At 41.5% G+C, this 60,948-nt stretch overlaps 1 protein-coding gene across 3 annotated transcripts; it reads right to left on the bottom strand.

Annotated features, from left to right (window-relative positions):
* Positions 1-4,281: 4,281 nt before the first annotated feature.
* On the bottom strand, positions 4,282-49,090 carry ADGRF1 (adhesion G protein-coupled receptor F1). 3 transcript variants are annotated; one of them, XM_070361028.1, is made up of 16 exons: positions 48,942-49,090; positions 34,438-34,515; positions 33,834-33,962; positions 32,382-32,439; positions 29,399-29,548; positions 27,874-28,047; positions 23,635-23,735; positions 22,746-22,804; positions 19,589-19,740; positions 18,039-18,202; positions 15,737-15,925; positions 12,654-14,018; positions 10,531-10,572; positions 9,497-9,556; positions 5,310-5,376; positions 4,282-4,652 (listed from the first exon to the last, which is right to left on the bottom strand). In XM_070361028.1, the coding sequence occupies exons 2-16, from the start codon at positions 34,465-34,467 to the stop codon at positions 4,564-4,566; spliced, it is 2,829 nt and encodes a 942-aa protein (XP_070217129.1). In that variant the 5' UTR covers positions 34,468-34,515; positions 48,942-49,090; the 3' UTR covers positions 4,282-4,563. The 3 variants fall into 3 exon arrangements, with proteins under 3 accessions (XP_070217129.1, XP_070217130.1, XP_070217131.1); XM_070361029.1 differs by having other exon boundaries at positions 5,310-5,373; XM_070361030.1 differs by having other exon boundaries at positions 33,834-33,924.
* Between the last annotated feature and the right edge of the window lie 11,858 nt (positions 49,091-60,948).

The raw sequence follows: 60,948 nt of genomic DNA, 5'->3' as shown, positions 1-60,948 counted from the left end.
TCCTGACTTTGGGAATGAGAAATATGTGGTCTGTCCAGGGCCCAGCCTCCTCCTTTAATTGTCCTACTATTTCACCTTGGAGTTTCAGTCCATAGGAAATGAATGTCGAATTGTTTTATGGAGTGGAGGGGGCATCTACCTCCTATCTCAATATCTCCATATAGTCTATTGCTAGGATGGAGGAAGAGGTGATTACTTGACTACTTGGGGTGAGGGAGGCATCTGAGAGTCTGTTTCCTAAGTTGACTTTGAACTACATGTATGGTTTAGGCCCAGACTCACTTCACTTCTTAAGGAAATTGATGCTGCCAAGTCTTGAGTCTCTTGAGAAATTTTTCAGGATAAATCAGGTTGCCCCTTGGCTTTCTCCAAGACCAAGTGAAGTTGCTCAGTCGTGTACGACTCTTTGCGACCCTATGGACTGTAGCCTACCATGCTCCTCCATCCATGGTATTTTCCAGGCAAGAGTACTGGAGTGGGTTGCCATTTCCTTCTCCAGAGGATCTTCCCAACCCAGGGATCAAACCTGGGTCTCCTGCATTGTAGGAAGATGCTTTACTGTCTGAACCACAAGGGAAGTCCTGCTGCTGCTGCTGCTAAGTTGCTTCAGTCGTGTCCGACTCTGTGCAACCCCATAGATGGCAGCCCACCAGGCTCCCCCGTCCCTGGGGTTCTCCAGGCAAGAACACTGGAGTGGGCTGCCATTTCCTTCTCCAATGTATGAAAGGGAAAAGTGAAAGTGAAGTCGCTCAGTTGTGTCCGACTCTTTGCGACCCCATGGTCTGCAGCCTACCAGGCTCCTCCGTCCATGGGATTTTCCAGGCAAGAGTACTGGAGTGGGGTGCCATTGCCTTCTCCAAGGGAAGTCCTACTGCTGGCTTAATATTTAGCTTTCTTAGGCCAGCTAAGTCAGTTTGCACTCATCCCACCTGCTTTCCAAAGTTCTATTGTTATTCCTTCCTCTCTTACTCTTTATTCTTGGGAGTTCATGTCTATGACCACAGATAATCCCTTTCTCCTGCTGTTCACACCTTTAAAAATTCCCTTCCCTTGAGTATAGACAGAACCTATAACTCACTTCTAGCTGATAGAGTATGACAACAGTTATAGGATGTCATTCCCCTGATAACTTATATTGTACAAGACTCTGTCTTAAAAGCATCTTGGAATAAGAGACTGTCCTTTCAGGCTCAATGATATAAGGTGGCCTTGTAGGAAAATCCCCATGGGAGTGATGTCTAGGTGACCTCTGGGGTCACAGGATAACATCTAGCCAATAGTTGGCAAACAGTCAATGTTCTCATTCACACAGTTGCTGGGAAATAAATTCTGCCAATAACCCGAATGAGTTAGAAATGAATTCTTCCCCAGTTGAGCATCCAGATGAAAATGAAGACCAGTTAGCTCCTTCACAACAATCTGTGAGACCCTGAGCAGAGGACCCAGTTAAACTGTGCCTGGTTTCCCAAGTCAGGGAGACTGAGATCATAAATGCAAGTTTATTTAAACCCCTAAGTTTGTGGCAGTTTTTTATACATAGAAACTATTCCAATGTCTTTCTCTTTTTTAAATTCAATTTTTTTTTTTTTCAGTTTCTTTATTTTTTGGCTGTACCACACGGCATGTGGGATCTTAGTTCCCTAACCAGGAACTGAACTTGTGCCCTCTGCATTGGAAGGTAGATTCTTAACCACTGGACCACCAGGGAAGTTCCTTAAGTTCTTTTATCATTGTTTCAGTTGCATCCTGGAAGGAAGCTGAAGTGAATGTGTGGTAATCAGTGAGTTAGACAACAATGGCATATGGTATGTGACCTGACACACTTTTCAGTTCAGTTCAGTTCAGTCACTCAGTCGTGTCCGACTCTTTGCGACCCCATGAATCACAGCACGCCAGGCATCCCTGTCCATCAGCAACTCCCAGAGTTCATTCAAACTCATGTCCATCGAGTCAGTGATGCCATCCAGCCATCTCATCCTCTGTCGTCCCCTTCTCCTCCTGCCCCCAATCCCTCCCAGCATCAGAGTCTTTTCCAATGAGTCAACTCTTCGCATGAGGTAGACAAAGTACTGGAGTTTCAGCTTTAGCATCATTCCTTCCAAAGAAATCCCAGGGCTGATCTCCTCTAGAATGGACTGGTTGGATCTCCTTGCAGTCCAAGGGACTCTCAAGAGTCTTCTCCAACACCACAGTTCAAAAGCATCAGTTCTTTGGTGCTCAGCTTTCTTCACAGTCCAACTCTCACATCCATACATGACCACTGGAAAAACCATAGCCTTGACTAGATGGACCTTTGTTGGCAAAGTAATGTCTCTGCTTTTCAATATGCTATCTAGGTTTTAAAAGACTCTAATTTTGGTTAAAACAGGCAAGTAAACATTTCTAGCTACTTTCTATGGACTGAATAGTGTTCCTGCAAAATCCCTATGTTGAAGGCCTAACCTCCAATGTGGTTATTTGGAGATAGGGTTAGCAGGGAAGTAATTAAGGTGGAACCAGCTGATAGGGGTGGGGCCCTAATCTGATAAGATCGGTGTCCTTTTAAGAAGAGGAGGAGACACCAGAGAGCTCTATTTGCATGTGCACGAAGAAGAGGCCATGTGAGGACACAGACAAGACAGAAGAGCAGTCTCACTAGAAGACAAGTCTGATGGCATGTTCAACTTGGACTTCCCAGCCCCAGGACCGTGAGAAAATACATTTCAGTTGTCTAAACCACAAGTCTGGGATGTTCTATTACAGCAGTCTGAGCTGACTAATATATTCCTACAGATAGCCGTAAATATGGACATAATTTGCTTTCGTAATTACAAGCTGCTGGGTCTTAGGACATCAGGGCTATGTGTAAAATAGTGGCTAGAAGAGACCTGAGCTCCCTTGCAGACCAAGCAGTCTAGGATTCTAATTACAATTAAATAAACAACGTCAATCTGGCTAGACTGACTTACATAACCCCTCTCTTACTGTAATTCAACTTCTATAACTTCTATCTTGGCACAGCCATTTGCCATCCATGTTGCCCTGCTCACATGATCTCACCTCTCTGTGCCTTAGTTTCAGCTGCTATAAAACAGGGATAATAATATCCCCCCCTCTCAAACTTGTTGTGAAGATTACATGAGATAATAAATGCAAAACAGATACATGTATATGTATGGCTGAGTCCCTTTGCTGTTCACCTGAAACTGTCATGACATTATTTTTTAATTGGCTCCATCCCAACACAAAATTTAAAAGTTATTTAAAATAAATAAATAAAAAATAAATACAGAGTAGAGCCTGACACATCGTGAGTGCATATACATATTGCGTCTTCTTTTTTAATTTCTTACCATCACCGTCAGCATCATTATCATCGCTACTGCTGCTGAAAGGAGCAGATACTTGCTTTAAGAAATACCGCTGCAGACTTTTTAGGAAACTCTGGAAGCAAGGATGAATCAAAGGGCTTAGTTCTTCTGGGCTCTGTGGTCAGGGCTGAAATTCAGGTGAGCCCAAAGTGATGGCAGTATGGAAGGGAAATGTCATTTCCTAGAGAGTCTTCACTTGCTGCCTTGTTATCTCATCCAAAAGTAGCACCAACTATACATGTAAGTAACTTCCAGTAAATGCCTGCTGTATTATGAAAGAACACCCGGGTGCTTTACGGTTTTCCCGAACACCAACAGTCAAACTCTCCCTCGCTTTGCCTCTGACATAGAGAGAATTCTGGGAGGAAGAAATGAAGAACTTAACCTCACAAGGCTTGATTAGGATTGCAGGTAATTTTCAAGGCTGTTAGGGGGCTGTAGAAATGGACTAGGAACCAAAGTCCTAGAAGTGCCCAATAGCCTTTTAGTGTCATTGCAATGCTTGGGAAGTCACTTGACCTGTCCAAGCCTAAATTTCCTCATCCCTTCATTCTGTCTGCCCAGACACCTCACGTCACTGGACGGGGACCAGATGAAAGTTCTTTGTAAATTGACAAATACTGCATTTTATATAAAATCACATTGTTATAGTTTCTAAGTCAGGGCTGCAAAGCTGTCTGAAATGGACACTTTCCATTTTGCTTCTGATTAACCTTCAGACTTCAGTGACTGAATCTAAAAAACAATTAACATGCATAAAATTTGACTAGAAATTGAGGAAGAAAATGCCTTTTCTCTAGGAAATTTCACCAGTGATTTTTTTATAAGAAAGTAAACATGGTCCATCAATGTATTTAAAGTGATTTCATGACATTTCCTTATTCCAAATCAGATAACTGGAAATGTCACATGCATAATGCTAATTTATGAAAAAGGAAACCACAGTTTGTGGCAGTGAGAAGCTAGTACAACTGACAAAATTTCTGACACAAAATTAATCTTCTACATTTATGAAGCAATTCCTTTAAATCAAACCTTACAGAAGGCAATCTCTCCATTTAATTGAAGATAAAAGATGGTGGTCATGAAGCTGCTGAAAGCTCTTTATTTTATTCCCAGATTTTTAAATCAGAAAATTCCATTGAATATCATTTCTTCACTGACATTGAGCTCTGAGTGTCGATTTACTAAAAAAAAAAAATTATCCTTGATTTTAGGATTCTCCGCTTTGTTCAGCTGATGAAAACTGAGTTAGCATGATGTCGTGTGAGGATTCGCTAGTATACGAAAATACGTAGCAGCCTAAAAGGGGAAAAAGAGGATAAGAATTATTGCTGTTATGTTGGAACAAGCTAAGATCAAAATTAGAGTAAGCCTATGCAATTCTTTACAATTTTGGACGGTCTCATGAAGTGAGGGTAGACAGCATTTTATTAATGCCATCGAAGCTTACATCTCTCATATTTCTCTCATTTGAGAAGAGAAACCCCACATTTTCAGATCCTGGGGGATGAGATATAGGTTTGAGACCACTGAATGTTACTGCTGGAAGGAACCTTAGTGGTCTCTTAGTTTTTCATTTTACTGATGAGGAATCAATGTCCAAAAAGGTAAAAAGATTTATTAAAAGCCCTCAGGCTGATTTTGGTGCAACTTTTGTCGTGTATAGCTCCACATTCCTTTATTTTAACCCTAAGACCTTTAATTACACAAATAACATATTATCCCCCACCACTGCCCACATAAGCCTTCAGACTGGTTGGTAGCAGTGATAATAGGACCCAAAGCTTTTGGATGAGCACATTGAGCATTTGGGGTGGGAAATGCTTTTTCAAGGTAAGACACTTGAACTTTATCTGAAATTCAAAGAATTTTGATCAGAATCTAAAGTGAATTACCCATGACAGATGCTTATTCTTTCTTCCTACCCTTTGGAAACTTTGGTCTGTTTTTACTCACCTTTCTGTTGGAATGGGTTGAAAGGCTTTTCGAATCTGAGTGTGACAGATGAATCTGATAACTTCTGCTGCACCAAAGGAAACCAAGTTACTTAGGCATTCAAAGTATTCTTTCACGTGCTTCCTTATTTATTCAGATTCCCTCAAAAGATTACAAATGCTCATCTTTTCTTCGACCAAATGTTCTTAGAAGATGAAAATCTCATTTTTATCACCTACTCAGAAGACAAAAATCTTATTTTTGTCACCTAATTTGAAAGTGAAACTGCTGCTGCTGCTGCTGCTAAGTCGCTTCAGCCATGTCTGACTCTGTGCGACCCCATAGACCGCAGCCCACCAGGCTCCTCCATCCACGAGATTTTCCAGGCAAGAGATACTGGAGTGGGTTGCCATTGCCTTCTCCAGAAAGTGAAACTGGAGGAATACAAATGGAGAAGATGCAAAGCCCTCACTGACCATGGCTGCCTTCTGAAAAGTGAACATTTTATATTAGAAACAGGGAGAAAAAAACACTGTTGGGAATCTTTACTTTTGGGTTTGCTTTATTCTACTTTTGAGTGTTTTTCTTTCTTTGATTATCCAATGAGGAAAATTCTGACTCCCTGCTTTGTAGGGTGGGGGTGTCCTGTCTTACTTTACTAAAGGATTGTCTTTAATGCAGTCACACAGGCTATAACTCCTTCTTTTTTTTTTTTTTTAATTTACTTTTGATTTGAGGATAATTGGAGGATATATTATAAAATACTGTGTTGGTTTTTGCCATACATCAACCTGAAATCATCCATGGGTATACATAACATACACATGTCTCCTCCCTCTTGAGCCTCCCTCCCACTCCATCCCACCCCTCTAGCTTGTCACAGAGCACTGCGTTTGGGCTCCCTGTATCATACAGCAAATTTCCTCTGGCTTTCTATTTTACATACGGCAATGTGTATGTTTCAAGGCTACTGTCTCAATTCACCCCACCCTCTCCTTCCCCCACTGTGTCTACAAGTCTGTTCTCTACATCTATGACTCCATCACTGCCCTGAAAATAGATTCATCAGTACCATCTTCCTAGATTCCATATATATGTGTTAATATTTGATATTTGTTTTTCTCTTTCTGACTTACTTCACTCTGTGTAATAGGCTCTAGGTTCATCCACCTCATTAGAACTGACTCAAACACATTCCTTTTCTGGCTGAAAAATATTCCACTGTGACATTGTGATGGTGACTGCAGCCATGAAATTAAAAGACGCTTACTCCTTGGAAGAAAAGTTATGTTTTTTATAACATAGACAGCATATTAAAAAACAGAGACATTACCTTGCCAACAAAGGTCCATCTATCTAGTCAAGGCTATGGTTTTTCCAGTGGTCATGTATGGATGTGAGAGCTGGACTATAAAGAAAGCTGAGTGCCGAAGAATTGATGCTTTTGAACTGTGGTGTTGAAGACTCTTGAGAGTCCCTTGGACTGCAAAGAGATCCAACCAGTCCATCCTAAAGGAAATCAGTCCTGAATATTCATTGGAAGGACTGATGTTGAAGCTGAAACTCCAATACTTAGGCCACCTGATGCAAAGAACTGACTCATTCAAAAAGACTCTGATGCTGGGAAAGATTGAGGGCAGGAGGAGAAGGGGACGACAGAGGATGAGATGGTTGGATGGCATCACCGACTCAGTGGACGTGAGTTTGAGTAAATTCCAGAAGTTGGTGATGGACATGGAGGCCTGGCGTACTGTAGTCCATGGGGTTGCAAAGAGTCGGACACAACTGAGCAACTGAACTGACTGAATAATCCATTGTACCTATGTACCACATGTTTTTTATCCACTCATCTGTTGATTGACATCTAGATTGCTTCCATGTCCTAGGTATTGTAAATAGTGCTGCGATGAACTTTGGGGTACATTTGTCTTTTTCAATTATGGTTTTCTCAGGTCACTAGTGGGATTGTTCAGTCATATGGTAGTTTAGAAAAGTGTAAGTGTTAGTCACTTAGTCGTATCTGACTCTTTGTGACCCCATGGAGTATAGCATGCCAGGTTCCTCTGTCCATGGCATTCTCCAGGCAAGAATACTGGAGTGGGTTGCCATTCCCTTCTCCAGTGGATCTTTCTGACCCAAGGATGGAACCTGGATGTCCCATATTGGCAGGCAAATTTTTTAGTTTGAGCCACCGTGGAAGCCATGGTAGTTTTATTCTTAGTTTTTAAAGGAATCTCCATACTGTTCTCCACAGTATTAATTTACATTCTGACCGATAGTGCAAGAGAATTCCCTTTTCTCTACACCTTCTCCAGCATTTATTGTTTGCAGATTTTTCAATGATGGCCATTCTGTCTGGTGTGAGATGGTACATCATTGTAGTTTTGATTTGTATTTCTCTAATAATGAACCTTCTTTTCTTAATAGCAGAGAATGATTCATTAATTTCACATTTTCTGGCTCAAGGCATGTTAGTTCTTCAAGACAATACAATTATCAAGACATACAATTAAAATCACAGAGCATTAGAACTTCTGCTTTGAGCAACTAGTCCAACACTGAATTTTTACAGTTTGAGAATATGAGACCAAAATGTACTAAGTGACTTTCCTATGATCACACAATCAGTTGGCTACAGAGTCAGAAATACAGAGCAGGTCTCTCAATTCCTGAGTCATGGATCCTAATTCACAGCACTCTCCAATGAAATGCAGACCTAGGAAAGTTACTTTAATGCCAGAAACTAATTGCCTCAGTTCAGTTCAGTTCAGTTCAGTCACTCAGTCGTGTCCGACTCTTTGCGACCCCATGAATCGCAGCACGCCAGGCCTCCCTGTCCATCACCAACTCCCGGAGTTCACTCAGACTCATGTCCATCGAGTCAGTGATGCCATCCAGCCATCTCATCCTCTGTCGTCCCCTTCTCCTCCTGCCCCCAATCCCTCTCAGCATCAGAGTCTTTTCCAATGAGTCAGCTCTTCACATGAGGTGGCCAAAGTACTGGAGTTTCAGCTTCAGCATCATTCCTTTCAAAGAACACCCAGGGCTGATCTCCTTCAGAATGGACTGGTTGGATCTCCTTGCAGTCCAAGGGACTCTCAAGAGTCTTCTCCAACACCACAGTTCAAAACATCAATTCTTCGGCGCTCAGCTTTCTTCACAGTCCAACTCTCACATCCATACGTGACCACTGGAAAAACCATAGCCTTGACTAGATGGACCTTTGTTGGCAAAGTAATGCCTCTGCTTTTGAATATGCTATCTAGGTTGGTCATAACTTTCCTTCCAGGGAGTAAGCGTCTTTTAATTTCATGGCTGCAATAACCATCTGCAGTGATTTTGGAGCACCAAAAATAAAGCCTGACACTGTTTCCCCGTCTATTTGCCATGAAGTGATGGGATTGCCTCACTGTTTCTTTATTTCAAAAGTTTATATTATCCCATATTAAAAAAAAAAACCCTCTAAATATCTATGTATTTTTTTCACACACTTAGGTCAGTTGATTTTTATCAGACACAGAAATTTCTACTTTAGAATCCTTTCTGAAAGACCCTCCATGTCTTACTGAAAGATAAAAGTATGAGGTAATGTCAAAAATACAAAATAGGGAGGCAAGTACTTTTGTTTCTAACTGTACGGTTCCTTACATGGATTGCACTTTTGTGGCAAAGAATGAAAACAGAAATCCTGTCTCCATACAAACTTGGCAGTTTGTGGACTAAAGAGCTAAAACTGCAAGGGACAAAGTTTGTTATACCAGCATAAGACAGAAAATTCAAAGAGAGAATTTTTTATATTAGAAGTTAATGAAGACTTTCCACTCTGCTTTCCTGGAGAAGGAAAACAGGTCTACAGGAGATTAGGCAGAAAGTTAGGCAGAGAAAAGGACCCTACTGATTCTAGATGTTGGAAAACAAGTCAGACTACAGCAAGTGATACGCTTCAAATGAATTTGCTCACAAGAACACTGCAGACCCCCATGCCTGAGCATCTTTGAAGCTTTCCACACATTTGAATTCATTCATTCACTCACTCACTGAAAAACTTTCTGGTGAATATTAACTGTTTGCTGGACGTCATGCCAGATACCAGGAATATAATGGCAACAGAAACTTAAGTGGGTTTACACAAAACTGGGCCTGTTGTGGGACTGTGTAAAAAGTACAGAACTTCACAAATTGCCTCCATGGTAGCAGGAGATAATTACCTTTGATGTCTGGTCCCAACAGCTTAAAGGAGACAACTTGTTGAGCAGCAGCTGTCGCAGCTATAGGGCAAAAAAGATATATTGAGGAGCTACCCATATGCAGTCATACATAGACATATCAAATACAAAACTAGTAAAATTGTTATTTAGTAATAGTATTTCCCAGCGGTATTTAATAGACTATAAGCATAGGGACCTGATGAAAGGATTTTTCTTTTATGTCTTTTCTTATAAAAAAATTTAGAATGAAACAAAAAATAACAGTACCAAAAGCTACAATAATTCAGATTCTAGACATTAGTAATTGGCAATAATTGCTGACTTGAAGTTTATCTTTGAAGTGAAGAGTCTCCTCACTGACTAAATGGTGAAAACCACGGAATTATTTATTTTTATTTAATTATTTCCTTCCAATCCAGAAGAAAGTAAATTACTTCTTTGTAAACAGGGATTTGGGGGCATGTACAACAACAATTATAATAATTATAAAATATCCTTATCTTCTTATTGAAACAAAGGCTACATTTATTAACTTACTATCTTTACTTCTCTTGGCAGAATTGCTAAAAGCTTGGAAAAATAATAAAAGTAGTATAAGTTTTTTTCTACTATCTTTTACTTGCATTAGTCATCCTTCATTAAGAATTCTATTTCATGTTAGAGGCTACAAAATATTTACTATATTAAATTCTAGAAACATAGAAATAAATAGGCTTTTCCAGCATATGGAAAGTTTTTTTGCAGGCTAATTATGCCAAGTCAAAATTTGAAAGTAAAATCAAGTTTCCCCCTTTTTTCTACAGTGGTCACATTATATGCTGTGGTTGATTCACTATAGCTCCATTATCAGCAAAGAGTGTTCAGTTTCTTTGTATGCTGACTGAACCTGCCTTTTGTAAAATTAGAGAACTTTTTTATGAAAAAAAAGTTTTTCATGGTCTAACCTCTTATATATATGAATAAGGACCTTAGAACTGAAGGGAAGGGATTAGATTCCTGGGTTAAAGGAGGAAGAGAGAAATGAATACACATACCTTACTATCCAAGAGAATTCCAAAACACAAGATGAAAAGACCCTTTAAATGAAGGAATAAAGCACATGCATTATCTCTTCCATTTCCAGAAAAGAAAGTTTTCATATTATTACTATTCTATTCTATTCTCCAACATTGAAATTATTTCCTTGTCTGTCCCCCTATTGGCTGTGGGTTCCCTGAAAACAAGGATACGATGAAACCTCCACAGTGCCTGAATTAACACAAAGTACTCAAACATTTTTGTTGTTGTTGCTAATTAAATTATTGAGTAAATAAAGTTTGAAACACACATGGAGCTTCATGTTCCCCTTTGTGTCATCCTAAACCCCAAATAAAGAACTTCCATTTGCTTTTGTGTCTTAGGCTTTCTTTAGACACTAAAGAAATGCCAACTCAGCGTCTTATGATGTCAGCCGGCTCTGAAGTCCAAGGCCAAGTGGAGGAAATTGACTATATCAGCACGCTTTCCATGAAGCCCAGCCCCTGGGGAATCCTCGGCAGCATCTTTCTTGGACCCTGAACTCCTCCTCCTGGTTGGAGCACCCTCAGCTGCTGCCTGTTCAGACAGCACGTCACCAAGGGCCCTGGACGAAAGCTCCCTAACCCTGTCACCATGAGGTGTGTGCTCTCCATGACAGTCCTTGTGCCACCACTAAACATATCCTGGTTTGCTGAAGTAGGTGGAGAACCAACTGCTTTCTGGAGGCCTTTACTGACCACTTACTCTGTGCCAGGCACAGTGCTAAATGCTGAATGATCTCACTGAACCCTCGTATTTACTCTAAGATACAGGTAATAATTGGGTTTCCCAGGTGGCAGAGTGGTAAACAATCCACCTGCCCATTCAGGAGACATAGGAGACCTGGGTTCCATCCCTGGGTGGGGAAGACCCCCTGGAGTAGGAAATGGCAACCTACTCCAGTATTCTCACCTGGAGAATCCCATGGACAGAGGAGACTGGCAGGCTATAGTCCACAGGGTCTCAAGAGCTGGACACAACTGAGCACCAGCACCAGAGCACACAGATGATAGTATTATCCCTGTTTACCAGGGGCTTTCCTGGTAGCTCAGACGGTAAAGTGTCTGCCTACAATGCTGGAGACCTGGGTTCGATCTCTGGGTCGGGAAGATCCCCTGGAGAAGGAAATGAAAACCCACTCCAGTATTCATGCCTGGAAAATCCCATGGACCAAGGAGCCTGGTGGGCTAGAGTCCATGGGGTTGCAAAGAGTCAGACATGACTGAGCGACTTCACTTCACTTCACTTACCAGATAAAAGAATTGAGGATAGAAAAATTAAATAACTTGTTAGCAGTCACACAGTTGGATAACATGACATATGTGAGCCTACAGCTATTTAACTCCAGAGTACAAACATTTAACCGCCACTACCCTGAGACATTGTTCAGCGTTAAGAGACCCAGCCAATGTTCCTTGAACCAGGATTGAGGGCTCTCTTCCAGATTCTCCAAATCTAAGGAATACTTTGCCCGCCTACTTGCTGAACACTCCTTGATCATGGCGTGTAAAACCCGTGCTTGACAGCAGAGGTCCACAAACCTTTTCTCTAAAGAGTCAGAGAGTAAATATTTCTGGTTTTGCAGGTCATCCAGATTCTTACTACTGCTCAGTTCTGTCCATGTAAGGGAAACAGCCACAGACCCTATGCAAATGAACTGGTGTGGCTGTGGTCCAATAAAACTTTATTTACAAAAACAGTGCTGCCTGCAGTTGGCCAGGCACTGCTCTGTGGCACACTAGGGACTTCCTTTACACCATTCAGACTCCAAAAGTATTCTAGATTTATTTCCCTTTCCCTGTATGCCTTCACAGAGATCAGCACAAGACAAAGAGGACTGGGTCAACAGCAAGGGGGATGAGTGTTAGCTACACAAATTCAAACATTTAAAACACTGGAATGGATTACTGAAGAAGGCTAATATTTACTTTTGGGGAAAAAAATGGATCTTTTTCTTCTGTTCACTGTTGCAGGCGGTTTTGTTTGTAATAGTCCTGCTGGAGGCAGGGAGATGAGATCATCTCCAGAGTGGTCTTCCCATCCTCAATTCTCTACACTCCAGTTACCTGACTATACAATAGGCTATTCTCATTGTTCTTACCTGGAATGCATTGAGAAATGCAAAAATAACGTGCCAAGACAGATTCTGGCCGTCCGCCATTGTTGCTATGCCGAAACCCCAGGTGAGCCCCAGAAGAGGGGTCAGGACGAGGAGGCTCTTCCCTATGCGCTTGACAGTGGCCTTGTTATCCTGGGCCAGCCTTTCTCCAACAGCTGGCCTCCAGAGCTTCGTGAGAACTAATAGCACCACCGCCAAATTTACAGCCACAATAGTCAGGGCAGGAACCGCAAAGGCCAAGAGAGGCTTGCTCCCATCAGACCAGTTAAGCCAACATGCATCCTTCCTTTTGTAGCCATCGCTGGGCTGGGTGACCAGCAAGGTGATGATGGATATAATGAGAGGGCACCCGTAGCCCAAGCAGAACCCGACAGCCACCATCAAAGATGTGGCCATGTGATGGAACACAAAGATCACCCTATATGCCAGCAGGAACCCGAGCAGAAGCATCCAGAAGAACAAGGAGAGGTAGAAAAGGTGTGAAAAGAACACGGCAGCTGTGCAGACGCCAGAGTTTGTGTCCACCGTGGCAGCAACAATAAACCAGACATCTGCAATCAGGAGGCACAGAGCTATGTTCACTATGCAGATGTGACGGCTGTGTGAGGTTTGGTTTTTGTTGACCTGCTTCCAAAACAGACCTTGGATGGTCAGGCATAAGATGAGACTTCCGATGGAGACCCCCAGTCCCACAAAGGTGATCCATTTCACAATGGGGGCGATGGCAGGGGGGACAATAGAGGACATCAGCACGGAGAAGGAGGTCAGGTGAGTACAAAGGCATGTCACCAAGTTTGCAGTTTCATTCTCTAGGTGGCAGCCGGTATCTGTCCACTGCAAATGACTGAAATCCCAAAACACACATTGAGGTTGACTCAGATTCAATTTCATCTTAGAAAAAGTCAGGGAAATTTCATCGATGGAAGAGTTTGGGATAATAATGGATATCAAGGGCCCATTAACCTGAGCATTGTTATTTTCAGCAATGGGTAGAATGTTCCCCAGGGTCAAGGAGGTCATGCTGATGATAGTATGTAGAAGGTGCTTCTCGAATTGTCCTGGCCCAATAGACACATGGCCTGTGATGGGACTGGGGGTATTTTGGGGGGGAAATTCAGTTTCATAATTGTAACCTTGATTGCTGAGATTTGCAGATACTGGAATCCCTTTCCAGTTAATGAAGTCTCGAGAAAAATGCAGAGGCAGAGCTGTCGAAGGTACCAGAGTGCTGATGTTTTCCAGTGATTCTAGTAACTGGGAACTGGCATTCTTTTCTTTCTTCAGTAACACTGTCCAGTTGGTTAGCGAAGCTGAATTAAGGATGTGATCAGCTATATTGATGACATTCTAAAATACAAGGATGAAAGTCAATTTGGATTTTGAGTAAACTGGTCAGAGGACTGTGGATGGATAGTCCTTAATCTTAAGCTCAAGAAAATTGCCCAGAGAATTAGCTCAATCAAGGATCACACATTAAAACTTAGCAGTGAAATATAGCATGGTGCTCCACACAGGGAAAGCTTTGGGCTAAGGAAAAAAGATCCACAGAATCACGTCAGTTCCAGGGTGAACACGTCCCAGGAATTCATAAGCCAAACAGGGTTTAGGCATGAAGGAGGAGAATGCTGCAATGGGGGCTGAAAAATGTGCATTTCTTGCTTCTGAGATAGCAAACAGGACTGCACGACTCCTCAGGCTGAGGGTCCAAGAGTGAGACGTTCTTTGTAACTCCTTTCCCATATTATGTTTATTTTACTAACATCAGAAGTTCTAAATTCATGTCACGAATGTTCAAGCTTTAATTCATGTATATTTATGACATTAACAGAGGAAACTAAAAAACAAAAATTCTTAAACCCTGGACATGCAACAAGGAAGCCTTGAATTGAGTTGTGGGTTTTAAGGGTCATTCTTAGTTTAAGACATTCCTTTTCCAAACATCCCTGAAAGGCAATGTTTTCTCCCCCAGGACCCTTACTCACTCTTAACAGCTCTGGTCCCCAGGCATCTACTGTGGGCATCTGTCACTCTAGCTGAGTCTCACCCTGAGCCCTCTGTGACTCCTGGCTCAAATCCCATAGTGGGTTTCTTTTACTGCTTTCAGCAATCTCTGCTTTCTTTTGGTTTGTGTTTGCAGCTCTATTTTCCCCTTCATTTCATTTTTAGCTTTTTTTGTGTGTCATTTTGTTTTATTTGGTCTCATTAACAGTACATAGTCAGACTTTTTGAAAAAAACAAATCTGAGCATCTTTGTTTCAGGGAGTTTAACTTATTCACATTTAATGTCACTTCTGACATATAATGTTCACCTTATATAGTTAAGGACCATTGTGTGATTATGTAACAGTATACATAATATAAAACCCAATTTTGTAAAATATTATATGCTTTAACATATAAAATGCACACATCCAAAATTTTTGGAAATTTTTTTAACAACTTATTTAACTTATTTAACAAATAGTTCTTGAGTACCTGCTATGCGTCCCTTGTCAATCTTCTAGGCACTGAGATAACACCTACAATGTAAGCAGTTGGCCATTCTAGAGTGACAAGATTACATATCACTTATTTTTCTTTTTGTTTATTTGCATATCTTATAGTGAGCATGTCTTATTTGAGGACTTTTTAAAGTTAATTTTAAAATATCCAAACTAAATCATGAATTCCCCACTCAAGAAATGGAGTTCTTAAAATATACTAAATATAATATACTAGAGTCAGAGTTTATAGCCACAGGAAGGAAAAACTACAGACTCAATATTAAGTATCAAAAAGTTGGCACCTGTATCATTCAGTGTCATGTAGGGCAGAGACTTACACCTTTCCCTTAGCCAGGTGCCACCCAGGCGGCCTGCCTGGAGGCAGCTCCCTCTTACTTTGTACACACACAATTGAATCCTGGGGATTCTTATACATTGCAGAGGAAGCAGCAAAACTCACACAAAGACTGTTACATGACTCTTTGGTCCTTTTCAACAACATCTTATCAACTGGGGCTTCTGCCATTCCTCCTACCCGATCGAGCATTTAAAGTGAGCCGTTCCAGCTCACGCAGACTTTACCTCCATTGTTGAATTGGACACCGTGAAGCTTTTTCTCAGAGATGAGATATTGCCCAGAATTGACACCACGGAAGCCAGGTTCCCAGCTGTGGTTGATGGGCTTTGCTGGATGACCATCAAAAGCTTCTGCACCAGAGACGACACAGCTGCCTCTGCGTCAGTACTGTTGCGGGCCAGCTCTCGTGAATTCTAGCAACAGAAACAGTTACCTTCTAGGAAACAATGTAGTGCTTGTGCTTCATCAGACTTGTATCAGTTTCATGGCCACATATAACTAACATTTGTATGGTGCATGATAACCTAGGATAATCATATAACAATGACACTAACACTACGGTGGCTGTCATTCAGTGCTATTTTCCATACACTGTTCTAAATGCTTTACTGGGGATTCACTGATTTGATTTAATCCTTCAGTTCAGTTCAGTTCAGTTCAGTTGCTCAGTCATGTCCGACTCTTTGCGACCCCATGAATTGCAGCATGCCAGGCCTCCCTGTCCATCATCAACTCCCGGAGTTTACCCAAACTCATGTCCATCGAGTCAGCGATGCCATCCAGCCATCTCATCCTCTGTCGTCCCCTTCTCCTCCTGTCCCCAATCCCTCCCAGCATTAGTTTTTTCCAATGAGTTAACTCTTCGCATGAGGTGGCCCAAGTATTGGAGTTTCAGCTTTCCTTACACTACCCTGTAAAGGAGGTACCATGATTATTTTCATTTTGATTAAGGAAATTAAAATTTGAAGAGTTTCATTAAAAAGTATTTTTATATAAATTATTACCCTAATTATACAGAACCTGAAGTGAGAGTCAGTGACTTTCCAAACAGTACCCCGCTAGGAAGTGGAAAAGGCATGGTCTGCTTGGCACTAAATGTTATATCCGTTTACTATGCTGCGAAATCCCTGTAGAGCAGGGGTCCCCAACCTCCAGAATCTAATCCCTGGTGATCTGAGGTGGAGCTGATGTAATAATAATAGAAATAAAGTGCACAATAAAGTAATGTGCTTAAATCACCCAGAAACCATTCCTCTACCTCCCAGTTCATGAGAAAACTGCCTTCCAAATTGGTCCCTAGTGCCAAAAAGGTTAGGGACCACTGCTATAGAGGATTTAAAGGGATGTACGTGGAGATTTGACTACACTTGGTCACTGGATTTGGGGTTTTACTTTTTCCTTGAGGCTCCTACCTGCTTCCACAACACTGAGCTAATTTGGAAGGCACCTAGAAGGGATATTCTCCTTACTCAAAGCCTGTCAACCCAGGAACCCAGATCCCTGTTTTCATTTTTACTCTTCTCAGTTGACAGAGCTGTACTCTGCCTCAGCACCTGGGATCTGCTTGTCCTTATACCCTGGGGTGGCCTAGTCCCAGCTATGGTTTATGTCCAGAGCTGAAGCAAAGACAGCAAGAATAAGGATAAGCCCCAGAAGTCACCTGCTCCGACCTCCCTCCCAAGTTTACAGATAAGAACCTGAGGTCCAGAAACGGAGGGTAAAGCTTCCACAGTCCCTTGGTGAATACCATGGGGGGTTCTCTGCTTCCGAAGTGGGGTCTCTAGCTGGAACTGAAGCCCTGTTCACTATGAAGGTCTATTTGCAGGACCATATCTGTGAACTGGTCTTGGAGTCCCTTTTAACTGAGTTTTAACTCCTCACCATTTGCTTGCATTTTTCTATTTATCAAGTCTTAAGTACTTGAATCTTCCTAAGAGAGCATCATATGAAGGTCATAGCCCTAATCCAGTGACCACATTTCTAGTTCAACACTGTTGCTACCTGAGGGACCATTAGCCCCCTATTCTCTCCTTTTCCAGTCTATAGAAGGAAATTGGTAAGGTGCATGGCCCTGGAGAGCCATTGCAGTTCTCTCATTCTATATGGTTCACCTCTTGCTGACCCACTCCCTACCCCCATTTCTAACACATGTACATCTTCACTTGCACTAAGGTTATGGCTTCTGACTTAACACCTTCACTTAGATCTTTAATTCCCAGGCTTTCTGGATTTAGTTGCTGTTCTGCCATCTATAGTAGCCCTCCACCACATTGATTCACACCTCTGCAGCACCCTCCCCTGAAAACCATCCAGTCTGACATTTCTGACATTCTCAGCTGCCACTTAGGCTCACTACTCATGCTTACACTTCCTGGGTTTCCCAGGCTCTGACGTCACCAACATCTGACCAATGAGACAAACTGATACATATTACCTACCCCCAAGAGGGTTCACTGGAGACACCCGCTGTGAAACTCAAAAGCAGGGCAAGTCTGCAAAGTGGAAATGCCTTTTTTTTTGTTTTACCTTCTTCAGTTCTTCCAGCTCAGAGAGCACACACATCTCTTCAAGGATATGCCACCCAGAGGGTTGGCACCTGACTGTGATGTTTCCTATGTAGCCGAGGCTACAGGGAAGAGTGTACTCGTCATTCTCAGACCCAAATCCAAAGGCAATGCTGTTACACTGGGCTGGAAAACAATAGAAACAGAGAAATAGAGAAAAGAATAGAAACACAGTAGAAGAATGTCTTGACACTCTCTACAAACTATGTATTAATAGCAGTGCTTTAGAAGTCATATTTTCAGAGCCAAACCTAGGCAAAATTCAGGAGTAGAAGAAGTTTATTTTTGATGCCCATCTTTACCCCCATCAGTCCCTTTTCTTCTTTCCTGATGTTCTGCCCTCCCCAAGGCTGGCCCCCTTTCCCTCCAGGTATGTAGTCTAGGCCAACAATCTGACTTTTAGTGAGCTATCAAATAGTAAGTATTCACTGAAAACAAGCCAAGGTGTGATCGCTCCTAGAAAATATTTACCCTCTTTAAGGGCATGCTAGAATACCAGATAAGCTTCAAGATACTATGGGACAAAGTAGGCATGATAAGGTTAAAAGATAGGCAGTTGCCATTTGGGGGTGACATGTCCTACTCTGTTCCCGTCACATCATGACCAACCACTTAGCTCCCCTTGCACCAGGCCCTTCATAATAGGTTCTTACCATGATCGTGACTGGGAGAAGAAAGAACCACAAGGGCTGTGATTTTTGTTTCTTTTCCCCACTGCTCTGTCGTAAGTGTCTAAGCTCTTTGTACACTTAGTAAATATTTGTTGGATAGATGTTGAAAGTGGCAAAAATCTTGGTAAGAGAGATTGAAACTGAATGTAAAGAATTTTTCAAACATTTGAAGAAATGAAGTGGGGTGTGTGTGCCTGTGTATTTCTGTGTGTGTTTGTGTATGTGAAAGACCTGAAAAAAAAAAAAAAAACATTCTTTCCTGGGTCCCTTGGATTATAATTTAGGAATGTCATCAGCCCCAGGGCTCTTTCAACATGGACACCAGTAAACTATTGCTGAGTCATTTCCAACAGAGCCTGCAGTGAATCAGTCTTGCATGACATTTACATTAAGAATAAGAGGTCAGATCACCCATGAGCAAGAGTCTGAAATAGTCTGAAATAGTCAGCTGAAATTGAGTTTCATCCTGGCGGGAGTTGGGCGGGGGAGGGAACAGCTGCTTGATAAAGTCAGTCTTAGAACAATTCTGTTTTGGGAACATCTCCAATACATAATCTACTAATTAGGCTCCCACAACCTACTTCCCTGGAGCTTCCCAGGTGGCTCAGTGATAAAGAATCCACCTGCTGATACAGGAGATGAAGGAGATACAGGTTCAATCCTTGCTCTGGGAAGATCTCCTGGAGGAGGAAATGGCAGCCCATTCCATTATTCTTGCCTGGAAAATCCCATGGACAGAGGGACCTGGCGGGCTACAGTCCACTGGGGCACAAAGAGTCCCACATGACTGAGGATCTGAGCCCATATACAGGTAACCTAATTCTACAGAATCCAGCTTTACCTTCTCCGAACACTCTGAAAGAATTTTCTTCAAGTGCATACAGCTGGCGCAGATATTTCTTAGCTTTCTCAACCATCTGCTCAATGCCCGACAGGAGCTCAGATGTGCCACTGGAACCAACAACTTCATACCCAACAACGATGCTTCCATCTCTACAGTGATGATGTGGAAAGAAAAATGAGATATATTTGTTCAGTCACTCAGAGCTTACTCTGTGGGGGTGACCTTAGGTCTGTAGGAATAGATCAAACAGATTTGATTTTTGCCTACATAGAGCTTACATGCTGATAGAGAAGGCAAGGAAAATAGAAACAAATAACCACTATATATAAATATATATAATTCTAAATTTTGTTAAGTGTTATGATAGACAAGCTCAGGGATAGAGTTACAGATATAGAAAACAAACATGGTTACCAGGGTTTAACATGAGGGCAGGGATAAATTGGAAGCGTGGAATTGACATGTACACACCACTATATATAAAATCTTTCCCAGATTTTAGGAAAAGATTGAAGGCTGGAGGAGAAGGGGCAACAGAGGATGAGACGGTTGGATGGCATCACCGACTTGATGGACATGAGTTTGAGCAAGTTTGGGGAGTTGGTGATGGACAGGGAAGCCTGGCGTGCTGCGGTCCATGGGGTTGCAAAAAGTCAGACGGGACTATGTGACTGAACTGAACTGATATATAAAATAAGTAACTAATAAGCACCTACTGTATAGCACAGGGAAGTCTACTCTATACACTGTAATCACCTATACGGGAAAATAATCTAAAAAAGGGTGGATAAATGTATATGTAGAACTAATTCACTTGGTTGTATACTTGAAACTAAGACAACATTGTAAATCAACTATATCCTATAAAAATTTCAAAATAAAGTTTCTTCATATAGATCTTTTTAAAAGCATATTGGAACTTCCCTGGTGGTCCAGGGATTAAGAGCCCACCCTGCAATGCAGGGGATGCAGTTTCCATCCCTGGTCAGAGAACTAACATCCCACATGCTGTGGAGCAATGGAGCCCACGTGCCACAGCTTGAGAATCCGTGTGCTGCAGTGAAAGATCCCATGTGCTATAACTAAGACATGACACAGCCAGAAAAAGTCCCTAGAATAAGCACGGAGAGCTGTAAGATCTGGGTTCTAGATCTTAGGACCCTGGGTCCTAGGAGAACAGCATCTCTGGAACTGAGATGGGGAAGATGGCAGGAAAAGAATGTGAAAGGTTATGATGGGGGGAGATGGAGGACCCCCATTTTGGACATGTTACATTTGACATGTCTACTAGAAAATCAACTGGAGATGTTAATAGGCATTGGATATTTGAGTTTGGAATTTAAGGGAGAGGCTGAAGTCACGTAACATGTTTAGAACCCACCTGCATACAGACGGTATTTGACGTTATGAAAGCCAGTGAGATAATATATATTAATTTAATCCTGCAATTCAATGAGGGTTAGGCTTTAGGGTTATTCTCATTTTATAGATAAGGGAACAAAGTCTTAAAGAGAAGTTGGGTCAGGTCATTAATTATTAATTGATGGGGACTTCCCTGATGGTCCGATGGCTAAGACTCCAGCCTCCCAGTGTAGAGGGCCTGGCGTTTGGTCCCTGGTTGGGGAACTAGATCCCATATGCTGCAACAAAGAGTTTCCATGCCACAGCTAAAAAGATCCTGTGGGCCACACTAGACCTGGTGTAGCCAAATAAAGTAATATTTCTTAAAAGTTATTAGTTGATGGATAAGAACCTTTGGCTCTCTGAAGCTCAAATTTTTTTTCTTTTCTTTTTTTTAGATTTAAACAAAGATTATTCCAAAGGTCAAATTCTTAATCACTTCATTGAACTAACATTGAGCTACACTGAACTCACAATAAATAAACCCAAATACCTTTTTAGGTTGTAATGGTCACAATGTCGTTTCATTGATATGGCTCTTCTGTAGTGTTTGAAAAGTATTTTTCTGCCTATTATTTCATTTTATGTAATTGAGCTTAGTCAGATTCCATAGCTATTAATAGTTCTGTCTGACAGATAAATAGAGAAAGTGAGAGATTAAGATTTACTTTAGGTCATATATGTAAAGAGCAAGACCAAAATAGTTGCATTTTATAGACAAGTCCACTTTTACTGTGATTTTGTCTATGAATTATTGAGGACAATTTGTAAGATAAATAGATAATTTGATGGAACATAAATTAGAAATATAAATAGAAAACCAGGACCAAGGAAAAGAAAAATGTGAATATTGAATACAAAACTGTTGACTGATTTTCAATTTTGTCTATGAATTTAATAACGACATAGTCAGAAGCAGAAGTTACATGAATTATATAGACCTTGATATAAGAAAAAGGAAGCAGAGTTTTTCCTAGAACTAAATTTTAAAGAATATTATACATGTGATCCTTTTTGTAAGTACATGAGAAGACTTAAAGGATAATGTTCAAAACAGTATATTTGTAACAAATGTTATTGAAAATTTCCTATAACTACTCTTTAACTGTGAAAAAAAAATATAAGAAGCTAAATTCTCTGACCTCTAAGTCATTACTTCCTCTAACAGACTATAAATAGCTGGTAATCAATACACACATGGATAACTAACCAAATAGCTTTTGAATTAAAGTATCAACAAAAGGATAATTTACTAAATACCTCTCTATTTGCTGTAGACAATGACTACTGGGCTTTGAAGCATGGTACATAAATGATATCTACACAAAAAATTTAATATTTTACCCAAGGAGCCCCTTCTGGCTCGCAGTTATACAACATTACACCCTCTCTGCTCAGGAGCAAACCCATTCCTTCACAATCCACGAGCCTCATCTCCACTCCTTGCCCCTTCCTATTCATGCCTTCCTGCTTCTTTCCAAGCTCTACTCTGCCATCTGGGTTTCTGATTCTAGTTTCTGATCCATAGTTTTGAGAATGACATTTAATATTTATGCTTGCAAAAACATTTAAGTGAGAATATAGGCCTTCTTCTTCAGACTTTTGCAAGCATCACAGACTTTTATCCAGCTTTAGTAAGAATCCTACGTCAAAGACCAGTTCTGACCTATTTTCTGTCGTGGTCACTTGGAAACAGCATGAGACATCCTTCTTGGCTCTGGGGAGGCCCTTCTAAGACCACTGTGGTACTTACCGAAACTGGATGACTCGAACGGATTCAAAACCTTGGATTCCTTTGTATGCTTCCTTTAGCTTTACAAAGAGAGCAAAGGGCATTGTGTTGATCTTTGTCCCCACACAAGAAAGACATTTGAGCAAAAAAATGGATGCAGACAATAAATAAACCAACTGAAGCCCTGAGCAAAGGAAAGAGACTTGGCAGGAGGTAATTGTGTGTTACAGAAATACTATTAAAATGACAGCAGAGAATGGACACCCACACGCCTGTGCACACACATACAGTTTAATCTTGAGGTGGCTAATAAAGAACGTAGAAGCAATTGCTTAGATTAGAGGATGAATTTGGTGCCAGGTAGTATAATAAATTCACCCCAAACCTATCTTTTCCTTCCCCTAAATAAGCCATTTATTTCTAAACTGAATCTACTTGTGAAGTATTTGTGCATGTCTTCAGTTACGACCACACGTGAACCACCAGCCTAGACAGAGGTAGTTTTATGTGACTTCAGTATGAAGTCCAGAATTCTGGAGAGTACTCGCTTTAGCCTCTAACAAGAGAGGCTTCTTTAAGGAAAAAAAAATCCCAAATGTTAACAATTGCACTCAGATCATGAAAACTTTCTTTAGACAAATAAAAATCAGAAAATAATAAGGCTTGATTTAATAATACCCTAATGAATGAGCAAAACCAAGCACTAAAGGAATGAGAAGAGGTCAGCTGCTTAACACTCCTTGAAAGAATATGTTTAAAATATATTCCTTGTGGGCAGAGTGATTAACTGCTGGGTAAGAACTAATTGAAAAATGAATAAAGAATATGTGTTAAATAAACATGTTGAATTAGAAAACATCTGAAGTTATGTTTAACCAACAAGTTCTTATGTAATGAGGAAAATACTTACCTGCATTTCAATTCCAGTGGTATATTGGGCGTACACGGCAGAAGATGAGTCCAAAAGGTCTTCTGTAAATTTCTCATTAATTTTGAAAGTACCCCAAACCTCTATGGAAAATAAGAAATTTACAGAGATAAAAATTACTCACTGGATATAGCATAAAATTACAAAGGTCTAATTCAGCCTATCTATTTGACAGTGGTACTTCAATTTTTTTTATTTTTATTTTTTTGGTCAATTTCTTTTTATGATGAATGTTCCCCTAAAGTAAGTAACACAGGAAGAAAAATAATTCTCTTTTGTGGTTTTGGAACATAATGGGAAATTGCAGTAATCAAGACTACCTTTTGTTGTTGTTCAGTGGCTAAGTCATGGTTGACTCTCTGATATTCCAAGGACTGCAGCACTTCAGACTTCCTTGGCCTTCACTATCTCCTAGAACTTGCTCAGATTCGTGTTCAGTGAGTCAGTTGTGCTATCTATCCATCTCATCCTCTGCTGCTCCTTCTCCTTTTGCCTTCAATCTTTCTCAGCTTCAGGGACTTTTCCAATGAGACAGCTCTTTGCATCAGGTGGCCAAAGTATTACAGCTTCAGCTTCAGCATCAGTCCAATGAAAGTTCAAGGTTGATTCCTTAGGATTGATTAGTTTGAACTTCTTGCAGTCCAAAGGACTCTCAAGAGTTTCCTCCAGCAACACAATTTGAAAGCTTCAATTCTTTGGTGCTCAGCCTTCTTTAAGGTCCAAATCACACATCGGTACATGACAACTAGAAAAAACTTAGCTTTGACTCTATGGGCCTTTGTCAGCAAAGAGATGTCTTTAAGTTTTTAACACACTGTCTAAGTTTGTCATAGCTTTCCTTCCAAGGAGCAAGCATCTTTTAATATCATGGCTGCAGTCACCATCCACAGTGATTTTGGAGCCCAAGAAAATAAAGTCTCTCATTGTTTCCACTTTTTCCCTTTCTATTTGCCATAAAGTGATGGGACCAGATGCCATGAACTTAGTTTTTTGAATGCTGAGTTTCAAGCTAGCTTTTCCACTCTCCTCTTTCACCTTTATCAAGAGACTGTTTAGTTCCTCTTCACTTTCTGCCATAAGAGGGCATCATCTACATATCTGAGGTTGTTGATATTTCTCCTGGCAATCTTGATTCCAGCTGGTAACTCATCCAGCCCTGCATTTCATGTGATAAACTCTGAATAAAAGTTAAATAAGCATGGTGACAATATACAGACTTGACATGCTCCTTTCCCAATTTTGAACCAGCCCATTGTTCCATGTCCTGTTCTAGCTGTTGATTCTTGACCTGCATACAGGTTTCTCAGGAGACAGGTAAGGTGGTCTAGTGTTCTCATCCCTTTAAGAATTTTCCACAGTGTACTGTGATCCACACAGTCAAAGGGGTTAGTGTAGTCAATGAAGTAGATGCTTTTCTGAATTCCCTTGCTTTTTCTATGATCTAACAGATGTTGGCAATTTGATCTCTGGTTCCTTTGCCTTTTTAAAATCCAGCTTGTACTTCCAGCTGGAAGTTCTCCATTCACATACTTCTGAAACTTAGATTGAAGGATTTTGAGCATTACTTTGCTTGCAAGTGAACTGAGCGCAATTGTATAGTAGAGTAGTTTGAACATTCTTTGGCATTGCCTTTCTTTGGGATTGGAATGAAAACTGACCTTTTCCAGTCCTCCAACCACTGCTAAACTTTCCAAATTTGCTGGCATGTAGAGTGTAGCACTTTAACAACATCATCTTTTAGGATTTGACATAGCTCAGCTGCAATTCTATCACCTCCACTAACTTTGTTCGTAGTGATGGTACTTAAGTCCCACTTGACTTCACACTCCAGGATGTCTGGCTCTAGGTGAGTGATCACACCATCATGGTTATCTGGGTCATTAAGACCTTTTTGGTATAGTTCTTCTCTGTATTCTTACCACCTCTGCTTCTGTTAGGTCCATAGTGTTTCTGTCCTTTATGGTATCCATCTTTGCATGAAATGTTCCCTTAGTATCTCTAATTTTCTTGAAGCAATCCCATCTTTCCCATTCTATTGTTTCTCTCTATTTCTTTGCATTGTTCACTTAAGAAGGCGTTCTTATCTCTCCTTGCTCTTCCTTGGAACTCTGCTTCAGATGGGTATATTTTTCCCTTCCTCCTTTACTGGAGTGGGGTGCTATTTCCTCCTCCAGTAGCATGGGTCATGACTTCATTGAGTTACATAAGCCCCTTTGCAATGGTAAAGCTGATGAAGGGGATGACCTTATAAGCAGGTAAGCAAGTAAGCACTCATATGTGGTTACAAACAACAGCCACTAGCAATGAAGTATATCTCAGTTTAGGCACTGAGCTTAAACGTTGTCCCTATTAAAAAGAAAACTTTTTAAAAAATCACTATTTGCTAATTCCAACTTAACCCTTGCTTACCTATCACTGGTGCCTTTCTGCTCTGGGACAGGCTATTCCTTACCTCTGGATGGACAAATCCTATGTCTTTCATTCAGGACTTGGTTAAATGCACCTCTTTTGCAAGGCCTTCCCTAGGTCCCATATGAAAAGAATCTTTCCCTCCTTTAAATTCCTACAGTACTTTATCCATACCTCCCTTCCAGCCTTTTCATCTACACATCTATCTGTGAACACACCTCATGTATATACATTCCTACTCTATTTGGGAAAGACTCTTGTGAATGTAATCCCTTTCTGATTCATGCTTGTATTCCTCCAAAGATGGATCAGAAATGGACCACTTTTCAAAGAGTAGGATTCCATCAAAATCTATTGAAAATATGACATTGTCTTTTTACATGTGTTAACAATCTGGCCTACCCAAGCAGCTTGCTAATGCATCAACAGCAAGAGAAATGCCTTATAGTGACCTCCCAGAATTTGCTCCAGATCTGGGTATAAAGATGGTGCTTAATAATTACATGTTATTTGGGGAGGAAAGGATTGGTCATTTGGGATTAATAGATGCAAAGTATGATATATAGGATAGATAATCAATAGGTCCTACTGTATAGCACGGGGAACTATATCCAATATCCTTTGATAAACCATAATGGAAAAGAATATTGAAAGAATACATGTATATATACATATACATATGTATATGGACTTCCCAGGTGGTGCTAGTGGTAAAGAACACTCCTGCCAATGCAGGAGACATAAGAAACATGGCTTCACTCTTTGGGTTGGGAAGATCCCCTGGAGGAGGGCATAGCAACCCACTCCAGTATTCTTGCCTGGAGAATCCCATGGACAGAGGAGACTGGCGGGCTACAGTCCATTGGGCTGCAAAGAGTCAAACACAACTGAAGCAACTTGGCATGCACAGATGCATACGTGTGTGTGTGTGTGTGTGTGTATGTGTGTGTGTGTGTATCTGAATCTCTTTGCTGTATAGCAGAAATTAAACACAACATTGTAGATCAACTGTATTTCAATACAGTTTTAAAAATAAAAAAGTAAATAAATAAGCATCACTTTAACCTGAATTGCTGTGGTCCTGAGAAAGGGACCACAGGATACCCAGGGAAGCTGGGCTATTTCAGGTCCTCCTTTACTCTCTGCTCCACTTTACCAAACTCTGGGGCTTCAAGACAACTGGACTAGTCACTGGGGACATTTCCTAAAGTTATTCAGTCTGTTGGGGGCCCATATCATCTGGGTCACCTTATCATACACTGAACATCAACCTAAGCTGGCAGTAGCTCCCTCAGCATCCACTGGTTTCCTAAGCTAGACTTTCAACTTCCGTTTAGTTTTGGCAATTCATCCAGTACATGTATTTGTTGGCAATTTAGAGCATTTCTTTCACTATAATTACTAGATAACCCTCCCTGTTTTACCCCTCTGAATTTTTATTTTCTGGAAATTGATGTTGGCCCAAGAAGTGGAAAGAAAACATTATTTACTCAGGCTGTTCCCAAGGAATCTCCCTAAATTTCAGAAGAATCATAGAATTGTTGAGGTGAACTAGATGTACCTCCAGGATAAACTGGCACCCAAACACCAACTTGCATATCTGAATTTTCTGCACTTCCAACTTTCTCAGTGTGTCCAGCCAAGCCTAACATGGCATGTCATCTCTGCCTTTCCATCTGCCTGTAAACACTAGCTCTCCTTTGGAAGGCAAAGAGAAACATCGGGGTGCAGAGCTAAGAGTCCTTTTTCTCTCTGTCACAGGTGGAGGCAGGAGACGCCCTGGCTCCCCTCTGGGTATCCGTAGATGCTTACTTGTTCTCTCACAGAAATAGACGCTCTGGGTGAGGTTGCTGGAATGACAGTCACAGGTCTGGGGTGATCCTGCCTTGAGAAGGGAGCAGTTCTGGGGATCGAGGCACTGGGGAGGAAACCAGGAGTAGCTGTCTTCACAGGCACAGTGCAGGGCCCTGTTCTGGTAGCCACAGTCTGCAGGAAAAACAGAGCTTGGTCTTACCGGGCCTTTTTCATAAACGGGCTATAGCTGAGTTCTCATCCTTGGCTTTGACACCGAATCTGAATCAAAAGCTAGAGGTATCTCTCTCCAAAAGCTAGAAGAATGAAACCAAAATGGAAACAAGCATGTTTAAAGTTAAGGAAACATCCTGCTCAATAGATACTGAGGTTGGATCAGAAATCCAGCAGACAACAATCAAATATCTTGGAAAGTGAAAGTGAAAGGGTTAGTCTCTCAGTCATGTCTGACTCTTCTCAACCCCATAGACTGTAGACTGCAGGTTCCTCTGTCCATGGAATTCTCCAGGCAAGAATACTGGAGTGAGTAGCTGTTCCCTTCCCCAGGGGAATCTTCTCAACCCAGGGATCAAACCCAGGTCTCCCATATTTCAGACAGATTCTTTACCATTTGAGCTACTAGCATCCAAAAGAAGGATGTATGTTCATTGATACCCTTTGAATGGAGAAAGAAGCAGAAGAAGGTTTGTCAACCTGAGAGTTATTTGAAGGATTCTAGAAGGTATTTGTCCACTGTCTTATTGGAGGCTCTCATCAGCCTAGCATCACTCCCCCAAAGTCCCTGTTAGCCATATGGCAAAGACAGAGGGACCTTTCTGTTGAGAGTCATAAGGAAAAATTCTATTAACCAATCCTGAATGTTTCTATTTGACCTAAAACTCCCACCAAAAATCCTTCCTTTTTAACAGACCAAAAAAAAAAACCCAAAAACAAAAACAAAACCCTGGGGCCAAGTCACCAGACACTGTTGTGAAATTACACACAACTGTGCCCAGGAAGTGGTTCTCTAACTTGATCATGCAACAGAATCTTCTGGGAGGGGTCTCATTTCAAAGTTTAGGAGGCAAAGTCTGAGATTTGCATTTTTTTTACATTCTCTGTTGCTGCTACCACCAGTCTGGGTATCACACCCTGAGAACTTTTGTTTTATAAAATTTCTTAATTTCTCCTAACCCCACTGTGGTGGTTGTTAGTGGGGCTTCCCAGATGGCTCAGTGGTAAAGAATCCTCCTGCCAAGCAGGAGATGCGAGTTCCATCCCTGGGTCGGAAAGATCCCCTGAAGAAGGAAATGGCAACCCACTCCAGTATTCTTGCCTGGAGAATTCCATGGACAGAGGAGCCTGGCAGGTGACATCCATGGGTCACAAAGAGTTGGACACAACTTAGCAACTAAACAATAGCAACAACATTCTTTTCAGTCATAGCTATTGTAGGGGTGACGGATTCCACAGGATAGCCTAAGCTCTACCCGACTCAGGCATCATATTCCCCATTTCTAGTCCCAGTCAACAGAGATGGACTCACACGTGGTGGCCTTTGCTCTGATTATCTTCACTGGCTCAGGTAAGAAAAATGAGGAAAGCGCACGGAACTTCAGAAATTCCTTCAGCTCTCTTTTCTCCTTGGAATTTCGATAGTGCACCTGAAGCAGCAGCTCATATTCCTGGATTGAGCCTAGGAAAAAGAGAGACAGTCAGAGGCATCCTTTCTTGGGCTGGGAGGGAGATACTGCAGAGCAAGTGAGGGCAGAAGAGAGGTCAGGTTCAGCGTGGGGCTCGTGGACGCTGCTTGGTATTCACTTCCGCTCATCCAGTCATGGACTGAAAATAAACCTCCAGAGTAAAGCATGCAGACCGCCCACACAGGCCCAAGACACATCTCTTCTCTGACTTCTGCCAGATTAGCTGCTCCGTGCTCTCCAATCCAGCTCAGCTCCGATGTCCTGATTGTCCCTACTTCTCAGGTCACATCTAGAGTCAAGCTTCAGGGTCAAGACTGAAGGGAAAAGAGGTGAGGAAGTCTTAGTCACTCTCCCCTCCTGCTCCCTCAGTTCAGGTCTTCTGAAAGCATCTCTGATACTAAACCCCCAGTTCAGACTTCTCTGGCGGTCCAGTGGTTAAGACTTCGCTTTCCAATGCAGGAGGCGTGGTTTCAATCCCTGGTCAGGGAGCTGAGATCCCACATGCCTTCAGGCCAGAAAACCAAAAAAAAAGCAATAATATGTATACCTATGGCTGATTCATGTTGATGTTTCACAGAAACCAACACAATTCTGTAAAGTAGTCATCCTTCAATTAATAAAAATAAATTTGAAATTAAATAAAAGAAGTAATATTGCAAATTCAATAAAGACTTTAAAAATGATTCACACCAGAAAAATCTTTAAAAAATAAATAAATAAAACCCCCAGTCCCCTCTTTCCTCTCCAAAGAGCCTTTCCCTCTTATGCACAAATGTTCCACTAGTTAGCTGAGTTTGATACTGAGATGAAATGCCAAAGTAAAAAACAAAGCAAACCTTACTTGAACCTTAACGCACTCTCACCTCCACCTTATCGTTTCTGAGCAGCACTTCTCGTTTCCTTAAGGAGAGGCCATTAGGTGCTTTGCACTGGGAGAGAAGAGGAACCCCACCCAGAATTTACTTAGACACATTCACATGAAATTTGGTATCAAATTCCATGGGGTCTTAATATCCTCCCAAGGTCCTCTGTGGACCCCAGACTGAGAATGTCAAGGACTTCAGAGACAAAGAGGCAAAAGATGAGTATCTTTTTCCCCCGAGTTTCATTTCATTGCCATTGACAAAGAAACCTCTAAGAATCCTGTAGATTTCTCAGGACACCACCCTGCTTTCTCCGGGCACAGATGAGATGGAGAGGGCTCCTATGAAACTGCCCTGGGGAGTTGGAAGATTTATAGGGAAGAAAAGCAGCTGAATCAATCCCTAGGCAAGGAGGGCATGACAACCCATTCCAGTGTTCTTGCCTGGAGAATCCCATGGACAGAGGTGCCTGGTGGGCTATGGTCCACAGGATGGCAAAGAGTGGGACATGACTGAAGTGACTGAACACACACAGAGGAAAATCCCTAGGCTTCTTGGAAGGAAATCCAGAGGTTGCAGCCTGTCCTGGGACATTAACAGGAGACTCCTGTCTGTCACGGTTGCCACCTACTCACCTCTCCCCTGCCTCCTTCAGGCCAGAAACTCTATCCCAGCCTTGGGAATTACCCCCAGTGATGAGGGCTAAGGAGATATCCACTCCCATGGCTCAGACAGGTAAGAGGTGGGAAACTGCGGAAAGGCTGACCCTGGCCACACTGTCAGGGGTTAATGCTTCTTGTTCTGGAACCACACGGACTGGGGTTGAATCAAGCCTCCACCCGCCCCCGCCCCTCCCTGGGCTGTGTCAGTTTCACACTCTCTAAAATAAAGATGGTGATTGAACCTAACTGATAGGATCCGTGTGGGAATTTAATTCATCTAACACACCTAAAATAGTGCCTGGCATTTGCAGCAGTTCAATGTGTATGTGTGCATTTACCATTTTACAGCATTCCAAGTTGAAATTCTGATTTCATTTTCCCAAAGAATTATGGCCTTGCTACAATGTGGGAAGGTCTATGGCCCTGTGAATATATTGTCGGGTGGCAAATTTACTGTCATCGTTCAGTCGCTAAATAGTGTCTGACTTTTGCGACCCCATGGACTGTAGCCCGCCAGGCTCCTCTGTCCATGGGATTCTCCAGGCAAGAATACTGGAGTGGGTTGCCATTTCCTTCTCTAAGGGATCTTCCCAACCCAGGAATCAAACCCGGGTCTCCTGCACTGCAGGCAGATTCTTTACTGACTGAGCTACGAGGGAGGCCCAGATGGATTGGGGTGAAAGATTTACTGCACCATAATAAAGCTTTAGTGGTCTGACCCAGGAATCTAACAACCATCTGTGTGTATTGCTTCCATGGGGAAATATACACAATGCTTGAGACACCACACTTACAAATCAAATTTCAGACCACGACTCATTTCTAGATTGAAGTCTGTGCCTTTAATTACATTATTGGGATCAAGATGAGGAAGGAAAGGAGGAATATGGGCAGTTACTGGCTGGGCACGGGGTAGGATACTATGCCTCTATTATATTATTTCATCCTCACAAGGAATTACTATTATTATCATTCTACAGATTTGAGGTATATAACGACATGCCCAAGATCATACAATCCATCAGAAGCACTCCTAGGACTTAAACCCTGCTCTCCTGTGACTCAGAGGGTAAAGAATCTGACTGTAGTGCAGGAAGCCTGGGTTTGATCCCTGGGTCAGGAAGAACCCCTGGAGAAGGGAATGGCTACCCACTTCAGTATTCTTGCCTGCAGAATTCCATAGACGGAGGAGCCTGGCAGGCTACAGTCCTTGGGTCTAAAAGAGTCAGACATGATTGGGTGACTAATACCTTTACTATCACTCCTGGTTCCAGTGTATGCTTCCAGTCTAAGAGTCTTACCTAGAGGCTTTTCCTTATTCACAATGAGTTCTTGTTTTGTTTTGATGCCTTCATCCCTCTGTTAAAAAGAAAAAAAAAAGAATTACAGCAAGGGTTTGTCATGTTGTATTTCATAAAGCTGTTTCATACAACATGCTGTATTTCATGTTGTTGGATTTCCCAGATAAATTAAAATTATGTATCTAAAACCTAGCGAGATGGTGAGTGGGTACAAGACAAGACATGGCTGAGACACCTTTTGAGCACAGATCTGAAGGAGGTGGGAAAGTGAGGATCTCCAAGAAAGAACTTTCCAAGAGGAGGGAACAGCACGTGCAAAGGCCACGGGATAAGAACATGCCTGGCACGTGAAGGCCAGAGTAGCTATGTGCTGCGGGGGAGGGGGCAGAAGTGAGGTCAGAGAGTATCTCTGGGGAGGCAGGTCCTGTGGATCTTTCTGGGCTGTGGCAAGGGCTGTACAGGACAGGGAACTATACTCGATGTCTTATAATCACCTATAATGGAAAAGAGTCTGAAAAAGAATACATATGTGTATATATTGGGCTTTCCTGGTGCCTCAGTGGTAAAGAATCTGCCTGCAATGCAAGAGCCATGGGTTCGATCCCTGGATTGGGAAGAACTCCTGCAGAAGGAAATGTCAACCCACTCCAGTATTCTTGCCTGGGAAATCCCATGGACAGAGGAGCCTGGTGGGCTACAGTCTATCGGGTCACAATATTCTTGCCTGGGAAATCCCATGGACAGAGGAACCTGGCGGGCTAGTCCATCAAGTCACAAAAGAGTTGGAGATGACTTAGCAACTAAACAACTCAATCACTTTGCTGTATACCTGAATCTAACACAACTGTAAATTAACTATGTTAGCTAAACTAAAATATGTAAATTATTACTTCAATTTAAAAAAATGGGAACTTCCCTGGTAGTCCAGCAGTTACAAAGCCATCTTCTAATGTGGGGAACACAGGTTCCATCCCTGCTTGAAGATTTAAGATCCCGCCTGCAGCCTGGCAGCTAAGCCTGTGAGCTGCAATTAAAACCTGACATGGCCAAATAAGTAAATTTTAAAAATAGATGACTTCTTATTTTTAAAATGACTATTGGAAAAAAAAGAAAGTGAGAATAGGAAAGAGTCCAAGGATTGCTAATGTTAATTAATGTGGATTTATATGCTTTTTCTCCATCAAAGAGGCCATAGGAGAGGATGTGCTGAGTTAGATGTGATCTCCAGGATGGCTTAGTCCAAGATGCTGGTTTTGCTGTCAAGTCATCTAAGCTCCAGGAGATAAAATGACTCGTCTAAGGCCACACAACTAAGGCAGGTAATGTTGAGACAAGAACCCAGCACTTCTGATTCCAAGTCTATGAAATTATGTCATTTCAGTTGCCTAGAGAGTGATGGGAACTCAAAGTGGCAAAAAGACAGAAAGGAAAACAGGACATACACCAGCTAACCTCTAGGAAGCCATCTCGGCCCTCGGTGATCGTGAGGAAGGAGAAGAGCCAGAGAGGAAGAAATCTCATCTTCTGCTGGTCCCTCCTGGTCCTGGACAGGACACAAACAGCTGGAGTCACAGTCTGTGACTAGACGTGTGGCCATGCAAGGATGAGACGTGAAGACAAGTCATTCAAACCAAAATTTTAAAGTGCATTGGTGGGGGTGGGGGTGGGGAGCAAATCTTGACTTGCTTCACTTTGCAACTGAGCGCATTTAACATCCAGCCTTTTATATTTCACTGAGGTTTTCTTTTCATCTCAGTAAAGACAAACACTCAAATAACCAAGGACCCTAGAAACACTAATATTAAGATAGAATCAGAGTGTTTTAGCATTAAAATAGTCATGAACCAATCAGATTCCCTTCTTCATAGTTCATGCGGTTAGCAACAAATTGTCCTCCACTTCATGGTTATCTCAGAATAATTTAGACACAACTCAGCCCACAGTCATGGCGATAAAATGCCCTTTACAGCTCCATGGGAAAAGATGAAGAGCTGATTCCCCAGCATTGGAATCAGTGCCTGGAGTCAGCAGCACAGAAGATCAGTCCAGCACTTACCTTCCTCTCTGGGTGCCCTTTGAACTTCATGCACGCTTTGTCATCCCAACAGCACTGCCCTGTACTTTGCTCTGTGATCTACATGAAAATAGAACAGTTGGGGAGGGATGGAAGAGGAGATTGGAGTTAGCAGATGTAAGCTTTTATATAGATAGTGGATAAACAACAAAGTCCTACTGTATAGCACAGGGCTGTGCTGTGTGTGCTTGGTCACTTAGTCCTGTCCAACTCTGCGACCTCATGGACTGTAGCTGCCAGGCTCCTCTGTCCACGGGGATTCTCCAGGCAAGAATACTGGAGTGGGTTGCCATGCTCTCCTCCAGGGGAATCTTCCCAACCAAGGGATCAAGCCCAGGTCCCCTGCATTGCAGGCAGATTCTTTAACCATCTGAGCCACCAGGGAAGTCCAAGAGTACTGGAGTGAATAGCCTATCCCTTCTCCAGGGGATCTTTCCCACCCATGAATTAAACCGGGTCTCCTGCGTTGCATAGCACAGAGAGCTATATTCATTGTCCTGTGACAAAGCATAATGGAAAAGAAGAGAGAATGTATATATAAGTATAATCCCTAAATCACTTTCTTATTCAGCAGAAATTAATACAACATTATAAATCAGCTATACTTCAGTTAAAAAAAAATACAATTAAGGGACTTCCTTGGCTTCCCAGTGACCAAGACTTCACACTCCCAACAGAAGGGGCCCAGGGCTTGATCCCTGGTCAAGGAACTAAGATCCCACATGCCACTACTAAAGATCCTGCGTGCCACATTGAAAATAAAAGATTTGAATTCTGCAACTAAGACCCAATGCAGCCAAATAAATAAATAAATGTTTCTTAAAATATTGATTAAAAAAAAAAAAAAGACATTAAAGACAGTGCAACTACTGCCACCGATATGGCCTATATGTTAGTAGAGAGTCTTTCTAGGGCTTTCTAGGGCAGCATGAAAAATAAGCCATGGGACACACACCCCTTTTGTATTTACCTGCTCCCCTTAGTGAATGGTGCTCACATGCCCCCATCCCCTGCCTGCCAAGATTCCCTCTAAATAGACTGCTTTAACTTTCTTTGGGCAGCAATCCGGACTCCGGATCATTCTTCTCCATCTTGCTTCCCAAAACCTACCTGCTCTGAGTCCTGGTCCCTCTGACTCATGCTTTTTGCTTTCTGAAAGTGATAGGTTTTTGTCTCTGGGGTGGTTGTTTTTTCAGATATACACTATGCATATACACCATCATGCGTAAAATAGATAGCTAGTAGGAAGCTGTTGTCTAGCACAGGGAGCTCAACCTGGTGCTCTGTGATGACCCGGAGGGGTAGGATGGAGGGGATGAGAGGGAGGCTCAAGAGGAAGGGAATATATGTGTGTGTGTATGTGTGTGTATATATATATAACTGATTCATGTTGTTGTATATTACAAACTAATACAACAATGTAAAGCAATTATTCCAATAATAAATTTTTAATTCAATTTGTAAAAAATAAATAAAATTAAATTTTAATTTAAAATGAAATTAAAAAATTTTTTTAAATGACTTCATAAAAATAGACATATTTTATAACATGAGTATATGTACATGGGGCTCCCCAGGTGGCGCTAGTGGTAAAGAACCCGCCTGCCAATGCAGGAGACGTAAGAGACGTGGGTTCGATCCCTGGGTCAGGCATATCCCCTGGAGGATGGCATGGCAACCCATGCCAGTATTCTTGCCTGGAGAATCCCATGGACTGAGGAGCCTGGCAGGCTATGATCCGTAGGCTTGCACAGAGTCGGACACGACTGAAGCAACTTAGTCGCAGCAGCAGCAGCATGCACGCATATTTATATTGGGGCTTCACCAGTGGCTTAGATGGTAAAGAATCTACTTGCAATTCAGGAGACCCAGGTTTGATCCCTAGGTCGGGAAGATCCCCTGGAGAAAGGAATGTCTACGCACTCCAGTATTCTTGCCTGGGGAATTCCATGGACAGAGGAGCCAGGTGGCCTACTGTCTATGGGGATTGCAAGAAGTTGGACATACTGAGCAACTAAAAAAAAGAAAGAAAGAAAAATATGGATGTAAACATAGATACACACATACATAATAAAACGTTTCTATCTATATCTGTATTATGTGTATATACACACTCATACATAATGAAATTTCATATAGATGTAAAATAGCTGAACAGTTTTGTGAAACAGAACTCCTTTTCCTATGTCCTTTGGATATTTTCTATTTGTTTTTACTTATACATATGTTGTTATTGCTTATTTGTTGGTGAACTGCCACATCGTGCTAAACTGAAACCCTGATCCTAAGTTCCAATTTACCACATCCTGCTAAGCCAATTTTCCAGTACCTTCCTGAAGTGAAGTCACATTGCAGAGGGAGCTGGTGCTCTTTCTAGCTCCTTTCCCACTTTTTCTCCACTTCCAGGGATGATTTTTAACATGATCTCCTCTTGTTCTCTTGTGCCAGGGCCTGCTTCCATGTGGGAGGCTTGGCACTCACATGGCTCTTTCTCTCCATTTCTCTCTCTCTCTCTTTCTGAAAAATCTCTTTCTCGCATATGGCACCCAGGCCTGAGGCTGCAAACCCAACGTGAGGAGGCCTGGGTTATTAGTTCCAAGTGTTGTGAGGAAACTCTCTTATCCTTTTGGCCTGTTTATTCTCTCTTCTTCCCCAACTGGAGGGTGGAACATGGGCTTTCTGTCTCCTTGGACTTGTTAGAAATGGTAAACTGAAACTTTAATCAGGATTTCAGACCAGGGATTCCCAGTCACTGGTCCAGAGGCCAATCATGAATAGCCAGACTATGAAAAGGAGAGGGAGGCATTGAGAAGGAGAAAAAGAAACACTTCAGGGCCAATTTGAAAATACAGGCACCCCCATTCCACCATAAATCTACTAAATCTTACACAGACCAGGGTCTGCCATGTGTGTTATTAAAGCTTCCCAAGTGAGGCTGACCCCTAGACAGCTCTGAGAGCTGTTTTTCTAAACTACTTCTAGGAGAAGAAAAAAAGGTTCTATTCCAAGGCTATTTGGAAAGACTGAAGCTGAAGCTGATGCAAAGACCAGACTCATTGGAAAAGATCTTGATGCTGGGAAAGATTGAGGGCAGGAGGAGAAGAGGGTGTCAGAGGATGAGATGGTTGGATGGCATTACCGACTCAATGGACAAGAGTTTGAGCAAACTCTGGGAAGATATTGAAGGATGGGGAAGCCTGGCCTGCTGCAGTTCATGGGGTCTCAAAGAGTCAGATACAACTGAGCGACTGAACAACCACAATTGAGGCTAATACTGTTATCTGAATTCTCCTTTTGGAGTGTGAGACCAAAGTTTCAACTTACCAAAATGGTTTCTTTGCTTCCTTGGTACACTCAGCTTCCTCTGGGGTAGGGTTGGAAGACTTACAGATAAATAGGGAATAATTTTTTAGTATTAGGTATGGGCCACACAATATTTAGGACACTATTCATTGTCCAGGATGACTGTTGTTTTTTCGAAATTCAAATTTAACTAAGGGACTTCCCTGGTGGTCCAGTGGTTAAGACGCCACACTCCCAATGCAAGGGCCCAGGTGTGATCCCTAGTCAGGGAACTAGATCCCACATCCCGCAACTCAAGATTTTGTGTGCTGCAACTAAGACTTGCAACAGCCAAAAATAAATAAAAATTTTAAAAATTTAACTGGGCATCCTATATTCGACAAGTAATCGTAGATATGGATATCTCAAGGTGCATGGGTCAAAACAGGCTCTGTGGTTAGCCTGCCTAGGATTCAGATCCCGGCTTTGACATTTATTAACTGGATGCCCTTTGACACTTTCTTAGTCTTTCTATGCCTCAGTTTGCTCATCTATAAGATGGGGAAAGTTGAATAAAATTCAGAGATTCTTTAGAAATTTGAATGAGTAATTGCATATAGAAAACCTAGAGCAATGCCCAGCAGATGGTGAGCCTCAATGATTGATAGGTGCTAATATTAGCACAACTAGCATTTCAATCTCACCACCAGTTTCCATAGTAACTTGTTGGATTATTTCAGAATTTGACTTCAATCTGAGTCAAATTAACTAATCAAATAAAAGGTACTCCTGGTACTCCTGATGCCCAGCACGGTATCAATGGAGGGATTCAAGCTTCAAGGAAGTAAAAATACTTGTTTACAATAACTGAGTTAACTAATTCTAAAGATGTTTAATTGTGTGTGTGTGTGTGTTGAGGAGTTGTTGTTTAGTCGCTAAGTCGTGTGTGACTCTTTTGCGATCCCATGGACTATAGCCCACCAAGCTCCTCTGTCTGTGGGATTTTCCCAGGCAAGAGTACTGGAGTGGGTTGCCATTTCCTTCTCCATGTGTTGAGGAGGCGTAATCTTAAATCCTACTTAAATTTGCCCTCACTAGAGGCAAGCCCTATGGTATTTTCAGCACTTCCTTCTCAGTTGGAAGTGTCTTGATTATTTAAAAAAAAAGACAAGTTCTCAGAATCCACGTGTCCTTGCCACAGATGAGGAGCTGTTGTTGTCATCAGCGTGTGTGTTTGTTTACATCACACCTCGCTGGGGGTCAGTGATACCTGACCTACAGCTGTGTCGGCCCTGGCATCCATGCAAAGGCTTGGCCATAGTGGGACCCCCTTCACTTCCTTGAATTCATTCAACTGAATTCATTCCTGATAATCCTTGTCCTTCAGTTTTTGGAGAACAATCATTAGCATTTGCTATTATGCTTCTGGAGACAGCTGCCCATTGTCTTCTCAGTCTTCCAGTTATATATTTATGGATCAGATTTCATTTATTTATGTCAACAGCTGTCTCCTTATGAACAGTGGTGCTGAACTGGGACTGCTCTCACCTACAGTTTCCAGAATTTTTAGTAATAATCTATTCTTAGGCAGAACTGAACTCGGGCGGCTTTCCTGGCATCAGTGTTTATGGGATTGTGTTTCTCCCTCTCTAAATAAAAGAATTCCCAGTAGAATCGTCATCCTCCTCTCTGCCTTGAACTCATGTGCATGCACACATATGCGCCTGTGCACGCGCGCACACACACACACACACACACGGGAAGAGCAGATCTCTAACTGGGATATGAAAAAAATTATGATTCAAATAGAACTGGTTAACAGGTGAGAACTTGCCAAACCTTGTTTTCATTTTATTCTTTTTTTATGAGTTTTCGGTCATGTTTTCATTGGGATCTGCCTTTGTATAGGAATCCCTGAGCCATTTGCCTTTGAGAATGTCTTCGTGTTTTTCAATAGGCAGATACAGTAGAGAAGCCAGGTGGAAATATAGGCGGGAAACAAAAAAGATAATCAATGCGTCACACTTGGAAAAATATTTGGTGGTTTGGTCATTTTTTTTGAGCTAGACTAACTTCTTCTGGAAGGACTATAAAGATATTTAAAATTTCAGTGAGTGTCTGTGTTGTCTCCCCAGTACAATTTAAACACATATTTTATATATTAGCATGTTTTTAGTATGTTAATATTTAATGAACTTGGTCGGAAAAAACCTAGATGAATTAGACCCTAACCTCAACTTTGTCCTTTTTCTGCTAGAATTTGTGCAAGCTAAAAAGAACTCTTGCTGGACTCAGTTTCCTCTTCCCTAAAGTAAGCAAGAAAATAAGATGCACTCAGAACTGTTCTCATTCAGATTTCATTATTATATGCGCATTTCACAGTTTCTATGTATATACCATTTATGTAGTTATTCTTTACATTAGTGCCTATCAGTAACTGAATCTGAGCTTGGAGAGATTAATTTTTTTTTTTTACTGGACTCTAGGTAGGCTGCAGTCCATGGGGTCGCTAAGAGTCGGGCACGACTGAGCGACTTCACTTTCATGCATTGGAGAAGGAAATGGCAACCCACTCCAGTAATCTTGCCTGGAGAATCCCAGGGACAGAGGAGCCTAGTGGGCTGCTGTCTATGGGGTCACACAGAGTCGGACACGACTGAAGTGACTTTAGCAGCAGCAGTAGCAGCAGTCCTATTTTCTCTAGTTATTATCATTCCTGAACATCTTTTAAGGTGAGCTGAGAATCTACTTATAATTAAGTTCTTAGGATGAGAATAGCAGTGGGGTGTTTTAAGAACTCCCAAGGCTGGAAGAGATAAAAGAACCTACTTAGCTAAGCTGGCCTTTCCCTTGGGACACTTCACCAATCTGCAAAGCTTTAATTTGTCCAGTCGCTCCCCCCAATTTCCTAGGCAGGGAGTTTGCTCATCGTAGCTCCACCCCCTTGGGGAAACTCCAAGAACCATGATCAGATCTACTTTTGAAAACAGCTGCTGCATCGCTTGAGTTTCTCTCCTCCAACGTCCCTATTTAAATTTCCGATGGCTCACTGAATGGATCTCCTTTCAGAGTCCAGCTTAAGACCCTATTTCTTCCCTGATCCTTGTTCCTTCAAAAATTAAGAAACATTTTTTTTACAAGTCCCTGTGTAGTTCTCTGGAACTTCGACCAGAGAGCATTTCTCCTGTTGCTGATGCTGTCATCATAGCTCAGCTGTCTGCTCCCTCCTTACATGGATTCTGGTGTTTTGTTTTTCTTAATTCATTTGTCTCCACTTTACATCTTAAAAGAGTTGCGAGAGTGCTCAGTCTTGTCAGACTCTATGTGACCCCATGGACTGTAGCCCACCAGGCTCCTCTGTCCATGGAATTTTCCAGGCAAGACTACTGCAGTGGGTTGCCATTTCCTCCTCCAGGGCATGTTCCAAACACTGGGATCGAACCCGAGTCTCCTACATTGCCTGCATTGGCAAAGAGATACAGAATGACTTGTTGTTCTCATCACCCAATACTTCTAGTTTATTTCTCATAGACAAGTCTAGCTCTATTCTGCTGTAAAAAGCCTGACTGCCAGCCTCAAGGGTTGGATCTATTCCAACCCCCCGTAACTGAAGATTTTCTCCTGTCACTCATGGTTCAGTAGCGCACAAGTTACCACCAAGCCCTTAAAACATGATTAATGGCATTCCAGAGGAGGTGCCAAGCTCTTTCTTGCAGCCAAGACTTAAGCTTAGCAATGGGGACCCAGCCCTCCTGGAATCCCCCGGTCATTATTTGCCATCTTCTCCCGCTTGATTTTGCCTACTGACAATCAGTAAAGCCCAGAAAACTTGAGCTTCCTCTTGGACTGTTTACTTGAAAAAAAGTACCTGAATAACACTCAAGGGAGGGGATAGTTACATAAGAAGAAGTAAGGATAATTCTTTCTAATTTACAAAAAGCTTTCATATGTATGTCTTTGATTATTTTGGCGATTAAGTGGGAATTATTTTGGCTTCACACTTGTATAAAATGAGAAGAGTAAACCTAAATTCTAAATAAAAAGACTGTATCTTTGATTTCCTTAAATTTCTCTCCCTAAAGAACCTCATATTTCTCTTAGACTCTGGGCCCGGTTCATTTTATTGCTTGGGCCATGGTTTTTCTAAAATTTGAGTGTAATTGCTTTACAATGTTGTGTTAATTTCTGCTGTACAACGAAGTGACTCAGCCATATGTACACATATATCCCCTCCCTCCTGAAACCCATTTCCGTTCCTCCCCCATCCACTCATCTAGGTCAAAACAGAACACCGAGCTGAGCTCCCTGTGAAACGGAGCAGGACCCTATGGTCCTTGCCCTGCATGTTCTCTGCCTGCCTTTTGTCTGTGGAAAACTTTAGTCAAAGAATAATCATAAAAGAGAGAAATGCTGAAACAAAGAAAAAGAGTCAAAGGAGACTAAATAATAATAATAATACAGTCATTAAGCATAGGCAAAGACCTTTAGTTCTTTCTCAAGGTCTATAGATAATATTCAGAGCCATATCCTGTGAGCTGTCTCATAGATATTAAAACACGGGGTGGGAGAAGTTAACTACATGATGACCAGACTGTACCCAGGACACGAGCTGCCACAGTTTCAGTAACTGGCTGCGAGGAAATGGAAACAAATGGACCTGGAACTAAAGATTAACCATACCCCAAACAACTGAGATGATGTTGGTCAGACCACTGATGACCAATTTGAAGATGGCTGTTAGAGATGACTGTGCTGTTTTCACATGTAGCTCAGTTAAGCTCTCTTTGTACAAGAAAAAGAAGAATGTATGTTTCAAAGCTATGTTCCTAACAAATGTGAATGTCATTTTGTATCCAAGGAAACCTAACTCTTCAAGAGTGAAAACACAATTCATCAGGCCTACTGGGAAGAACCTACAGAACAGGCTTTGTGGGGTCTTCAAGGGTGAAAGGTCAGATTAAAGATTTTACAAACTGTTCTTGTGTGATCTGTTTTTAAATGAGTAAAACAATATCTGACTTCTCATTCAGTGCTCACATTGATAAACCTTGTTTCAAATCTACCAAAAAATACTCATTCTATAAGTTTCCCTAACCGTATTAACAGTATTTTCATCACAATTTCCTAGTAAGTAAAAGCCTATTTTACAATTATATTTCCTCAAATGATTTTTCTAGAAATAAAACCAGTTGCCTGGCATTCTGCCTATCCTGCAAATACCATGCCAATTCAAAACTAAAACACCTTCACATTATGTACAGATGAAAAGCAAACACATTATCATGGTAAATTTGTTATTTAGACTCCTATAATCTGTCTTAAACGTCCCTTCTATTAACCTTTTTCTTGTTCATCCTTCATTCCAGATTATTTTGAGTTTTGATAGACATGGCCAAATGAGCCTTCTCATTTGTACCCAGTTATAGTCCCTGGTACAGTGTAGAAATGCCTGTTTCGTCACACTGGCCCCAACATGGTTATAATGCTTGCCAAACTAATTGGCAAATTTTACTCTAATTGTTTTAATTTCTAGGCTTTTGATTATTAATAAAATAAAACATTTTTTCAGATGTTCATTGGCCATTTATATGTATTTTTCTGGTTTGACTATTTAAGTCTTTATATCAAGTGTTTCTATTGAAATGTTCACTTTTATCTTAACAGCTGCTTTTAGGAGCTCATCATAGCATGGATATCAGCTCTTTGTCACTCATGTTATAAACATTTGCCCATCATTTGTCTGTGGTCTCATAACTTTTTATGTTGTCCTGTTCAGCACAAAAGTTTAAAACATTCATGGAATCACATCTGTCAATCTCTTCCATTATGGATTTTAAACCTGGAGTCATGTTAAAAAATTTTTTCTATGCAAATATGGTAAAAAAAAATATCCTCTTATATTTACTTCTCACACTTCTTTAGGCAAGTTCGTTTGTTTGTTTGTTATACACATTTACATCTTCAACCTTCCTGAAGTTATTTTAGGTTTTGGTATAAAATAGGGCTTTGGGGCTTCCCAGGTGGCTCAGTGGTAAAGAATCCGCCTGCCAAGTGGAAGACAAGGGTACAATTCCTGGGTCAGGAAGATCCCCATGAGGAGGAAATGGTGACCCACTCTAGGATTCTTGCCTGGGAAATCCCATGGACAGAGGAGCCTGGTGGGCTACAATCCATGGGGTCACGAAAGAGTCGGACATGACTTTGCGACTAAACAACAACAAGGGCTTTCCTTTCCTTTTCCTCTAAATGAATAGTTAGCTATCCCAGCTACATTTCTCGACGGAACCATTCTTTATTAAGACCACCTGGAAAAATCTTTATCCGTTTTAAAGGTACATACTGTCATCATAAAACTCTAACCTGAATATTTTTAAAATTCTATGCTGTCTTTGTCTTTTCTTTTGCTAGTTACTTGCTTAATTGGCATCTTGGTCAACAGCATAGAAGAGTGTTATGTTATATGCCTAAGAACTGTATCGTTAAGTGTCTTATTAGGAAGAATTAACCTGATACTCTTACGCAATTAAGCACAGGAATGTCATCAAGCAAAACTGGGCTAAAGTACAAACAAAAAGTCTGAAAGGTTTTCATGGAAAATATAATCTGCTTAATCCAAAGTCTCTTTACCCAAAACGCTGCAGGTGTGAACCAGTCCTAATACCACATTTTTATAGTAAATGTCTGCTTATCCCTAAATAATAGAGGAACCCTTATGACCAGATTTTTTAAAAATTTTATCTTATGAGGAAGAGGCAAATGATAAAGAAATTATTTTCAAGACTTTATTTAAATAAAGTCTTTGTTCCAAAAGACCTTCTTTAAAGCAAAACAACAATTTCCACTGTCTGTGGGCCTCTGAAGATTAAAAACTGACATTTGCACTGAGAACCCAGAGACTATGAGGACTAGATCATCCTCATCAACAAAATTTAACTATATTTTGCATTTTTTTCATGTCTGTTCGCCTTTTTGGATTTTATTCACTTAACTGACCGTGCACAGGAGATTTACAATAACTCTAGAAAATGCTAGGGCAATTTCACACTTGTTAATTCTTATGGATATTTGTCCTGATATGCCTGAGCCCAGGTTTTCATCTGCCATTGAACTGGAGCTTCTATGAGATTCTCTGTGGCTTGCTGGGGAGTGGGGTGCTGTAAGAGGCCCCCCTCCCCACATTTCCTCTGGTTTTCTGTACTGCAGTGGTGGAATTCAGCAAGACTAGAACCAGCTGGGCATGGGAGAGAGGTTGATGCTTTACATCTTTTGCACCATCCTTCTAGGTTCCTAGATTATTTTCACAGCTATTAAGACCATGTAGCCAGTCCAGAACTTTGAAGGCCTTGACATCCTGTGAGCACATCTCTGCTCAAACACAATCTATGTAACTATGGGTATTCCCCGCCAAAAATCTTTAGAAAGAGAACGATAATTTGAAAGAGAACAATATTTTGAAAATTGCAAAGACATATGTTTAGATTGGGTAGATTGTGGTTTCATAAGGTGTTCTCGTTTGTTTAGTCACTAAGTCATATTCGATTCTTTTGTGATCCCATGGACTTTTGTGACTCCATGGACTATAGGTTCCTTTGTCCATGGGATATGCCAGGCAAAAATAATGGAATGGGTTGTCATTTTCTTCTCCAGGGGATCTTCCCAACTCACAGATCCAACCCCCATCTCCTGCATTGGCAAGTGGATTCTTTACCACTGAGTCACCAGGGAAGCCCACATGAGTGGCCTTATGCAAAACTGTGAATTCAATGACATTGTTGTGGAGAAGCCGTTCCTCTACTTTCTGAGTTGTTCACCCTGGGGACACACCCCAGCCATGGCTCACATCCTTCCATACCCGGTACCCTATTGCTTCTTCCAGTTCATGCTTGCACCAAACCAAAGTGCTCGGAAAGCCTTCCTCAGTAATCAGTGCAAAGAAAGAGGAAAACATTATAATGGGATAGACTTGGGGTCTCTTCAAGAAAATTAGAGATACCAAGGGAACATTTCATGCAAAGATGGGCTCAATGAAGGACAGAAATGGTATGGACCTAACAGAAGCAGAAGATATTAAGAAGAGGTGGCAAGAATACACAGAAGAACTATATACAAAACAGATCTTCACAACCCAGCTAATCAGGATGGTATGATCACTCACCTAGAGCCAGACATCCTGGAATGCGAAGTTAGTTGGACCTTAGGAAGCATCGCTACAAACAAAGCTAGTGGAGGTGATGGAATTCCAGTTGAACTATTTCAAATCCTAAAAGATGATGCTGTGAAAGTGCTGCACTCAATATGTCAGCAAATTTGGAAAACTCAGCAGTGGCCACAGGACTGGAAATGGTCAGTTTTCATTCTAATCTCTAAGAAAGACATTGCCAAAGAATGCTCAAACTACCGCACAATTGCGCTCACCTCACACGCTAGTAAAGTAATGCTCAAAATTCTCAAAGCCAGGCTTCAGCAATACGTGAATTGTGAATTTCCAGATGTTTAAGCTCATTTTAGAAAAGGCAGAGGAACCAGAGGTCAAATTGCCAACATCTGTTGGATTATCAAAAAAGCAAGAGAGTTCCAGAAAAAACATCTATTTCTTCTTTATTGACCATGCCAAAGCCTTTGACTGTGTGGATCACCACAAACTGTGGAAAATTCTTCAAGAGATGGGAACACCTGACCTGCCTCTTGAGAAATCTGTATGCGGGTCAGGAAGCAACAGTTAGAACTGGACATGGAACAACAGACTGGTTCCAAACAGGGAAAGGAGTATGTCAAGTCTGTATATTGTCACCCTGCTTATTTAACTTCTATGCAGAGTACATCATGAGAAACATTGGGCTGGAAGAAGCACCAGCTGGAATCAAGATTGCCAGGAGAAATATCAATAACCTCAGATATGCAGATGACACCATACTTATAGCAGAAAGCAAAGAAGAACTAAAGAGCCTTTTGATGAAAGTGAAAGAGGAGAGTGAAAAAGTTGGCTTAAAGCTCAACATTCAGAAAACTAAGATCATGGCATCTGGTCCCATCACTTCATGGGAAATAGAAGGGTAAACAGTGGAAACAGTGACAGACTTTATTTTTGAGGGGGGCTCCAAAATCACTGCAGATGGTTACTGAAGTCATGAAATTAAAAGATGCTTACTCCTTGGAAGAAAAGTTATGATCAAGTTAGACAGCATATTAAAAAACAGAGACATTACTTTGCCAACGAAGGTCCATCTAGTTAAGGCTATGGTTTTTCCAGTAGTCATGTATGGATGTGAGAGTTGGACTGTGAAGAAAGCTGAGCACTGAAGAATTGATGCTTTTGAACTGTGGTGTTGGAGAAGACTCTTGAGAGTCCCTTGGACTGCAAGGAGATCCAACCAGTCCATCCTAAAGGAGAATGTTCATTGGAAGGACTGATGTTGAAGCTGAAATTCCAATACTTTGGCCACCTGATGCGAAGGGCTGACTCATTTGAAAAGACCCTGATGTTGGGAGAGATTGAAGGTGGGAGGAGAAGGGGACAACAGAGGATGAGATGGTTGGATGGCATCACCAACTCAATGGACATGAGTTTGGGTGAACTCCGGGAGTTGGTGATGGACAGGGAGGCCTGGTGTGCTGCAGTCCATGGGGGTCACAAAGAGTCGGACACAACTGAGCGACTGAACTGACTGAACTGAAAGTGCTCAAAAAAGTCACTGACACCCTAGTTTGAATGAATGTGTTCATTTACTTTTCCTAAGAGGATATGTCTGTCTCTTTAATTGCAGAACGAATGACATCAGAGGGCACATAGATACCAAAGTATCAAGCCCCCTCGCCCTCAGCACAACAAGACATAAACCTTTCATGAGAACCCTGCCCCTGTTTTTAAAAAAGAGTAAAGGAATACACTGTGTTTGTAGAGAAGCAAGATATATGTACCTATGAGGCATGTCAGCAAAAATTTACATCAACTTGTGGTCATGCATTAAATAGGAGTCTGTGCAAGTCAAGCCTCTTAGACTCAACATGTTCATGCTCCAATTTTAACACTTTATGCTCATGGCTACTATTTTCACATTAAATAACTAGAACAAGAAAAGCTGAATAATTTGCTCAAGATTATGCCGCTTGGTAATGGCAACCCACTCCAGTTTTATTGCCTGGAGGATCCCATGGGAAAAAGAGCCTGGCAGGCTACAATATGGGGTTGCAAGAGTCAGACACAACTTAGTGATTAAACCACCGATGGTTGAACAAAGTACTCTATGTGGTCGTATAACATACGATCCTTTTAAATTTGGGTTATGTTTGAGTAATTAGTGGTGTTTTATTAAAAACATAGCAAAAGGTTTGTGTTAGTACTCTGATAAATTACAAAATGTATTTTAATCTTTTTTTGTTACTTCCCTTGACTCTGTAATCTGCAGCCTACCGTGTGTTATTACCAGGTTTGATTTAATGGATTTGTCCATGGAAATGCCAAAGTTATCATTTCCCCGCACCTCTGCAGCCTGACCTTCCTTCCATACCTCCTTTGGTAACTTCCCATGATTTAGTCTCTGGCATGGATGAATTACATAGACTAGCAGGCTTTAATACATGGATTCTTCATGAAAAAGAAGAAAAAGGAAGAGAAAAATGACTACGTTTCAAGGCCTGTCAGAAAATATAACGGATCACTTTGTACTTATTTGAGGGAGAGAGACTAAGAAGTAATTAAAAACATCAGTTTGTGGATTTTTCAGGGCCCAAAGAAGAAGTTAAATTGGGAAATACTTCCTGGAAATATACCAATTAGGTCAAATCTTAAACTAATTCATCCTAAAGTGAAAATAAACTTGATCTTCTTAGATGGCACAATGGACTGTGTTTGTACGATTACCCTTGGTGAAGCTTTCTTTATTTCAGTCAATCCACCTCCCAGACACCACCCCCCAAGAAGAAGGGGTACTGTCTTGAAATCGATAGAGAGAAGGTTATGCTTTGAATCAACAATCTTAAGCCTGAGACTCACATAACATTTCAATTTATACAGTTACCAAGAAACTGAACTCGATTGTATCTGTTCCTTGTTTTCTCCACTCTCCATTCCTTTAGTTACCCTTCTTCAGGAAACGGGATATTGAAATATGGGTTTCAATTATTGAAAACTAATCAGATTAACAGGTGGTAAGGATGATGCTAAGACACGTTCTAAGGAATCAAATCACAGCATTGGGGCTTACCTGTGATTCCACTCTTCACATCACAGCCCCCGGGAGCCCTTCCTCTGGGGTAATCGTGGCTTGATCACTTCTTGTTCTGTTTGGAAAGACAATCGAAATAGCTGAGCCACAGCAGCTCGCTGGCATGTGTACAGGCCACTGATTTACTGGTAACTCCTGTAGCACATTGCTACCCTGTAGGCAGACAAGCCCAGAACACACCCGCTTCAATAAGGAAGAGAAAAATACCTTTCTGTTGACTCTTCCTCCCACTTAGAGTCCCTATCAGGCCTGGTAAGAGGAAGGAAATCAGAGCCCATGACCTAACAATTCTCCCAGCAGACAGAAATCATGGAGGGGAAATGGGAGGAAAATGCTCCAGGGCAATGCAGGACACTTCTGTCCTTGATTGGTGTGTTTCACAGTGTCACTCTGTCCAGCTTCCACAACCAGCCTCCGGACACCCAGGGTCATATCTCATAAAGCGGAAGGAATGCAGCCCTCCGTGTGTAAATTTCAGGTGGGAAGAGGTGGGTCATACCAGTGGGGTATGGAGAGAGACAGATATTATTTCTCCTTTTCTGATTTTCTTGCACAACACTGAAAAATTGGCCTGCTACTTTCCCAGATGAAGCCACCTCAGACTTCTCTTTGAAATACTACAGAATGAAGGTGGGCAAAGGAGAGCCCTGGCATGTACGCACAGGGCAAATGCTTTCAGTATGTTGTTTGTCCTTAGAAAACCTCATGCTAAACCTTGTTAACTTCTTTCATAAGTTTCTTTTTCCCATCCAAGTTGAAAACTAACACTTCACAATTACCAATAATTTGAGGTAGGTGACTCTAAGTCACTCTGTAACTTACAAATGATTTGAGGCAGCTTACAATACTAACACTTAAAATAAAATTACATTAGAATAGACATAAAGAAATTTAAACTGTAATAGTTCTATACACAAACTATATATATATATATATATATGTATATGTATATGGAATATTCAAAAGAGAAACTATAAAAGTAGAGCATCAACTAAGAGAAAGAATGTAAATAAAAACTTACTAGGTAGTTGCTGTGTTTTGTAAATTGAAAGCTTAACTCTATGAACAGAGCTTCCTAGCAAGGAAAAGAGGAAGCTAGTCTGGTAGACTGCTCTTATTATCAGAAGAGAGGAAATATATACTTTCTCAGGAAGAACAAAAAGGTCTTTGGAGCACTAAAATCTAATAGAAATCTCTTTTTTTTACAGAGAACAATATTCCCCAAATTATCAAGGTCCATAATTTCAAGTTGAAGACTGACCTTCAGTGCCAAGCAGGCTGAACCTCAATGTGATCTTCTCGTTTCCAACAACGGCTTGGCCACTTGGTCCACATCCTTGCTCTTCGTGACCGGGCCTGGATCTGGCCCAGTGGAAGAGCTGACGAGAGAACGAAGCCGTTCTGCCAACCCCCAGTTTTTCAAGGGCATCAACCATCCCTCCTGTGTCACCCACTAGCCTGGGTGGAATAGAGCTGATGTCATAATTCAGTCAAGTTAATCCCCTTCTCTTCACATGCCTTTTCAGCAGGGTTTTGCCTGTTTTGGAGATGCATCAGTGGTAAGTGGAGACCAAATATTCATTGCATACAAAGAGTCAAGGTCTTCTAGACCTGTATTAACCTTTGGTTAATCCAATGCCTAATGTTCTAGGATCAGATGCCATCTTTTCAGTTCAGTGCTGCCTTTTCCTTTTGTCTGTATTAAAATGCAAGAGCTTGTAGGCACACTTATGTCACTGATATCTCAGTGTTTATAAAATGAGGCTAATATTTACTAATTACTTAGGGAGAAAGTAGCAGTAGAATTGGGTGGAGGGGGAGGGGAAGAGGTAAGGAAACAGTGGCAGAGTGAACAGATAAAAAGCGATCAATCAGCATGGAACTTGGCATGGTGAGGGCTGGTGGCTCCGATGACAGCTGTTATTCACCTCCAGCTCTTTGTGCCACGAAGCCCAGCAACTTCCTAGGCACTGGTGCGTAGCCCCACAACCAAAAGGACCCCTACTGTTTCTTAGAGCAAAGAAATGGTATCATTTAGCAGATACAGTAAGTCTCCTACATACGAATGAGTTCCATTCCAAGCATGCATTTGTAAGTCCAACAAAGTTAGCTTAGGTCCCCAGCTAACACAGCTGACTATACAGTACTGTGCTGTAATAGGTTTATAATGCTTTTCACACAAATAATGCATAAAACAAATTAAGAAAACACTTTTAGTCTTACAGTATTGTATCTTGGAAAAACACAGTAATACAGAACAACAGCTGGCATACATGGGCTGGTGTCAAGTGAACGGGCAAGAAGAATTACTGACTGGAGGAGGAAGGGGAGGTGGGAGATGGTAGAGCTGAAGGATCGTCAGCAATAGGAAACAGAGGGCAAGCTGTAATTTCACTCACATCTGATGTTGATGAAACCTACATTTCAATGCATCTTTGAAAATCTGCAAATAGAAGCTTCACTATACAGGGGGCTTACTGTTTCAAGAAAATTAAGCATCTAGTAAACACCAGTGGTTTCACGAGTACATTGATTCTGGTGAAACTCTGAATCCAAATAAATGAATGTGTTTAATAGGCAATTCTATATTTGATAGAAGGTGATCATAGGAGGCCCAATATTTAGGTTGTATCAAAAGAATCCGCCAGCCAATGCAGGAGCTCCAGAAGATTCAAGTTTGATCCCTGGGTCAGGAGGATCCTCTGGAGGAGGAAAGGGCAACCCATTCCAGTATTCTTGCCTGGAAAATCCCATGAACAGAGGAGTCTGGTGGGCTACAGTCCATGGGGTCGCAAAGAATTAGACATGACTAAGCAACTGGGCACTCGGGCATGTCAAAAGAGGGTGTGCTTCTCACTACAATGACTCACCACCAAACCATTTAATCACCCCTTGTAGCTTCCTCCTAATAATTTGTTAACACACGCGATGCTGAATTTTTCAATATTTCCTGGTTAGGGGATGGGGTGCCTCTGTCACCGCAGAGAACAAAAAGAAAATGGAAGAAGCATAGTGTGAGCCTTGAGGTGACATGTATGACACGTCTTTGTTATGAACCCAAGAAGAGCCACCTTCTTCAAAGGCAGAGTCATGGCAACACTGCTGCTCTGGTGTGACTGCAATGCTCCTTCTGCCCCCAGATCTCACACACTAACCTATAAAGCAGAAACAAGATCGTTCACCTGATGCTATAAAGGCAGCTAAACAAATGTGGTTTGGTCCATCTGGTCAACTCTACATTTTCCTTTTCTCTGGTGGTCTTGACCACAGAGCTTCCTTGGTGAGGCTGGCTCTAGCATCTTACAAATGCTGAAGAAGAGCAAGAAGGAAGACAGGGGGCTGAGGAAGAGCATCAGGCCTTCTAACTCCATCTATTTGGGTTGGTTTCCTGAACAGTCTGATGGCTTCATTTCCAGCAAAAGAGCAGAGTCACAGGAATAAACAGCAGTAAACCTGAAGTCTGGGAAAAAGGAAATGGCAAACAGAATCGTGTTATCAGAACTAGTTATCTAATTCTTCTGACCTCAACAAACCTTCCTGGAGAGGCAGTTGTGAGTCTGAGACAGTATCTTAATTGAATCGGCAGGTGGACCCACGAAGGACATGAACCCATGCCAAGCAGTGTCCATCCATCTGATACGCTGGATATCCTTTGAACTTGGTTTCTGAGAAGCTCTGATCCAGGGGCAGAGCTTAAATGGGCCACCTTAAATGATACGGTGATTCAAGGGAGGGAGAGGGCCTGAACTGTTTCCCGTGGCTTTATTCCATAATTGTGAAAGGGTTAAATGCAATTAAAAAAAGATTCAGGTATAATTATACAAAAAAAACTGAAAGGAGGAGTAAATAAGGGAAGAGTTGATTATAAAATGTAAATTACAGTGAGTAATATGGTAATTCTTACAAATATGGCAAAACAATCAAAACGGATGTAGTCTCTTACCACTCAGAACTAGGACTTAAAGAGAGGCAGATGGGGACTTATTAGACTGTCTGAGGACAAAACTTGGTCAATGTGACTTATGAGAAACTGTTGTGGGAGGTGGTGTTATTGCAAAATAATAGTATTGCTATTTAGCATTAATATAAAGGACATTTGGACTTCCCTGATGGTCCCGTAGTTAAGAATCTGGCTTGCAGTGCAAGGGACCAGGGTTCCTTCCCTGGTTGGGAAGATCCCACTTGCCTTGAAGCAACTAAGCCTGTGAGTCACATCTACTGCGCCCGCACGCCACAACTAGAGAGCCTGCACACTGCATGGAAAGATCTTCAGTGACTCAGTGAAGACCCCACGTGCTGCAACTAAGACTGGACACAGCCAAAGAAATACAATTTAAAAAAAGAAAACATTGAAGTAAACAAGGAAAGAGTTTGAACAACTATAGGAACTTCTCCCAATCACATAAGAGACAAGTGTAACAATCAAAAACCTGGAAATTGACCTAGACAGCAAAGGAGAAAATGAGATGAACTGTCAAGCGTTGAGAATCAGCTGTTTTTACTGCACACTAATCATATTCCAAGGACTCTTCTGAGTCATTTCCACGTGCTTTTATATCCTCAGCACTCTGTGAGGCAGGAACCACTAACATCCCCATTTTACAGATGAGGAAACAGAGGCACAGAGCAGTTAAGGAAATGATGGGCTACGAGAGGAACACAACCTGACTTCAGAGTCTATTTTCTGAACCTCTATTGCTTCTTAAAGACATACGAGAAATACAGAGAGAGGTGCCCAACGCTTGCAAAAGAACCAAACGAAAGGTAAAGGCAAGGTTGTCTCAGGTACTAACAAGACACAGCGTTCTTACCATCCGAACTTTCCATAATCAGTTGGAGAGCCACCAAGACCCCATAGAATCCACAGTTTCATTTTATTCAAGTAGCTTCAAGAGTCATTAAATTCAAGGCCCTGGGTAAACTCAACAGTCAGGAAATCTTCTAATTGCTTTAATCAGTTCAGAATGTACTATATTTGAATGTCAGAGATAACACTGAGAAGAGAGAGCCATGGACTATAAAAGTATTGAGCTTTTTACCCCCTACTCTGCCTGTCTTTACAGTGAGAATTATGCAGCACCAAAAAACAAGAAAGGAATTCCCTGAGAGGCCAGTGGTTAGGACTTGGGGCTTTCACTCCCAGGGCCCGGGTTCAATCTCTAGTCAGGGAACTAAGATCCAGCAAGCTGTGCGGCCAGCAGAAAGAATAATAAACTAAAATAAGAAAGTACTCCCACCTTAGTGGACCCCGCAGACCCTCATGAGGCACGTGAAAAATACAACCACAGGCACCAAAACATATCCTTTGTGTTCATGTGATGCTCAGGAATTCACACGAGCACCTGGCAGGCTCAGTGAAGAAGTTCCTACTAACACAAGTGTGTATGCTAAGTCACTTCAGTTGTCTCTGTGACCCGATGGTCAATAGCCACCAGGCTCCTTCCTCCATGGGATTCTCCAGGCAAGAATACTGGTGTGGGTTGCCATGCCCTCCTCCAGGGGATCTTCCTGACTCAGGGATCAAACCCCATCTCTTATGTCTCCTGCACTGGCAGGTGGTTTCTTTGCCTTTAGCTCCACCTGGGAAGCCTTAATACATTTTCCAAGTTGAATTCTGCTTTTACTACACAGGTTCTAGAGTTCAAACCCTTAACAGTAAGATGTATTTCTCCACCCGCTGAAGCAGCAGAGTAAAGTAACACCACAGAGATGGAGAACAGTTGTGAATCTGTTAGATTAGAGGCAAAAAATCCAACAGACTGTCGTTTCATTGCCCCCAGGGGTGCATTTCTGAGGATGAAAAGTTCTCCCAGAACAAAATAAATCTGATCCTGTCCCTGGGGACTTTTTCTTTGACATTGTGGCTGTCTTCGGCTTCCTCAAGAGAACAAATATCTGTAGAAGCTGTGACCTGAGATTAAGGCATTCTTTTTTACTTAAGAATTGCTTCTTTTTACCAAACCATAGGTTGACTCCAGGCCTTCCCAGGTGGCTCAGTGGTAAAGAAGCCACCTGCCTGTGAAGCATGAGACACAGGTTCAATCCCTGGGTTGGGAAGGTCCTCTAAAGTAGGAGATGGAAACCCACTGGAGTATTCTTGCCTGGGAAATCCCATGACAGAGGGGCTTGGCTGGCTACAGTCCAAGGGGTCGCAAACAGTCGGACACGACAGAGCTACTGAGCACACAAGTTGACCCCAAGGCTTCAGAATGTCCTTTAAGCATAGGGAGACATCTAGCGGCCAAGAGTCACAACGTGCAAGAAGCCACCTGTTAACAAAATCCGGTACAACTGCTCAGGTTGCCTGGAGCGGGAGCGCCCAGGGGAGGTGAGGGGAGGGGAGGGCGTGGTCTAACCTCCGAGAATCTGAGCTGTTCTGTCCAGAAGTTTGGCACGGAGAAGGCGATGACACCCCACTCCAGTACTCTTGCCTGGAAAATCCCATGGATGGAGGAGCCTGGTGGGCTGCAGTCCATGGGGTTGTGAAGAGTCGGACACGACTGAGCGACTTCACTTTCACTTTTCATTTTCCTGCATTGGAGAAGGAAATGACAACCCACCCCAGTGTTCTTGCCTGGAGAATCCCAGGGACGGGGGAGCCTGGTGGGCTGCCATCTGTGGGGTTGCACAGAGTCAGACACGACTGAAGCGACTTAGCAGCAGCAGCAGCAGCAGGTACTTGCAGTAGAGTTCACTCATTCATCTACTTAAAATTCATTCAACAAACGTTCATACTAAATGTCTACTAGGTGAAAGATGCTGTGGTTCTGGGGACCTCAAAATCTGTGAATACTTCTATTTATAACTTTATCACTTAATAGAAAAGCTTGAGCCTAATAGAAAAACTAGGCCACCAACAATCAATTAAAATCTATTGTGATAAGGGCTACCCACACTACAGCAGCCCCTAGAAGAGGTACTTGCATCTTTGAGAATTAGGAGGAAGCAAGTCTAAACCACAGGTCTCATACTGGCACCCTCAGGGCCCCATCTGGCTCACAGATGTGTTTTGCTTGGCCCAGGCAATGTTTTTAAAACTATTGATTTAGTTGCTAACATTTAAACATCAGGGGATTTCAGATGCAAATTCAGATTTTTGAATTTCGGCATTTTTTGAAATGGGCATGTCTGACAATACTGTTTCGCTATTCCTGCCTTGGTGACATTTAATTGGAGCTGAGTACAGGCTGCCCATATTCTTGTAGCTTTCTTTCATCACTGCCGAGAATGTACTGTTTCAGTGAATTTTTGGTAAGTTTCGCATGAACAGGGTAAAAAACTCAAACTTAGAAAAATATATTCATTGGAAAATTAGTTTCCAACAACTTGTGTTTCACAGCCCACAGATCCTCATCTACAAAAGCACACACTCTCACCAGTTAAACAGTGTATAAATATGTATCCCCCCTTGCAACTTACACTGGAATTCATTTCATCTGGGTTAAATATGTCAAAACAAAATATGAAACTATAAAGATACTAGAAGAAAAAAGGAAGATGTTGCTCTTGTATCCCTTACTTTGTTGATTTAATGACAACATCTTCCCAAAGTAAAACCCTAACCCAGACATGACCCAAAGGAACAATAGGTATTCAACTATATAAAAAAGATGGGGACGGGGCCGGGGGGGAAGATGCTTCATGGCAAAAAAATACAAAAAATAGCATCTACATATAAATAATTGGGCCTCTCTGGTGGTCTAGTGGTTAAGAATCCACCTTGCAATGCAGGGGGCCACCGGTTCAGTCCCTGGTCTGGGAAGACCCCACATGCTGAGGGGCAACTAAGCCAGTGCGTCACAATTACTGAAGCCTGTGCGCCCTAGCGCTTGGGCTCCACAGCAAGAGAAGCGCCTCAGTAAGAAGCCTGCCCACTGCAACTAGAGAAAGCCTTCACGCAACAGCAAAGACCCAGGGCGGCCAAAAATAAAAATAAATGAATAAAGCTGAGTCTTAAGAAGTGAAATAAAGAAATAAAAATATTTGGGAAAATACTTTCAGTGTATATCTTAAGTGACTCTTTCCTTGAATATGTAAATAGTTCTCATAAACCTGTAAGAAAAAGTTATATATGTTGAATTACTTTCTGGGCCCAAGATGGCCCACTGTTGCCTGGGATGTCGCTGATTAACAAACTCCAACCCGGGTAACTTTTGTGTCCTTGTAAATGCTCCACTTGACCTGAAATGCAGTCTATCCAGTCAGCCAAACAGCGAGCCAACTCTGGGCTCTATACTCATTTCCTTGTTCTTTCTCACCCCAAGCAGGCAAGCAGACTCTGCAGCCTGGGTCAATCAGATATTTTCTCTTTGCTCTTCCTTATTCCTTGTTCTTTACCCGGTAAAGCTTCCTGCCTTCTGCCCCATTTTGCACTTCTTTGAATGGAGACTTTCTGCTTCATGAAGTGTTAAATAAAGCTTGTTTGTATCAACTGAATTGTCTTCTTTAATAATTTTTACCACAACCAGAGTGAGAAGTGGACAAAACGATGTGAAAAAAAACAAAACAAAAATGAAAATAATTCTATTATTTTATTTTTTCACATAAATATATGAAAAGCAAGGAGAAGTCTAATATAACCTGAAAAGTGAAACACAAAACGTTAATGAAATATTATGTTTCCCTTCTCAGGTGGGGCAAAGATCAAAAGGGTTGATAATACTGTTGCTAGTAGGAGGAAATAAGCAGTCTCATATATAGCTAGTGGGAGTATAAATCAGTAAGTCTCCGTCAAATTTTAAAATGCACATATTCTTTAACCTAGCAATTCCATTTTCTAGATATAAAAACTGCATGTATACTTGCTCATGTGCAAAATGATATTGATATAAATATGTCCAGTGCAGAATTATTTGTGACATGTGACAATTGGAAGCAATATAAAAGTCCACCAGTAAGGTGTGGAGATTGTTTTTATTTAAAACGTCCGCACAATATAAACCTCTTTTGTTTTAAGCAACTGAAATTCTGAAATTGTTACCACCATATGATTCCACTGGCTAGTAAAGAAATCAGTTCAAGAGTGGGACAAAAGCTACCCATAAGAGAAACCTGAAAAATTAATGGCCTTTGCTTCTGGTCTGCCTAATGTGCAGCAAAGAAACTGTTCCAGGAGACTGAACTAAAGGCAATCCGTGTAATGCTATGAAATAGTTGTGAGAACTTGTCTAGAGAATAATAACACGCTGAATAAGCTCATGGTCTTAGGTTAAGAAGTTAGAATCCCTTTTAACACAGCTATTGGCTCTCTAGACAGTGTAACTCCAAAACATAATTGGCTTTTAATCTATTTTATTCCAATTAGCTCAATGTGCCAGTCACTATGCCCCAGTTCTTTTCCCAGCAGGTATCGGGCTTTGATGGGAGAACTGTACCTTTGGTCTATAATCCTGGAGCAATTTTGTCCAACTGCAAGGATTTACCTAGACCCACTTTAATTATTCCAGATATTTAAGCAAAAGATTTGATCATCATACTCTTGACTTGCTCCTTGTCATGAGGCTTAGTTGTAATTGGTCTTAATCACTCAAAGGCCATCTCAGTTTTAATTTTTTCTAGTTAGAAACGGGAATTAGTTACAGCTTATGTCTGACCAGGTCCTGGAGTTTCAGGACTTCTTTTTTTCTTTTCATTCTTCCTTAAGAACAGCCATCCTTTTCTTACAATACGTAGTCTAAACCAGCAAAGCAATTAAAGCATGTTTTTTTTTTTTTTCAGTTATCTACCCATTTGTTCCAACACTGTTGATTGAATAATCCATTTTTCCTCATTGATTTGACATACCACCTGTATTAAATATGAAATTCCCTTATTTCTTTGTGGACTTCACATTCTCTTCATTCATCAGTATCTACTCAAAAACCAGCTTGGCATTATTTGCTATAGCTTCATAATATACTTCTAGATACTTACTCAAGGGAAATGAAAATAAGCTATCCACACAAAGAGCTCTATGCAATGTTCATAGCAGTTTATTTATAATAGCCCAAATCTGGGAATAATCCAAATTTCTATCAACAGGCAGAGGGACAAACAAATTCAGACATAGCCATACAATGGATTACTACTCAGAAGATGTGTAATGTTCTTAGCATGATATCTGAGTGTGTAAGCTATAATAAGGAAGTTGTGTTCTGTGCAAGAACAATGCTGTACAAGGTATAAGGTATAAGATATTGGGAATTCCCTGGTTGTCTAGTGGTTAGAACTCTGTGCTCCACAGGGGGCACAGGTTCCATCCCTGGTTGGGAAACTAAGATCCTGCAAGCTGCACAATGCAGCCACACACACAAAAAAAAAGCCCTTTTTTTTTTTTTTTTTTAAAGGCAAATATAAGGTGTTGCCTTTCTTGGTTTTAATCTGTACTCATCCTGATGAACTTCACCAGTCTTTGCCTACTTTGGATTATAGTGTTTCCACGACTGTTTGAGTGGATGATAACTTCCATTCTATTCAAAAAGTATATACCAAGACCCTCTATGCACGGAGTCCAGCACTAAGTACTAATACCTAAGTACTGTCGGAGACACAATTAGAAGTAAACTGGGTCCCAGGATATAAGAAAGGAGGTGACAGTTTTGCATGGGAAACAGCACTAATTAATTAAAAAAAAAAAAAAACTTGAGAACAATATTAGGCATCACAATGAATATTTCCAATGCCTCTTACCTGCTTACATTCAATAAAAGCAACAAGCAGAAGAATAGCCTTAGTATCACAAAAACTTAACACCTTAAGCTATGCCGCACTCACAGACTCTCTCACTTCCACTGGTGGGACGGCCAATTTTTCTTGTGACGTCATTTTCCATGGACTGAGGCTCTAACTTTTGGCTTTCCTGTTTTTGGCTTTTCAATAAACCATCACGGTGTTATCATACATGAAATTGTTCACCCTTCGCTGAACGTAATTTGTCTTTGGCATGTGGTTGAAGTTATCTCATGGAAGTTATTCTAACCCCTCTTAAAAGAGTCCCTTTAATTTGCCTTAACTTTAATTTTTAGACCTCAAAGCACATTCTGATACAGAGTAAGCTCAAACTTAGTGCTTCTTTCATATATTCTATATATTTATTCATATATTTGATTGGACATATTCTCAAGCTTACACTTCGCAAACTGGGGACCTAATTTGTAATTTGTCATATGTAAAACTTGGTAACAAAAACTTAAAAGAAAATCCACTTGAGGACTTCCCTGGTGGTCTAGTAGTTGAGAATCCACCTGCCAATCCAGGGGACACGGATTCGATCCCTAGTCTCGGAAGATCCCACATACCTGGGGGCTACTAAGCCGTGTGTGCCACAACTACTGAGCCCACACACCTAGAGCCCATGCTCAGCAACCAAGGAAGCCACCGCAAAGGGAAGCTCTTGCACCCCAACTAAAGAATAGTGCCTACTCACAGAAACTAGAGAAAGCAGACACACAGCAAGGCAGCCCCGGAGCAGCCAAAAAACCCACATAAATTTAGAAGCTTTCAGGAGGAGATCTAAATTTATCTTTATAAAGCAGCTCACTGTTAGGCAGCAGGCCAGGGTTTGGAGTGCAGATACTTAAATGTGGGAAATTTAAGTGGCCCATTGAAAGCCTGAACATACTAAAACAGCCAAACAAACACATGTTTAATTTACCAAGTGTAATAGAGTTCCCCACAGAAACAGGACCAATAGGTTATACATATATATCAATACGGGACTTCCTGGTGACTAAGTGGTAAAGAGTCCCCCCTGCCAGTGCAGGAGACTCAGGTTCAATCCCTGGTCCAGGAAGAGCCCCTGGAGAAGGAAATGACAAGCTACTCCAGTATTCTTGTCTGGAAAAACCCCATGGAAACAGAGGATCCTGGCGGGCTATAAACCAAGGGGTTGCAGAAAGTTGGACATGACTTAGCAACTGAACGACAACAACAATACATCTATATAGGTAGAAAGAAATTTACTGTAAAGATTTAGCTCACCACATATGATTATGGAGACTGAGAAGTC

The sequence above is a fragment of the Bos mutus genome, chromosome 23, assembly GCF_027580195.1.
Source record: "Bos mutus isolate GX-2022 chromosome 23, NWIPB_WYAK_1.1, whole genome shotgun sequence".
Lineage (NCBI taxonomy): Eukaryota > Metazoa > Chordata > Mammalia > Artiodactyla > Bovidae > Bos > Bos mutus.
The sequence above is the reverse complement of the archived record's forward strand: the minus strand, read 5'-3'. Positions and strand labels throughout refer to the sequence as shown.

Bases quoted from the DNA above. Each gene is read 5' to 3' on its own strand.
- ADGRF1 (XM_070361028.1), bottom strand. From the start codon at position 34,467: ATGAAGTTCAAAGGGCACCCAGAGAGGAAG. The intron at 23,736-27,873 runs GTAAGCATCTAC...TATTTTCCATAG, and splicing joins CTATTTCTGTGAGAGAACAA to AGGTTTGGGGTACTTTCAAA. The intron at 4,653-5,309 runs GTGAGTAAAAAC...TTCCCCTTTTAG, and splicing joins CAACCCATTCCAACAGAAAG to GCTGCTACGTATTTTCGTAT.